Source organism: Dermacentor variabilis, chromosome 8 (genome assembly GCF_050947875.1).
Source record: "Dermacentor variabilis isolate Ectoservices chromosome 8, ASM5094787v1, whole genome shotgun sequence".
NCBI classification, from domain to species: domain Eukaryota; kingdom Metazoa; phylum Arthropoda; class Arachnida; order Ixodida; family Ixodidae; genus Dermacentor; species Dermacentor variabilis.
In genome coordinates, this window is record NC_134575.1 from 87,800,105 (window position 1) to 87,872,193 (window position 72,089).

General features: G+C 46.1%; 1 protein-coding gene across 1 annotated transcript; it reads right to left on the reverse strand.

Moving 5' to 3' along the window:
• Positions 1–10,927: 10,927 nt before the first annotated feature.
• On the reverse strand, positions 10,928–57,282 carry LOC142591473 (uncharacterized). The gene is made up of 7 exons (XM_075703801.1): positions 57,046–57,282; positions 55,254–55,359; positions 43,939–44,161; positions 31,585–31,747; positions 28,881–28,993; positions 25,048–25,210; positions 10,928–11,167 (listed from the first exon to the last, which is right to left on the reverse strand). The coding sequence occupies exons 1-7, from the start codon at positions 57,280–57,282 to the stop codon at positions 10,928–10,930; spliced, it is 1,245 nt and encodes a 414-aa protein (XP_075559916.1).
• Positions 57,283–72,089: the final 14,807 nt, after the last annotated feature.

A 72,089-nucleotide genomic window follows, 5' to 3' on the forward strand; every position in this document is an offset into this window, starting at 1 on the left:
CAAAACTGATCAACAAGGTGAAAATAAGTGATATTCGAAACAACAACGTGGGAAAGGTGGCCGTAAGGAATGCACGCAGCCTGAAATCATTGAGCAGGAAACTTATCATAGGACAAACCAAGATGTATGCACTGAAAGATTGGCAGGATAATATCATCAGCAATCTCGAAGATATTGTAAAAGCAGTGGAAGAATTCTGTACTGACGTGTAGAGTACCCAGAGGATTCAGGATACGTCAATTAGAAACAGTAATGAACAGGATACAGAAACTCCTCCTATAACTTGCGATGAGGTCAGAAGGGCCTTGCAAAACACGAAACAAGGAAGAGCGGAAGGAGAAGATGGAATAACAGTCAATTTAATCATAGATAGAGGAGACATAATGCTTGAAAAATTGGCGGCTTTTTATACAAAGTGTCTATCGACTGCAATGGTCCCAGAAAAGTGGAAGAATGGAAAGGTTATACTAATCAACAAAAAGAAAGACGTTAAGGAATTGAAGAATTAAAGGTCCATTACCTTACTCCCAGTTTTATATAAAATATTATTACATGTAAAAAGACACAGACGAAAGAGGCTATTTACAGACTATTTACACTAGACTGGAGCCAGAGCACCAGGCCGACATTCACTCGACAGACCCACTTCGCCGTCGTTCTCACGGCGGCTCGTCTGCCGAGTATCCTTCGATAATATCGAAATACTACCCCCCGGCGGCAAAAGCACCGTCACGGTGCTGTTAAATATCCAAGCCACGTGGAGAGTTGTAGGGCTTTAATATTTGGGGTTTTACGTGCCAAAACCACTTTCTGATTATGAGGCACGCCGTAGTGGAGGACTCCGGAAATTTTGACCACCTGGGGTTCTTTAACGTGCACCTAAATCTAAGCACACGGGTGTTTTCGCATTTCGCCCCCATGGAAATGCGGCCGCCGTGGCCGGGATTCGATCCCGCGACCAGTTGTAGGGCTTGAGTCGGGCGACGTGGACAATGTCACTGGCTGTCACAGCAGAGGACGTAGTGGGCGTGGGTGGAACGGTTTCGTAGGTGACATCTGTCACTTGGCGAAGCACGCGATATGGGCCCGTGTAGCAGGAAAGCAGTTTTTCACAAACGCCGACTTTACGCGATGGTGACCAAAGCAACATGAGGGTTCCGGGCACAAAATCGACATCACGGTGACGGAGGTCGTAGCGCTGCTTTTCTTTGTCTTGAGAGACTTGTAGACGAGCGCGCGCAAGTTGGCGAGCATGGTCAGCATGGGCGATAGCATCACGGGCATAAGCGCTAGTTGATGCTGTGCTGGACGGAAGCACAGTGTCGAGTGGTAGCGTGGTTTCACGGCCATACAAGAGGTAAAAAGGAGAAAAGCCAGCAGTGTCGAGACGGGAAGAGTTATGCGCAAAGGTGATGTAAGGTAGAGCCTGGTCGCAGTCATGGTGGTCGTCTGAAACGTTATTGGATAGCATTTCTGTAAGGGTGCGGTTCAAACGCTCAGTGAGGCCGTTCGTTTGAGGGCGGTAGGAGGTGGTAAATTTAAGCTGTATTGAGCAGGCACGCATGATGTCGTCAATGACTTTGGCTAAGAACGTACGGCCACGGTCTGTTAGCAATTGACGCGGAGCACCATGAATTAAAACGATATTATGCAGGAGGAAGTCCGCAACATCAGTTGCGCAACTGGTCGGAATAGCGTGGGTTACGGCATAGCAGGTCGCGTAGTCCGCCGCGACTGCAACCCACTTGTTTGCTGATGTAGATTCCGGAAATGGGCCGAGAAGGTCTAAGCTGACACGATGGAAGGGCTCGGCAGGGATGTCGAGCGGCTGCAGGTAACCAGTGGGGAGCTGGGAAGGCTTCTTGCGTCGTTGACAAAGTTCACAAGCGGCGACGTAACGTCGTACGGAACGGGCAAGGCCCGGCCAGAAAGAACGGCGACGTACACGGTCATAGGTTCGAGATACGCCGAGGGGTCCTGCCATTGGTGCGTCGTGAAGCTCTTCTAAAACGGTTGAGCGAAGGTGTTTAGGTACTACAAGCAGGAACTCAGAGCTGTCCGGATGAAGGTTACGACGGTACAGAGTACCGTCGCGGAGGACGAAGAGGCGTAGTGTGGCGTCGGCCGGAGAGTGTTCAAAACGGTTGATGAGTGCTCTGATGTAGGCGTCACGACGTTGCTCGTCGGCGAAATGAAGCAGCTGCGACACAGAGAATACGCAAGTAGCACTGGTAATATTGGAGGAGTGAGGGTCGTCAACAGGGTAACGCGACAAGCTCTCAGCATCTTGGTGCAGGCGGCCAGACTTGTACACCACGAAATATGAAAATTCTTGTAGCCTCAAAGCCCATCGACCAAGCCGGCCTGTAGGATCTCTTAGCGATGAGAGCCAGCAGAGAGCATGATGGTCAGTGACTACGGAAAAAAGGCGACCGTAAAGGTAAGGACGGAACTTCGCTACCGCCCAGACTACATCAAGGCATTCTCGTTCCGTAATGGAATAGTTGCGCTCCGATGGTGTGATCAAGAAACGCCAATGTATGAAAGCCGCTGACCCTACAGCTAGAATAGAACTGGCAGAACTTTCGAACTTAATCAACAAGCGTAAGACAGCTGACATAAGGAAGTATATTATGGATAGAATTTAACATGCTCTCAGGAACGGAGGAAGCCTAAAGACAGTTAAGAAGAAACTTGGAATTGGCAAGAATCAGATGTATGCGTTAAGAGACAAAGCCGGCAATATCATTACTAATATGGATGAGATAGTTCCGAGGAGTTCTATAGAGATTTATACAGTACCAGTGGCACCCACGACGATAATGGAAGAGAAAATAGTCTAGAGGAATTTGAAACTCCAAAGGTAACGCCGGAAGAAGTAAAGAAAGCCTTGGGAGATATGCAAAGGGGGAAGGCAGCTGGGGAGGATCAGGTAAGAGCAGATTTGTTGAAGGATGGTGGGTAGATTGTTCTAGAGAAACTGGCCACCCTGTATACGCAATGCCTCCTGACCTCGAGCGTACCGGAATCTTAGAAGAACGCTATTATAATCCTAATCCATAAGAAAGGGGACGACAAAGGCTTGAAAAATTATAGGCCGATCAGCTTACTGTCCGTTGCCTACAAACTATTTACTAAGGTAATCGCAAATAGAATCACGAACACCTTAGACTTCTGTCAAGCAAAGGACCAGGCAGGATTCCGTAAAGGCTACTCAACAATAGATCATATTCACACTATCAATCAGGTGATAGAGAAATGTGCGGAATATAACCAACCCTTATATATAGCTTTCACTGATTACGAGAAAGCGTTTGATTCTGTCGAAACCTCAGCAGTCATGGAGGCATTACGGAATCAGGGTGTAGACGAACCGTATGTAAAAATACTGAAAGATATCTATAGGGACTCCACAGCCACCGTAGTCCTCCATAAAGAAAGCAACAAAATCCCGATAAAGAAAGGCGTCAGGCAGGGAGATACAATCTCTCCAATGCTATTCACAGCGTGTTTACAGGAGGTATTCAGAGACCTGGATTGGGAAGAATTGGGGATAAAAGTTAATGGAGAATACCTTAGTAACTTGCGATTCGCTGAAGGTATTGCCTTGGCTCATATTGACTCAGGGGACCAATTGCAATGCATGCTCACTGACCTGGAGAGGCAATGCAGAAGAGTGGGTCTAAAAATTAATCTGAAGAAAACTAAAGTGATGTTTAACAGTCTCGGAAGAGAACAGCAATTTACAATAGGCAGCGAGGCACTGGAAGTCGTAAGGGATTATATCTACTTAGGGCAGGTAGTGACGGCGGATCCCGATCATGAGACGGAAATAATCAGAAGAATAAGAATGGGCTGGCAGGCATTCTCAGATCATGAACAGCAGGTTGCCATTATCCCTCAAGAGAAAAGTGTATAATAGCTGTGTCTTACCAGTACTCACCTACGGGGCAGAAACCTGGAGGCTTACGAAAAGGGTTCTTCTCAAATTGAGGACGACGCAACGAGCTACGGAAAGAAGAATGATAGGTGTAACGTTAAGGGATAAGAAAAGAGCAGATTGGGTGAGGGAACAAACGCGAGTTAATGACATCTTAGTTTAAATCAAGAAAAAGAAATGGGCATGGGCAGGACATGTAATGAGGAGGGAGGATAACCGATGGTCATTAAGGGCTACGGACTGGATCCCAAGGGAAGGGAAGCGTAGCAGGGGGCGGCAGAAAGTGAGGGGGGCGGATGAGATTAAGAAGTTCGCAGGGACGGCATGGCCACAATTAGTACATGACCGGGGTTGTTGGAGAAGTATGGGAGAGGCCTTTGCCCTGCAGTGGGCGTAACCAGGCTGATGATGATGATGATGATGATGATAATGATGGTGATGTGAGGAGGCGGCTAGCATAAGCAATAACGCGACCCTGGCCACGCTGACCCTGGGATAAGACGGCACCTACGCAATGACCGCTGGCATCTGTACGCAATTTTGTAGGGGCATCAGGATGGAAGTGGGCGAGAATGGGTGGTGAGGAGAGAAGAGTAACGAGACGAGAGAAGGCGGCGGCTTCTGCTGTACCCCACGAGAATTGTACGCCTTTCTTCAAAAGATTAGTGAGGGGTCTAGCAATTGCCACAAAATCTTGAATAAAACGGCGAAAGTACGAGCATAACCCTACAAAACTTCGAACGTCTGCGGCTGTCTTCGGAACCGGCAAGTCTCGGACAGTGCGAGTTTTCTCGGGATCAGGCTGTACTCCGGAAGCGTCAACGAGGTGGCCTAGAACAGTAATTTGGCGGCGGCCGAAACGACATTGCAGTTGCAGCTTCACCTTTCGAAATACATCAAGTATAGCTGTTAGACGGTCAAGATGAGTGTCGAACGTGGGCGAGAAGACGATGACGTCGTCTAGGTAGCAGAGACATGTCGACCATTTGAAACCTCAGAGCAAGGAGTCCATTATACGTTCAAAGGTGGCTGGGGCGTTGCATAATGCAAACGTAATTTCTTTAAATTAGTATAGGCGATCAGGTGTGATGAACGTGGTTTTTTTCTCTGTCCATATGGTCAACAGCAATCTGCCAGTATCCAGAACGAAGATCAATAGAAGAGAAATAGCTGGAACCGCGGAGGCAGTCAAGGACGTCGTCTATACGTGGGAACGGGTAGACGTCCTTCTTAGTAATGTTGTTCAGATGCCGGTAGTCTACACAGAAGCGCCACGTGCCATCCTTCTTCTTAACCAAGACTACAGGTTGCAGGTATCGACTACAGGTATCGCCAGTAAGAATCCAAAGCTTGACCGCGAGCGTCTAGCCTAAAGGGCGATCGTCGAAGTCGAAAATATCTGTGTAGGACGATAATACTTGATAAAGGTCTTCAGCCTGCGCAGAAGACTAATCAGTCGCAACCATTTTCTGCTTCTTGGGATTGGCGGCGAGGCTGGCACGAGGGGCCTGCTAAGCTCGCAAGAAGGATCGGTCGATAAAGTTGCCACGTGATGGTCGCCGAGGCAATCAACGTTGGCAAGGCAAATACCTCGCGGTAGAATTTGCTTTGCCAATCCAATGTTAAAGATAAGCATAAAAGTGCGGTTTGCAGTAATAGCAAGTATACTGTGAGGCACGGTAACGTCATACTGTAGTGGAATGTCCGGCAGAGGAGTGACGAGGTACTCGCCATCAGGGGCTGGTGGGGAAGACAAGAGTTCAGTTTAGGCTATTGATTTTGGCGGCAGGCGAATAAAGCCGGTGGGGCGTAGACGGCACTGGGGTGCGTCAGAAGGTTCTGCGAGAATCGGCATCTCAAGGCGAAGGGTACTTGCCAGAGCAGTCAAAAAGAGCAGAATGCGCGGAAAGAAAATCGAGGCCGAGAATGAGGTCTTGGGGGCAATGAGAAATCAAGGTGAAGAGGACAGGAGTGTGGCGGCCGGCGATGCTAACCCGTGCCGTACACATGCCGATGATAGGCACAGTACCGCCATCCGCAACACGGACGACGCGTGCCGACGCTGGGGTGAGGAGCTTGTTCTGTCGTCGTCGGAAGGCAGCACTCATAATAGAAAGATGTGCCCTTGTATCGATGAGTGTCGTGACAGGATATCCATCAACCTCAACGTCAAGAAGGTTTTGGTTCGTGTTTAACGTGGGCAGAGGATTTGAGGGCAGTGTCGACAACGCAGCGTCACCTCCAGAAGCTGCAGTGCCTAGTTTTCCGGCTGGGCCCGGGAGGTGATAGGCGGCGAAGAGAAGCGGCGGTCCTGTCCCTCCAAGCCAGAGAACACACCAGGGTCGAGATGTTGGGCAACTGTGACGATTCGAGCAGTCGGACCATCCGAAGCCGTTGCAGAGGCGGGCTCGTCACCGGCAGGCATGGTGACAAGCTCGATGTACCGACCACTCCGGAGTTCAGTGGCGAGGACGGGGATTGCTGACCTCCACCAGAATGTTACGTGTAGAAAGACACAGACAAAAGAGGGTATTTACCGACTATTTACACTAGCCAGGAGCCAGAGCGTCAGGCCGACATTCACTCGCGCCAAGGGCACAGACCCACTTCGTCGTCGTTCTCACGACGGCTCGTCTCTCGCGTATCTACCGATAATATGGTAATAATATTTGCCAAAATAATCTCTAATAGAATAAGGGCAACACTGGACTTTAGTCAACCAAGGGAACAGGCTGGCTTCAGGAAGGGATACTCTACAATGGATCGCATCCATGTCATCACATCCATATCGAGAAATCCATAGAGCGCATTAAGCCTCTCTATGTTAATACGTGTACTTGTCTTCATCACGCGACACGTTTCACCGCCTAACAAATGTTATCGAACAGCGCAGGACGCGCTTGCCATGTGTCGGAAGTTTCTGGAATGTTATCGATAGTTCCATCCACTATCTGTGACTGAACGTCGTGTAATCTGATTGCATATGTGCGCGACGCGAATAATGTAGAACTTTGTGGAAGGCGCGCGGGTCCGAGCGATTAGTCTAGAACATTCGACGATTGATGCATAAAAGCCGACGTGCTTGACCCGTTGACCAGCTTTCGACGATCGCCAACTGTGTTCGCCGCTGTCGCCGTTCTTTGAGTGTAGCCTGTTTTTTGGGGCACAAGTTCGCGCAATAAAACGCTAGTTACGTCTTTCCCAGTTTGGCTGCTTTCTGCACCGTCACTACCGCGTGACAATGTGGCTTTCATAGATTACGAAAAGGCATTTGATTCAGTAGAGATACCAGAAGTCATAGAAGCATTGCCTAATCAAGGTGTACAGACCACTTACGTAAGTACTTCGGAAACTATGTATAGAAGTTTCATATATACCTTAATTCTACACAACAAAAGCAGGAAGGTACCTGTAAAGAAAGGGGTGAGACAGGGAGACACAATCTCTCCATTGCTATTCACTACGTGCTTGGAGGAAGTATTCAAGCTATTATACTGGGAAGGCTTAGGAGTAAGGATCGACGGCGAATACCTCAGTAACCTTCGGTTTGCCGATGACATTGTTCTATTGAACAACAATGCAGATAAATTACAACAAATGATTGATGACCTTAACAGACAGAGTGTGAGAGTGGGGTTGAAGATTAATACGCAGAAGAAAAAAATCATGATGAAGAGCCGGGCACGAAAACAACAGTCCTAGGTCACCAGTCAGCCGCTAGCGTCTGTGAAGGAGTACGTTTACAGGTCAATTAATCACAGAGAACTCAGATCATGAGAAGGAAATTTATAGGAGAATAAATATGGTTTAAATCGCATACGGCAGAGATTGTCAGCTCCTGACTGGAATCTTATCATTATCATTGAAAAGGAAGCTGTACAATCAGTGCATTTTACCAGTGCAAACATATGGGGCAGAGGCTTGGAGAAGGACAAAGAAGCTTGAGAACAAGTTAAGGACCGCGCAAAGAGCGATGGAACAGTGATTGCTAGGCATAACGATACGAGACAGAAAGAGAGCTGTTTGAGATGATAGAGCAAACGGGTGTAGCCGATATTATAATTCACATTAACAGAAAGAAATGGAGCTGGGCAGGTGATGTAATGCGCCAGTTAGATAACCGTTTGACCATTAGGGCTACAGAATGGGTACCAAGAGAAGGGAAACGCAGTCGAGGACGGCAGAAAACAAAGTGGAGCGATGAAATTAGGAAATTCGCGGGCGCTAGTTGGAATCGGTTGGCGCAGGACAAGGGTAATTGGAGATCACAGGGAGACGCCTTCGTACTGCAGGGGACATAAAACGATGATGATGATCATGATGATGATCATGATAATGATGATGATGACGACGACATCGGCAACGACGACGACGATGTATTTTGGAACAGATCGAAAAGCGCTCGCATAGTTATGTTTCTTTTGTCACGTCAAATGCACATATTCTGGAAACAGAAATCCACGGAACAGTACAAGTATGCGCGTTATTACACGTATGCCGATTTCACTACAAAACTGGTCAAGGGCCAGCAACATCGCTTTGTCCGGCCTGCTTTTATATCATCGCCTTCCTCATTTTTGCGCACGAAGTCGGATACCAATCCTGATTTCAGGAGCATTCGCAGTTTACCGCGATAACTTAATAAATAGTTTCTTACTTATAGTGAAGAATTTCGTTGTGAATAAACTCGGACTAGCTTTGTATAGTATTAAACGGTATGATGAGGCGCATATTATTTCAGCGGAAAGCCAAAATTTCCAGATCATTAGGTTTTAAAAGAATCCCTCTTTTACATTTCATTTGATTGCTTTGTTGGACGTTGAAATGCTGACATTGAGCAATTTTAAATTCACGCCTGTTTAGCGGAAATCCCGCGATTAGTATCCATATTGACATTGGAGTCGGAGATGGCAGTACTGACGCTCACCTATGGTTCAGACTCGCAATATACTGCAGATACAATCGACAACGGGTCTACGCTAATCTTGTCTATTAAATTTGGTCAAACTGTAATGATAGTAAGTCTCGTAATGGTCTCCCGCTAAAGTTTGCAATAATAATAAGGGCTACGTCTTTTACTAATTAAGAAATTTTCGGACACATATGTGGAAAGCGATGCTTATCTCAGCAATTTTGCTTGTGAAAAAGGACTTCAGTAGGACTGGGTTCCAATTTGGCAATTCGAATTGGTGACAAACAAACATTAGAATGCCCTTCAACCTACAGTTGAATTTTGCGTGCGTGAGTTGGGGTTGAGATAGGGACGGAGTTATTGCGCACCGTATTTAATGGCGTCACTTCTCGCGGGAGGTTGGAATCTATCGGAATCGGCGGAATATTTAACGTATTTAACGTAACACTATTTTTACAATGCCGCCTCGCAAAAATGACTTACCTTTCATTTCAGGCAATTTGACGCTAATTCTCTGCAGGTTGATTGTGCGGTGAGTTCAATAAAAGGGAGTTTTAAAAGTGCGACAGAATGACGTCAGTAGAGTTATTTCTTTTATAAAAGTTTGAGGGAAAAGCACTCTCGTCGTCATGCGGGTAAAACGTGCCTGTGCACTGTTCGCTTGGCTATAAGTAAGCCGCAGACTTATGTGCTGAATCTTGCTCAGGCATCCAATAATAAATATTGGTTTCGGCAGCTCGCAAATTAATTTTTTTTTCTTGATATCGCCCAGACAGACAACACGCCGTGGTATCCTAGTGGCCCTTCGCTGTATTACTAAGCTCGAGGTCGTGGGTGCGATTCTGACAGCGGTTGCCACACTTCGAGTAAGGCGAAACACAACACACTTGTGTACGGCGCCTTTCCTTCAGGTTAAATAAGCTGCAGGTGGTCCAAAATAATCGTGAGTATCTCACAAGCATATCGTGGATTTTGCATGTAAAACTATAGAACTTATTTTTAATATCTTATTGAAGACTAAGCTTTGTATATTAGCGCAACGACGAAATAAGGACTTAAGTGGCATAAAGGAAGTAAAACACGGGCTATAATCTTCAAGTGTCTATGTTAGCAATCCACGTGCACCGGCCCTATTTGGGATTTATTCTTTGAAGATGTTAACCTTTCACAGCATGCACACATGCAATAAAGTTTGCAATTATTCCACACTTTGCAAAGCGCTGGTAAACTTGCGTTAAAATATATTTTGTGACCGCCTGGTTTTAACAAAGTGCTCTTTAATCAGTTCAAAACATTTAAATGAAGCACTCGTGGATTTGGTGCTACAATTCTTTTATATACGTCTTGAAGCTTTTGACAGTGTCAGAATTCTTTCCAAATAATATGCCTTCTGAACACATAAAAAGCAACTCAATTCCTGAATTGCAAAACGTGAAGTGAACATTAGGCATGAAGGTGACGATCAAACATTTACATTTACGCATTTAAGCAATTCTATTTGCTGCGCATGTAATGAGGGTCACTTCGAGTAACGATACGGAAAATATGATATTAATTCTGCTTAATATTATATAATGGTATGAAGGAGAGATTTGCTGTGTGTCGCCCAAGTTCTCTTTGTTTATGCACATTGCATGTAAGGGGGCGATTTCTAGACACAGCGAATATCGCGTTTGGCCCCAGTTGCTGGTTCTGTTGCGCAGCAGACACAAGTTCTGCAAACCTGATACTTGTAAAAAGAAACACGTTTTTTGTCGAGCGCACTCTCGCAAATTATACTTGGAGATTGTTCTAAAAAATTTGATTTTTACGTGGGTCACGTGGTCCTCTCGGCGGCTTCATGTGCTAAGCAACTTTGCTCGTTCTGAGATTCTCGCTTGTATTTGCGGGCAGGCTTTTCTTATGACTGTACATACTTTCCTTTGTTTTCTTACGCCGTTTACCTTTTATGCCGTTTAATGGCTCAGATGGTATCTCTTCCTGATTACCACACATTTCAGCTCGTTGGACGACCCAGCCCCTGATCAATTGCATCTTTCGGCATGTGAAGACCTAGTTCAAGTTTACCAGTTTCCTCATTTTTGGTGTACGGTACATCGCTGGTCCTGCATCATGGTGCTCACCCCGTGAGGAGTCGCGTATTCGCGGAAGCGGTCGCACTCCTGAAACACAGCGTAGGCGCCGATTTTATGTTCATTCGTATCGTCCACCTTGGGCGTGTATGAGCGGGCTTGCAAGGTGACTGAAACGGCGTAGACGGGTGGAGGGTTGATTCCTTTTTGGCTGATGCAGGTCACCATTTTGGCGGCCTCCTCCTGCAGCAACAGTGCAAGCACACGATACTTTTCACATCTGTAAGTAGTCTTTCCTGAGAATAATGATATATTAGACCTAAGAATTGCTATTTTTGTTACTCACCCACCATCGTTAACCAATAGCACAAGAATGCACGACCATGAAAAGAATTGCGCAATAGTTTCACGGAGCTCGATTACAGGCAGCTCATCGAGGCCGATAAACGTGCGTATTAGAAGTTATAGGGTATCGTGGAGCATTGTTCTCTTTTGAAAAACTTTCCAAGTGTGCTTTCACCTATAAGACAAAATTTGACTGCTTCTATTCGAGGCTTTCTTGATACGCCGTCCAATTAGCACACTTGTAGCTCAAGGCACATTGTCGCAAAAAGCGGAAACGTCTGGTTTCAGCGAACTAATGATGGCGACGGATACTGTCCTCTCCAGTGGGCTCTTGTTCCTTATAATACACTACCGGAAGCACATTAGATTGACTGGGAATCATTTTCTACCTGACCACTCGACTTCAATTCAGTCACGTACATGATTCGGCTGTTGACACATTTCGTGCAAAAGTCAAAATTATTGCGGTTGATCGAACAATATAAACGTGCGTCGCGGTAACAAGTGGACATGGCGCCATGCAGTGAAGCACAGCCCTACGGCATCGACCTTGAGAAGTGTAAGGCATTGAGGTGGGGTCTCAATGCAATAAATGTATTTGCGAACTCAGCTGAATAAGTGTTGCATTACACTGGAATTAATGATAGTCAGGTAGTGGTGACGGTGAAGACAGCAGCAACTCTGTGAATGACGAAACTAACGTTTTATTGGGGCGCACATGTGCCGTCAAAAACAGACTGCACTCAAAGAACGACGGTGGTGGCGCGCACAGTCGGTGATCGTGGAAAATCCGATCAGAGGGTCAAGCACTTTTATACATGAGCCATACAAGAGCCAGAGCACTTCAGCCAGAGTATTCGCTGGTGCCCGCGTGTCTTCCAGGAAGTACAACACAATGCGCGTCGCGCGTACATGGAATAAGGTTATGCAAGGTTCGGCGACAACAGACAACGGATACTCCCATCGATGACATTCGAGAAATCACCGATACATACAGGTGCATCCTGCGCTGAGCGATAACATTTTTTAGACGCTGAAACGCGGTCAGCCGATAAAGATGAACAAGTACACGTGTAAGTACCCTCCTCTTAGAAAGCAAAATTCCGATGCTGCAAACAAGAAAGCGAAAAACAAAAGTACAGTCAGCAGCAAAAATTAGCCAAGCAACGAAGAAACAAAGTCCCGAGGTTCGAAGCGCTCGTAGAACGTCTTAAGGCGCACAACATGGAATATTCCACGTCGCCTGCGGCGCCGCTGTGATTACGAAATACCGTCTGGCACAACATCATAGTCCAGTGCGCCAATGCGTCAGATAATCTCGTAAGCTTGTGAAAAAGCGTCGCAATTGCTCCTCACTTAGTTGTCAGTGTATCCATGTCTAAACCCGAATGTGGTCGCCGGGCTGGTATTCCACGTAGCATCGTCGAAGATTGTAGTGTCGGCTGTCGGCCCTCTGCTGGTTCTTGATGAGCACGCGGGCGAGTTGTCCGGCTTCTTCGGCGCATTGGATGCCGGCGGCGGCTTCCACATTTTCTTCGTCGGTGATGTGTGGCAGCATGGCGTAGAGAGTCGCCGTAGGATTGCTTCTGTAAACTAGTTTGAACGGCGTGAACTGTGTTGTTTCTTGCACAGCCGTGATACATGCAAAAGTTACAAACGGGAGAATGGCCACCCACATCTTGTGCTCGACGTCGACGTACATCGCTAACAAGTCGGCGGGCGGCTTGTTCAGTCGTTCCGTTACTTCATTCGTCTGAGGGTTGTAGGCAGTGGTCCTCCGGTGACTTGTTTGGCTATACTGCAGGATTGCTTGAGTAAGCAAAGCTGTGACAGCTGTTTCTCCGTCAGTAATGAGAAACCGTCAAATCAAACCTACTCAAATCAGTTTAGTTCAACACCATAGGAGGCAATATAACAATCACAACAGTGATGCTGTAGGGCGAAAGCAAAAAGCCATCAATGCTTGACGAAGTTTTTCACACCATTTAACACATAGCAAACAGGAACATTAAAGCATCAGTATTTGTAGAGTGGCAAACATGTCTTTGAATATTATATCGATTGAATTCTACACGGTCATAAAAAGGGATGTTTGTAGAAAAAGAACGCATCATTCGTTTGCTTGTCGAAACCTGTTTAGTGTTAGTGGCAGCAAATAGTTCATTTAGGGACCATAGTTGGTACTTGTGCAAGGTATTTTTCAAGCATCAGTGGTTCTCGTGCTATACGAGCTAGCGTATGGTGTTAAACGTGCTAAGTCTATTAGAGAAGAATTAGGTTTTTTTGGGCAAGTAGTATATCGCCTAAATAAAACTGAATTATAAATTTTCGGCATTGGTTGTAAATTTAGGGCTTCGAAAATGGGTTTAGAGTGCGCATCGCGTGGAGCACGTGCAATTACACGTACAGCTTTTATTTGCAGTCTGAATATTCTAAGTTCCTTTCCGTTTTCGTGAATCATACCATAGCAATTCTATAGTGCAGATAAAAATAGAAAAATAGAGAAATTTTACAGTAGGAGTTTAATTGGTTGCGGCAAACGAAAACGCAGACGCGATAGGACACCAACGATACGAGCGAACAAGCTCAGCCTGACTGTTCTCTAGCATATCTTCATCAAAAATCATTTCTATGGTTCTCACTATATGAGTTCAATTTTAATTGCTTCTGGGCCAATCGTTAGGGTCAAACCGCAGTTTACGGGCTTATCTTTGGGACGAAAGTGTGGTTTTGTTTTGGAGGTGTGTATAATTAATGAATCGCTTATGATCCAGGTGTTCAGTACTTCCAAGACACTGTTTGCTTTGTACAGAAGTTTATGCAAATAGCAGTCTTTAAAAAATAAGCTTGTATCACCTGCATAAATTATAAAGCTTGTACTTTAATCGATGTTTACCAAGTCATCTACGTAGACATTGATGAGTAGCGGACCCAGAATACCACCTTGGGAAACGCCCTTCGATAATTCTTTAAAATTAGACGCATAGCCAATAATTTCAAATTTTAGCTGTCGGTATCCAATATATGATTTTATTACATTTAGAAGGTTACCCTTGAAAGCATAGTGGTCGAGTTTTCTTAATTATCGTAATGTGGCTAATTCTATCGAAGGCTTTTGTGAAGTCAGCGTAAATTCCGAGTGTATATGTTTCCTTTTTGTATGCACACAGTATGATTTCTTTTTGCGTTAGTAGCGCCGTTTCAGTTGAACACTGCTCTGTGAAACCAAACGGAAAAGCGTCGTAATGTGGTGCTTGGTTATGAATGAAACTATTAGTTTATGTATTAGTTTTTCAGTTACTCTAGAAAAAAATGGCAGGATGGAAATGGGTCTTTAATTTGATGTTTGTTTTGTTACCACCCTTGCAAATAATAGAAATTTTGCTATCTGAAGACGCTTAGGAAAAGTTCCTATTGAAAACATAAAATTCTTGATATATTCTAAGACAGGGGATAGAATATGTATAACATGATAAATTAGACGAATTGCCAGGCGGTCAGCGTCACAACACCTACTGTTCTTTAGGGCCAAGAAATGAGCGGTAACCTCCTGTGTAGTTACTGGAAACAGAAATTCGCACTCGATTACTTGCGTGGTCATGAACCACTTGAAATGGTTCTCATGTGAACTCTCTCCAATGGAGGTAAAGAATTTATCAAAGGCTACGGCAAGGTCATCACTAGTGAGGATCTGATTGCCCGCGGTAAGTTTATTCGGGTATGTGCTGCCGTCTGAGCATGGCAACATGTTCAACCTTGTCCAGACGGCTTCAGATATTTCGGGGTTTTCTTTTCGGGATCAAAGAGGATACTGAACAACTCGGGTTTGTTTCTTCCTAAAAGATTATTTGTAGTAGTATTGTATTTTCTAAATTGGGGGGTCTTAACGCCTTCTTCGTTCCCAGATTTTAAAAAGCGCTCGTAAAGTACATTTTCTTTTATTTTGTAGCTTTAACGTACTCTGAAGTAATCCAAGGCTTCCTTGCCTTGCGCAGCCGCTTCATTGTTTTGAATAAAACACTTGGTATAGGCTTCTAGAAAAGTTTCAATAAAGAGAATATACCCTGTGTCTGTGTGGGTTTCACAGAAAACGCCGTTCCATTTAATCTTAGATATACATGAAGTAAGTATGATAGCCATGCTTGAAGCATATGTAACGGAATTATGGCTTCGCATCCATAAATTAAAATTTCTTATCGCTTAAAACTGCGTATGCACGTGGATGGTCAATAAGATCTGTTTTAATGACACCAGACCAAATAGGATACATTTGTGCTAATTGTTATAATGATGTCAATAACTGGGCAGGAATGAGAATGGAATCGAGTAGGTTCTTATATAACATTTGTAAATGAGTTAGATTCCCAGATATCGCAAAGTTGAAGATGTTGGCGGCTGGAAGTCAGCATGTCAATATTTAGATCACCGCCTATAGTAAGGTTGTTCTCATTTTCATTGGCCCACGACAGGAAAGTGTTCGAAAACTTAATAAAGGTGGACACGTTGCATTTCGGTGGGTGGTATATCAGAGAAAAAAATCACAAACAACATTTCACAGTCATTATCTGATGATCACCAGTAATCATAAAAAACGCTTCAACTATTTCACACTCATCATCACCAGCCTATTTTATGTCCACTGCAGGACGAAGGCCTCTCCCTGCGATCTCCAATTACCCATGTCCTGCGCCAACTGATTCCAACTAGCGACCGCGCATTTCCTAATTTCATCGCTCCACCTTGTCTTCTGCCGTCCTCGGCTGTGCTTCCCTTCTCTTCGTACCCATTTTGCAACCCTGATGGTCCACCGGTTATCTAACCGGCACATTACATGACTTGCCCAGCTCCATTTTTTTTCTCTTGATGACATTTAGAATATCGTCTGTACCCGTTTGCTTTCTGATCCAAAGCGCTCTCTTTCTGCCTCTTAACGTTATGCCTAGCAATCTTCGTTCCATCGCTCTTTGCGCTGTCCTTAATTTGTTCTCAAGCTTATTTGTCAGTCTCCAAGTCTCTACCCCATATGTCCGCACTGGTAAAATTCACCGATTGTACACCTTCCTTTTCAAGATTAATGGTAAGTTTCCAGTCAGGAGCTGACAATGTCTGCCGTATGTGATCCAACCGCATTTTTATTCACACTCGAACACATTCTTCTACTACTACTCATCTACTTAGGGCAGGTAGTAACTGCGGACCCGGATCATGAGACGGAAATAATCAGAAGAATAAGAATGGGCTGGGTTGCGTTTGGCAGGCATTCTCAGATCTTGAACAGCAGGTTGCCATTATCCCTCAAGAGAAAAGTGTATAATAGCTGTGTCTTACCAGTACTCACCTAGGGGGCAGAAACCTGGAGGCTTACGAAAAGGGTTCTACTCAAATTGAGGACGACGCAACGAGCTATGGAAAGAAGAATGATAGGTGTAACGTTAAGGGATAAGAAAAGAGCAGATTGGTTGAGGGAACAAACGCGAGTTAATGACATCTTAGTTGAAATCAAGAAAAAGAAATGGGCATGGGCAGGACATGTAATGAGGAGGGAGATAACCGATGGTCATTAAGGGTTACGGACTGGATTCCAAGGGAAGCGAAGCATAGCAGGGGGCGGCAGAAAGTTAGGTGGGCGGATGAGATTAAGAAGTTTGCAGGGACGGCATGGCCACAATTAGTACATGACCGGGGCTGTTGGAAAAATATGGGAGAGGCCTTTGCCCTGCAGTGGGCGTAACCAGGCTGATGATGATGATGAAACACATTCGTTACTAAAAGCCTAACCACGTCACCCATCTTATCACTCCGGTTCAAGGAATAGGTAGCATAACTAGGAATACAAAGAAGTTAAGACTGGCGGCTATACCAGGTTTCAGAAACCATCGTGACGTTGAAAGAGAGTTCAAACAATTGAAACCGTATCGCTATCTGTTCTGCCTTGTTTCGGGCTGACTGTACTTCTACACGAGGAAAAAAAATGTGGCGTTTTATTCCCGATAGCCATAGACTTAACGGGTGTGGCATTCGGAAATGTGCAGCCGTCCTGATGCTTTTCTTTTTAAGTTGGAGCTTTACGAGTTCAGGCGACCTTTTCTAGAACGCTTTGATTTGTTATCTGAAGCACCCGCAACATCTCATCCTTTCGCTCAAAAATTTTGCCGCCCATTGGCCAGGCAAATCTCCGTTCGGCTCGCTTCTTGCGCGCAACAGTTTGTCCAAGCTGCTTTTTTAACTGCGGTCATAGTTGTTTATTTACGAAGATAAAGGTCTTTCCTGGGCAACCAATATCGGCTGTCGTTAAACGTATGTTATGCGCCTTCTCTAATACTTAGTCGCGCTTTGACCGACGGTTGAACTGCACAATAATATGGGGGCAAGGGTCATCTCTAGTAGTCACGTGCTGGCAAATTTCAATGTCATCTTCCCTCGCGGATTCGCCGACAGCTTCACCAATTTTCCGAATGACCTTATTCAACTGTTCACTTTCCACGACAAGGACGTTTTTCACATCAATATTTTCATTTCGCGAATACTGCTCTAGGGCGGTAGTTCTACGCTCATTGTTGAGAACGAGCTTTCTTCAATTGATAGCATTCAGTTTTGATAACGCCATGTTCAGACTTTAGCTCACTATTTTCTTTTCCAAGCTGCCAGCACTGCACCGACATTTCTTCAAACTTCTTATTAAAAAAGCCACGACTTGGTTTCACGTGACGTATTTCTTTGCGAAGCTCTCTCGTGGGCAGTCCTCTGATCACCTCGCGAAAATTCTTATTTTAACTCTTTGATATCTTTTTTTTCCATTTCGGCTGGTGACATAACCAAACAGCTCGGCAGCAGCAGCAGAAAGGGGAAAAAAAGGCTGAGGAAAAAAACGAACAGTAACAGCACTGATCTAAAGAATAGTAAACAATGGTTCAGTAGGTAGGTTATTCACAGATCCGCTGCTGCTGCCAAAGTGCGGATCAGTGCACACGGCGTTGGTCGCAACAAAAACACGACGGCGATGATCCCCGTCCGGCCCTGATATGATATGGAGCGATGTGGGGACATCATACAAGCAGGTCACCAGTGGCTCCCGCGTTCACCACAGTCCTCCCTTGACACAAGGCAATGCATCGACGAGATGTGCTGGTTGAAATAATGTTTCGCCTCCGCCGCGGGTCGGCACGACACTGCGCTAACTTCAAGAGCGGCCCACGTATCCCGAGTGCTTAACGCCTGATTTACCTGCGTAATTCACCTCACAATCGATGACGTGACACGATACGCATAAACAGCCATTCTGCCTGCTGCCACGGCCAGTAATATAGCATCCTTCCTCCTGCAAAACTTCATCTCCGTTACGCTGCAGCTCATCAACTTCTGAGCCATAGAGGACTTGTGCTCCTCTCTGAACTAGTAAACGCACTCCTTGCTGTCGCATCGTTCATGACACCACCACCGCCTACCGTGCTCAAACCAATCGTTTGACGCATTGATTTAACCGCATTTTTGGCGACATGCTCTCCCAAAATGTCGCCCCTTTATTCGCGAATTCATTTTGCCATGTATTACATACGCCTAGAACAATGCAGTTCGGGCGACCACAGGCTTTGCCCAATTCTTCTTGTTGTATGGTGGCAAACCTTCGACCACACTCGACACCGTTCTTTCGTGCAAACCCGACTCATCCGAATGTACGCCCACCTCTGAAACTGCCTTACGCGCCAAAGAACGCCGTCAGCTCACCCGCTTCGCCACAACCGTCGACCAATGGTAACAAAAATCTTGACGTGGTGAAGACAAACCCCATTGTCCCCTTCTTCAAGACTCCCTCGTGCCTGGTCTGCAGTGGTTCAGACGCTGCCAACGCTTCCTGCTTCTCTCGTGTACTGTCCTTTGTTTGCATCACAAAATATATATATTATAATACCGAGACTGATCAAGTTGTCCAGCGCTGTTTATTCCAAGAAAGGCAACGCCCCAGTTCATGCGCGATGAAGTAGAAGAACAGGGAAGATGATGATGGCTATGTACAAATGAAAACGACGAAGTAAGTTATTAGGGCTTACACCAACTTTCCCCCGTCATGGAAGCGGCCAGCCTGGCCGCAGATTAGAGGTTATCTAAACGGGGAGTGAAGGGCTTCATCCGCGAGACGTGAACGATTTCGGCATTCCGGCGGTGCCGGTCAGTGACGGAGTGTACGGGGTGGACGAGAGAATTCACTGCAGATGTTTGCTGCACAACGGTGTATGGGCCAATGTAGCGTTCAAGGAACTTCTCACAGAGGCCTTGGGTGCGGACTGGAGTCCAAAGCGCGACTTGGTCTCCAAGGTGAAAACGTAGGTCACGGCGTTTGTTGTAGCAGTGACGCTTGTGCTCAGCTTGGGTAGCTTCTGTGCTTTGCCGGGCGATTTAACGGCAATGTGCAACTCGGGCAGCAAAATCTACTGGAAGCGACGCGTTAGGCAAAGAAGGTGCTAAAAAGAGTTCGCAGTCGAATATTGTGGAAGGAGATCGTCCATACACAAGGAAGAAAGGGCTGTAGCCGGTAGTCCATTGAATAGCAGTATTATATACGAATGTCACAAAAGGACGAATTTTATCCCAGTCAGTGTGACCAGGACCGATGTACATGGAAATCATGTCAGACATCGTACGGTGGAAGCGCTCAGCAAGGCCAGTGGTTTGCGGATGATATCTAGAAGTAGATTTGTGGACGGTAACTTCCTCGAGAACTTGTGAAATGAACGCCTTGCCATGGTCACTGAGTAGAACGCGAGGAGCCCCATGGCGCAAGACGATGGAGCGCAAGAAAAAGTCGGCGACCTCAGAAGCGTTGCAGGATCGCAGAGGGGCAGTCTCGGCATATCTTGTTAAATGGTCGACCGAAGTGACAATCCAACGGGGACCAGAGGGTGTCAACGGCAAAGGACCATATAAATCAACACTATCAAATTCAAAAGGAGCATCCGGGCAAGGGAGAGGTTGGAGCAAACCGGCAGGAGGGGATGTCGAGCGTTTGCGGTGCTGACATGACGCGCAAGAGGCAATGTATTTGGCCACCGTTGTGGATAGGCCAGGCCAAAAGCAGCGGGTCTTTATGCGGTCGTAAGTCTTGTGGAAGCCTAAGTGGCCAGCCGATGCGTCGTCGTGAAGCGCCTCTAATACTCGCAGGCGAAGGCATCGAGGTAGAACTGGGACCCATCGGTGACCTGTTGGGTGGTAAACGTAGCGGTGTAGCATGCCACCTTGAGGGCGGAATTGTCGAAGTTGGCGTCGCAAGCGGCTGTTGGGTGGTTCGGCGAACCCACTAAGGCGATCCATGAGAGCTCGACAATTGGAGTCGTCCCGCTGAAGCGACATGAAATGAGAGCGTGATGAAAGCGTAACTTGGTCCAGGGTCGTTATCGAGAGTTGGTGTGAGGCAGGCGTAGCATCAGAACGACGTGGTGGGGAAGACGACGGCGCGTTACCGGGAGAGAGTGAGAGTGGGCAGCGAGACATTGGGTCTGTATCATGACGGCTTTTTCCAGACTTGTACGTAATAGTAAAGTCATATTCCTGGTAGCGGAGTATCCAGCGTCCTAGGCGTCCTGACATGTTTTTCATTCATGACAGCCAACACAGAGCATGACGGTCGGTGACGATGGTGAAGTGGCGGCCGTAAAGGTATGGGCGAAATTTCTGAATCGACCAAATGATAGCCAGGCAGGCTTGCTCTGTAATGGCAGTGTTCCGCTCAGCTTGAGAAAGTGTTCGGCTGGCATATGCTATGACTTGCTCTTTAGAAGCTGCATTACGTTGCAGAAGTACTGCGCCATTACCTTGTGCGCTTGCGTCAGTATGGAGTATGGTGGGGGCTCGATTATCGAAGTGGCGAAGCACTGGTGCGGAAGTAAGATGCCGCGTAAGAGCTTGAAAAGCCGACTCGCAGTCGCTAGTCCATGTGAAAGAGGCACCGGTTACCAATAGCTTGTGTGGAAGAGCTGCTATTGCAGCGAAGTTGCGTATAAATCGACGAAAATATGACGTCATACCGAGGAAACTACGTAGATCTTTCTGTTGCTGGGAGAGAGGAAACTGGAGAACAGCACTAATCTTTTCGGGGTCTGGCTGGATGCCTTCCTTTGAGACGACGTGACCCAATACTTTTACAGTCTTGCTTGCAAATTTGCATTTTTTTCTATTGATCTGGAGACCAGCATTTGCAAGGCACTTGAGAACTTCGTCTAATCGATGATGACGTTGGTTGAAGTCAGACGAAAAGATGACAATATCGTCCAGATAACAGAGGCAGGTCCTCCATTTTAGACCACGAAGTACATTGTCTATCATGCGCTCAAATGTGGCGGGAGCGGTACAAAGGCCAAGAGGCATCACCTTAAATTCATAAAGTCCGTCTGGTGTAGCGAATGCGGTCTTTTCTTTGTCAGTCTCGTTCATCGGAATATGCCAATATCCTGATCGAAGATCCAAGCTGCAGAAATACTCCGCCCCTTGTAGTGTGTCCAAAGCGTCGTCAATTCGAGGTATTGGATATACGTCCTTGTGCGGGATCTTATTGAGCGCTCGATAATCGACTCAAAAGCGAACGAAGCCATCTTTTTTCTTTACCAGGACCACGGGAGAAGCCCATGGGCTAGATGAAGGTCGTATTATCTTCCGCGCAAGCATGTCAGCAACCTGTTCTTCAATGACCTTTCGTTCGCACGGCGATACACGATAGGGGCGTCGTCGTATTATAGCGGAACCATCGGTTTGGATGCAGCGTGTAGCCACAGGAGTTTGGCTCAACACAGGGGAAAAGCTATCGAAACACGATTTGTGCTTTGCCAAGACCACCATTAAGGCTTCGGACTGCGTGGCTGTTAGGTCAGAACCAAGAACGGTTGGAAGAAAGAAAGAATCATCCAAACCTGAAGTTGGTGCTGGCGATGAAAGAGGGCAAATCGTGACTATAAAGATAGGTTGAGTGTCGGCGAGGGTTGCCACAGTCATCCCTTTGGGCAGCATCACAGGATCTGGGGTCGTGTTGCAAGCAGACAGGAGGGTGCGGCCACGTGAAAACCGGACGAGACAGGTGGCAATGAGAATTCCGCGGGAAGAAGGGGCGACTAGGGCGTCTCCGTCGGTGATCTGACTGGACGTTACGGCTACAACGTCTTCGTGACCAGGACGCCGGACGTACTCTGCAGCGATGGCCAAGTTCACGCATGAAAGGGAAGACTCCGTAACAAGTGCAATCGCTGTATCCGTGATATGGACAACTTCCACTCTACATGAAATGATGGCTGAAGCAGAATGTAGAAATTCCCAACCCAGTATAAGTTCGTGGATACACGTTGGAAGGATGATAAATTCAATGTGGTGGCGTATGCCGTCGATGAGAACATGAGCAGTACACTGTCCGTCGGGGTGAATGAATGCATTATTAGCACCACGCAAAATAGGTCCAAAATAAGGCGTTTTTACTTCCGGATCCGGGAACACAGATCAATACGAAGAACAGAAACGGCGGCACCGATATGGATGAGAGCTGACGCGGGCACACCTTCGACAGTTACAGAAAGCATGTTAGCCGGAAGAACAGGACGAATTTTTGAAGACCGATAAGAAGCAGTTTCCCCTCCAAAAACTGCAACAGTTAGTTTTCCGAGTGCTGGTCGACAAGTTGGGAAGTGGGGCGAAGCGGTGATGTAGAGCGCCGGTAAGGCGAAGGAGAACGACGTCTGGCCGAACGGGAACTACGAGGCAGATTGGGAGCAGCTGGAGGAGACGGAAAACGGTGTTAAGGGAACGAGTACGATGCGAGATAGTAGGCGTCTGGTCGGCGAGTGCGGTCTCTCTCGTGCTCTGCATAGCCTCGTCTTTCACCCTGCTGGCGACGGCGGCAGAAGCGAAATATATGGCGGCATATACCACAGTAAAAACAAACAGGACGAGGTGGACGCCACTGAGGGTAGGATGGCGCCGGAAGTGCTCTGGTTCCCATCGAAGCCAAATGGTCATAGGCATAGACGTCAGTAGGCACGGAGGTCATGGTAGGGGTGGGTAGCGAAGCAACATCCGCGTAGGTAGGTGTGGGGCGCGCTACCGGAGCGAGATGCGTCGTGGGTGTAGTCATTGCTGTCAACTCTTGCTTTACGACATCGTGCAAGTCGAAGGTGGGGGTTGTGGTGCAGGCAGCAGGTGGACGCCTTAGGTCTTGTAGTTGAAGCTCTTCGCGGATGATGGTGCTGATAAGAACACGTAGATCTGGAGAATGGATAACCTATGGACCGCTGCTGTCATGTGAAAGACGAATAGACTGCAGCTCGTCTAGGTGTTGACACGTGGAAGTGATGTCTTGGACAGAAGCCGGATTTTGCACGATTAAGGCGTTGAACGCGACAGACCCAATGCCTTTTATGCTGTGGCGAACGCGTTCGGCTTCCGTCATGCTAGGATTCGCACGGCGGCACAGAGCCTAGACATCCTCTATGTATGAGGTGTAAGACTCTTGTGGAAGTTGGAGGCGCGTTCCCAGCATCTGTTTGGCGACTTCTGCACGGCCAGACAAGGAAGCGAAGATTTGCCGCAGCTTGGACGCAAACGTGGACCAATCCGCGATGTCGGATTCGTGGTTGAAATACCACGTCTTGGCAACACCGGTCAAGTAGAATGCGACGTGCCTCAATTTGTGGGTGTCGTTCCACTTGTTGCAAGAACTCACGCGGTCGTAGTGGTCGATCCAATCGTCGACGTCCTCACCGCGGAGTCCCACAAAGACAGGGGGATCGCGCTGAGGGCTCGTCACAGTCCAAGAGGACACCGCAGGCGGGGTTTTCTGTGTGGTAGGGTTAGAGGCACCGGAAGGGCCGGGGTAGGAAGTGTCCATCGTTGTAGGGGTAGCTGGGCGCAGGCGGCGACCGGAACGGAGCTCCAGGGAGGACGGGAACGCAAGAGGACGTCGGGGTCTTGACGCTCCTCCACCACTTTATAATACCGAGACCGATCAAGTTGTCCAGCGCTGTTTATTCCAAGAAAGGCCACCCCCCAGCTCATGCGCCAAGAAGTAGGACTATACATATATATATATATATATATATATATATATATATATATATATATATATATATATATATATATATATATATATATATATGTATTGAAGCGAACTCACGCGTTCATAGCATGCATAGCATGGCAGTAGGCTATAGTAATTAAGGCAATTTGTCGTTTACCCCATAAATAACTCATTAAGTAGGCTTAACCATCCAACTTCTTTAATTATTGACATGGGACACCGAGTGTGATATGCAGATTTGTAGAGCACTAGCTTCAGAAACCAGCTACCAAGTTGTTTCGTGTACGATACATCTCACGTAGTCCTTTTTTCCGGGTTTGGAAGAAAGCCCGCAAAATATGAAAAAAAGAACGACGTGACGGATATCTCGAAAATGGTGCTATTCGTTCCAAGTGTAGCCCTCCTCGCGAACTCCACGGCTATAATTTCTAAATTAAAGCATGCGTAATAAGCTAGGTAGTTCAAAAGTTCATTAGTTAATTTTTGTTATTAGTCGATTGTGCACTTCAATTTTTTTTGCAACTAGTTTCCTCCGCTTCGACTAGATCACCTCATGAACACCCTGTACATAAGCGTACGTGGCACTTATATTGTTATTTGAAGCCTATGCAGATTGCAAAATAGAAGTGTATTGTGATCTGTTCTCTATGTCGCATATTTCTACGTTTAAAATTCATTAGAGTACTACGCACGGGGCCACACGTGGAATATAAGTGAACTTCAAACTCACATAAGTGTGCCCATAGACCAACTTTTGCTTGATTTTTGGTGGAATTTTGTAGATAGTCGGCGGCAGTATTATGCATACGAAATTGGGCACTTCAGATGTGATCTCTTGTTCTTTAAAAGATATGTGCCCCAGGAACACCACAACATGAGGTCTGTAGATTTTTCTGAAAGAGGAAAAGCGTTTTCAACTTGTTAGTAATGTTCCATAGCAAGGGGATGCTTGTTATTAACTGCAATGAACTCAAATCATTGTGCGTGCCCCCTTCTCAACTACCCTATCTGTCAACGCCCTGTACATATGTAAGGTATAGGTATTTTCTTTTTAAGTGCAGCACACCAAAGAAAACGTGGCACGAATCCATCCGCCTAGTTTTTACGTGCCTGATCCCGGTATTTAGAAATACATCTGAAATTGAAGGCCATGATGGACTTGATCTAAATGACGCCTCACGTAAACACGCCCAGGGCGCTAATTACGTTTTCTTCGGCGTGTTAGCGACATGCCTTATTTATAGCACGTCAAGCATGGGCTTGAAATTAGCACGTACTTCTGAATACTGGGATAACTTTTGACACGCGGTGCTTCCCAAATTCGAAGCGTGGCACGTTTTCGCCGCTTCGCTATTTCAAGGGCGCCTACCTACCTCTTCCTAAGACCCGACGTTTATTGTCCGAGGCGTCTAAGCTGTTTTAATTACAGATGCATGGTTTGCTGCACGCATTTGAACACCTTCACACATGCGTGCCGGTCGGGCCGTATAGAGATACCGTTATCTATTCGCAACTTGTATTGGCGGCGAGGAGTTACGGAGTCGCCATCTATCGGAAGCGCCTCGCTGGCGTAGTATGAAGGATCAAGGGGCGTGCTCCTTATAGGTTTTGCTGTCAGCGCTCACTGAAAACACCACGCACGAGCTCTTCCAGAAATTTCTGTACGTACTTTGGAAACGAGAGAAGTTTTTTACTGTCTAAATAGTATACAAGCAACCATTGTTGCGTGGGCGCTATTAGAGCTGTTCAAAAATAATTTCATTGTAGAGACTTCGACGCCTACGGGGACTGTGATGTGCCTTTGCGACGATTCAATCTTCTTTTTTTCTTCTAAATTCTTCGACGTTTAAATATTATTTCTCGAGTTGCCTCGCACTCTATGTTTATCGGTGTTCTCAGCGTGCGATTTCGCGCTGCTGATTTTTTGTAATCCAGTGCATTAGTTCGTAACACAAACATGACCATAGCTCATGCTTTTCTTTAAATGTGCTCCTTACGGCTCCCTTTCCACTTCAGTGAACTTGTCAGTATCTATAGCATCAAAAAGTTCATAGACCAAACCGTCATGAAATTAGTCGGGCAGCAGACTCGAGCGAGCGTCTCAGTGCGCGTTTTCCGAACCTCGCAGACCCGGCGCCGTAGCAGAAATCTTCCTAGCGTCTGTGCTTGCTGCATATCCGAATTGTAGCCGACGACTGTTTGTCGGTTTTATGTTTCGCGAGTCAAGCTTCACGCAGCTTGTGCTGCGGCTACGTGTGAATAAGGCTGACACCGGGCTCCGTTGCGTACGTCCGGCACTGCGGCACCGAGCAGTAGTCTACCATGTTGCGCGCCTTCAAAGGCAGCCCCTACTTATTGTAGTGCTTTCAAGCGTTGTAAAGGACACACTCGAAGCGGGAAAATCTCGCCACTAAATGAGAACCGCAGCGTACGAGGGAATTTAAACTCTCGTTTTCAGCTTGCTTCGGCGCTCCCGAAGCAGCCGACGCGGCCGCTATGTCCACGCGATCCCTAATAGGACGTCACGCCGACGGTGGCGCCAGCTTTTCCAGTGGCGGAGCTCGAGTCCAATAGCGTAGTCTGGACTACGGGCACGGTCACCGCTATCTGGGGCACGGAAACGGCGCTCTCCCAATACCTGTAGCGCTACCTAGCGCAGCAGGATGCAAACACATCGTTGGTCCTGTATATGCACTGCCAGTCGGAGAAGGCTTTTACTCGCATGTCATTATTATTATTATTATTATTATTATTATTATTATTATTATTATTATTATTATTATTATGAGGGTACTGTCCGATCACAGGTGGAGCAGGACTACGAGAGGACCGGCTTTTATCGGCGCGTTCAGGCGCAACAGTACGGCCTACCGCCGTTACGGGGCGCATGACGTTCCTCAGCGCCCCCTTGAGCCCGCTTGGCCAGTTTCTCTACATTGGCAATAATGGTCGGGAAAGGCATGCAGTGCTTCCTCATGCACATGATCGGGCACATGCTCCAATAAATATGGCGAAGCAGTGCGGGGCTAAGTCAGCTTCTTTTTTTTCCGCAAACGAAGAAAGTGGGCAGTCTTTGTAAGCGGTGCGTTCACGCGCTCAGGCATCAAGATGTCTTGCGCACAGGACGGGCAAGACCAAGCGTATGTGAAGGTTTGGGGCGTGTCGTAACAATGCTATCTGCAAAATTCTGCTGCCATGTTAACCCTGCTACATGAGTCAAAGGGGTCTATGCATCGATGGAAAATTCCAAGCACACTCTTCCCTATTGAAGGACACCTGTCACGCACATTTCTTAACGCAATACTAAGCCTTTAGCTGAAGAGCGTGGTATGGAGGAACGAAGATCAAAATGCCTGCCTCATATCGAAACCAAACACGTGGCAAAACGTAAAGTTACAAGTTCCTTAGAAATAAATTTTGGCGTTGCATGTGTTGGTTTATTCTTGCAAATCGGTCACCGGAGGGCTTTCATCTTATTTTTTTAAGGAGAGGGATGAGGGGTTGGCGCTATAGTTATCCGATTTTGCGAACTCGTCAAGTTTTTTGTTTTTATGAGGGCAAATAATAATAAGATTTCAAACGTTAATTAGCAATTATATTCTGACGTCCTTGCTTAGTCTCTAACTTTGCCGTCCGCGCGGCACGTGAAGATGGAATTGCACCAAGTCACCCAATTGGCTAAGGTGTTCCTGGTACGGCAACGCACTCACACATCTCACAGCAAAGGCTATGCTCGCGTCCATCCTTTCATCGGACAAAGTCAACAGAAAGGTATTGCATCGCACTAGGCAAGGCCACGACGGTGAGTAGAGCAGCCCTATGTACCTGGCAGTGCGTGCTCTGAAGCAACTATGCCATTCGTACGTGCCACGGCAGACTGCGTCAAGTGAATTCAAAATTCAAACAGCACCGCACCGTTTCCGCGCTCTGTGCGGCCGTGACGGGGGCTGTTGACCCCCGACCACGCGGCGCGCTCTTCTCACTGGTGCCATTTTTTAGGCACTGAGACGCAGCATTCCCGCTGAGCACGCGCAATGAAGACAGTAGAGAGTTTTACCGTTTCTGTATACGTTTAACCGTTTCTACATTGACCTGTTCCCTCACCAGCAGCCAGATGCGCTACCCATTCGACCTTGGGCTATGAAGGGACGCACGTAGGCAGGAAAGCTGTTATATACATACCTACATAAACTGTCTACGCCGCAAAGTACCTGCCGTACCTTATAGTCGCATTAAATGGAGCATCGAGCGACCGAAACTGGACGGTCACTTTCATACCAAAGTGTCAATGTTTGACTATTTACGAGAAGCAGATTAGTCGCGCGGTTTGCGAGTCGCCAATGTGAATGAGCCGTGATTTTAGATTTTACGTTTAATTTGTATTAAGGCGTGTCGCTATTTTTATCCTGCCTTTGTCATTTTCGCTACGACAATTGAAAAAAAAAACATGCGGCTTGTGTTACCATGGCGACGACTTCTACAGCGCTATTGTATGTTGCGCAAGCATTTTCATTTTCTGAATACAACTTTCTTGCAGACCCTGTACGATTAAATGTTGCTTACTTGAAGTGCTGTGCCGCCTTCTCGCAGGCAACTTGCTTTTCCCCGTAGAAGCCGATGAAGGTGTATGACGCCACTTCCTTCTTAGCAGTCAGCTTGGATATGTGAGCTGCTCTCTGTGGAAAGGAAGCAGGAGGTCATTACGTAAACATCGCCGCAATCACAAACCGTTTTAAACAGCGCTGCTGCACCTGCAGCAACACCTGCTTTTAAACATGGCTATCTTGTTTTCAGACACGCGCTCATTACCAACGTAACACCCTCGAGAACTTGTGAAAAAAAATCAATCGTGTCACATAGCTTCTATCCAAATATTTTGCTCAGCATTCAGTCTACGCAAAAAAAAGGGTGACGATCATTTAAACGGAGAAATCGTTGCAGGTAAAAAGAAATTTGTTGTGACTGACCGCTCAAGGACTACCGCGTGAACTTGTAATACTTGGCACTGAAATTTTAGAAAATGTTCTTTAAAACTTGTGACGAATAAAAAAACGAATTGCATCACTTTTGCGTGTATACTTATTGCTATCTATTGAAATTTTGTGCTTTGCCACCCCCGTCAAGATGCACGCAATGAGAGGCATCGTAGTATGGGAGGCTCCGAAATATTTTCGACGAGTTGGAGTTCATAAGTGTGGCACTATTCTTAGAATAAGAGTGAAGTTTTAGATTTCAGGACAATGTATAGGCTGTAGCTGCGACCAAGAATCGATCGTGCGACGTTATGCGCCGTAGCAATATCTGAGAGCAAGCGAACCACGGTTACAACGTTTAATTATAATTGGCATGATAGATTTGCAACCCTTTCATCTGTGGTTTCACTACAATTTTTTTATTCCTCCAGTAGCAGTCTCTGCTAGTGCAGGTGTTCTCTCGGTGCTTTTTTTTCTTTTGTCTTCGATACGCTGTCTAGAAACGATCGCCATTGTGTCCGGTCAGGGTCCACACAGCTCAACTGCTGTCACTTTTGTAAGCGCAACTTTAGTAATGAAACGGAATATATTAACCACACTGAATATTGTTAAAACATTTACTAATGTTATAGTATATGCGCATTTTTTTCTCAAGATCCTTGACTTGTACTATTATGAGATCACACCTTTTATTTTGAAGAGTGCATCGCCCAGTCCTTTGTGTGTCCTGGCAGCTGAGGTGAAGTGCGTGTTAACTGTTCTGTAATCTTACAATGAACTGAATGACTTTCTGAAAACAGCCGCAGGCGGAGTAGGGAACACTTTGCAATTTTAATGAATTTAGTAGCTAGACAAGCCGAAATAATCTGTCGCTAGGTGGCTCACTACACGCCAAGATACTTAAATTATGTCCTCAAGAAGTCTTAGTATCATTTGATGATATCCTAATTTTGCGCTGAAATATCAAAAAGTGCTACAAGATCTCAATATGAAATACGGGAGGAGTGGTGTATCGCAAGCTATCACAAACATTAAATCTGGCAATGTAACTATTACTTTTAGCTTATCATGATAAGCGATGCCATACAAAGAACTCTGATCTAAAATTACTCAAGTCGTTCAGATTCTATCAATCAGGACTTTGAGCATTAGGATTAGACATCCCCTATAAGACGCCCCTGCTACGTAAATTACATTCCCAGACGTTGCTAAATGACTAGCCTTAAAAATTTGAAGGCGCTTATACTTCCATAGCTCCATATTTAATCAGATATGGCAATCGGATATTTTATGACTAGAAGATAAACTTGGAGCGTAGCTTCGTCGTAAACATCAAACACAATCGACAAGGCCCACAACAATTCATGCAATAATTAGTTAGGGATGTAGGATTTATAGTCACCAACTTAGATCTCATAAGAACTCAGCCTTTCGCATTCATGGTGCACTCTGCACATATATATACATAAGCAGCGAAACAACCAAATATGCAGGAACCGGCGTAAAATTCACCCCCACGATATCGATCAGGATGCTCGTGTAAAAGCTCTTTCTTTTGGATATTGTTTCGCATTCTAATAGAAGAACTTGTGTTATTTGCATCTTTGTTATTTGTATCTGTGCCATTTCAATTTGTATCGTGTTATTTGTGCCCGATTACCAATGAACAATAACGCCTCCCACAGATCTAACATACTGAAGAAGACAACACTAATAAAAGCGTTACTAAATTTTATGAAAGAGTTCAACATTGAGAAGGAAATATTCAATCTAGAAGAAGACCAGTTATGCAACTGGAAGGGCAAGTTGTTCTATTAGCCGAAAGTTTTCCATGGCAATATTCAGCTTTAGCACTTTTTGCGAGAGAACGCAGAGAAGCGATCCAAAATGATCACAGTCAGGTTCTTCGCAGCCAGAGTCATTTACTGCCCTTACCGTTTTAGTTTTCCCAATATCAGTGCATCTGCCTCAAATTTTCGGTCACATTGCCGTGTGCGGAAATATGACTCAGTTGTTGAATAAAACTGCAGTACAAGATTTCGCTTGGCTTAGAATTGAGTTTTTATAGCAGCCAATTGATGCATTTTTTTTCTATTTCTGACAATTGCCACGTCCTACGGCGCGCTACTAATCATAACAATGTCATTCCGTAGTGTTCGTACTCGCCGACTAATAGTCTTTAGTAACGTGATTGTCCCGTTACCGCGCTTTATTAAACCCACGTAAGCAGGATCCCTGCTTAAGATAAGTAGCCTATCGCCGTAAGAGCGAGGAAGAAAGAAGATGCTATGGACCTTCAAAGAAAGAAGGGCGTTTTCGAAATAGTCTGGTAAACCAGTAATCACTTTGTGCATATTCATTACGCCCCAGTGGTAGATATTGAAGTCCCATAGTTGTTTCTTTGCCCACTCTTTTGCGGTCGGCTTGTTAATGTGGGCCAGAAAGTCGTCGGTCTGCCTGAAAGCAAACGAGAAATAAAATTATTTGCATTGTTTTCCATACAAGTAAAGAATACAAGGTTATGAGATGAAGCAGTTGCAATTTAGTTCAAGCAATGTAGCCGTAGGCCTTCCTAAAATGACCGTTCTTTGCAAAAAACGAACAAAATAAAACTTAGTCAACACGCTGTCCTTTATAGCATACCCCCGCCTTGTCCTATTCAATAAAATCTGGCGGCTCCAATTTCTGGAAATACGGACTGTGATTGTAGCTAGAGTATATTCCAGCTCTGAGGGGGAGGGAGCGACACTACATTGCTCAATATACCGACAGCTTTTGAACGTCCGGAGAGTAAGATTTTCTGCAAGCACAATAAAGGATTCGTGAACGCAAGGCTCCTATGGCTTATTTAAACCACTCATTCTAGTTTTCCCAATATTTTGACGACTGAAGTCCTGAAGTGTGTGTATCGGTACACACATTAGCCTTTTAACTTGCCGATGACAATGACTGTTCTACTAGAACACGTGTCAATAGGCGCAGCCTCTGTGCAATGAACGAAGCCTACCCAGATCCATCTGACGAGCTTCATGTGATGCGAATATTTCGCATAGCGCTTAGATAAGTGCGATACATCAAAATGTAAAGCCTACAATTTCGTATATTTTCCTCTTGTGCAGCGTCTCACTGCCAGGAAAGTTTATGCTTATGTGCCGCATCTAAACAGCCCTGATTTCAGTCAAGATTTATAGTAATGTACTACACTGTTCACAAGCTGTGACGAAACGGAAAGAGCAGTTCAACAGGAGGCGCAGTGTGAGACGTCGACGCAGTGATGTCACGAGGACGAAGGCAATGTATCATGCGTGTTAAGCGAAGAATGGTGATGAGAGATGCATGGCTCCGATAGGTAATAGACGTTCATCAATAGATTTTAAGTGCTGCATACCCATTCTACCGTAGTGGTACATAGCTGTTGCGCAACATTGACCACGAATGGGCGCAGAAAGGGCTCATACATGGTGTACCCCATAACATGGCAAACCTAATAAACTCGAAGCCATCGTAAAGATTATGTTATACCACTAAGTGTTCTGTGCGCTTAAGGGATACCAATGAACCGACATACTACGTACAAGTCCTTTGTCTTGATTTACTGTTTCAACAAGCAGAACCTCGATGCACTCACGGGCAATTTTTGTGGGTCCCTCTACCAGAAAGTGGGTCAAGTAGGCAGACAGGGCTTCGCTGAGCCGTGAGAAATTCCACATCAGGCAAACCGAGAGATATTTCAATGAAACCTTAATGAAGCACAGCAGTGACGTACACAAGCGGAAGGTTGGGCTTCCTGCTTTTTATTAGCATGTGCGGACGTCAGTCACATTTTCAAGAAGCTGACGTACTATGCAAGAATAAAGAAAAACGAGTAGAAGAAGCAAATCGAAGGGGAATTAATTGACATGCTGGGCACCTCTCACGTCAGCTGTGACTGCTGTGACTGCTGTCAGTCACAGCTGTGACAGCTGTGACTCACCCCATCTGTGACTAACGGGAAGAAAATTTGCCTTCACTCGCGGAAATTTCACGCAGCTTATAAAGGCACGCATATGTGACTCGTGCGCTCAGCGCAAAATTCTGCGTATATGGGTGTTCATCTTAGGTTGACAGAATGTTAAAAAATAATCCATGCATATAGAGATCTCATATAGAATATCCACTCATTTATCTAGAATACTCGAAGAGGCAGAAGTGTGTTACACTGAAACATTAAAACGCATAATTCACCAATTATCGAGATAGCGCATATCAACTTCTGACTTATTAACTTTCGCGGACAGATATGGTCTACTATTTGAATTTTAGGGTTTTACATACCGAAACAACAATATGATTAAGTCACACGGCAAAGTTGTGGACTCCGAGTTAATTCAGACAACTCGGGCTTCATTGAGATGCATCCAGTGCACATAACACGGGTGTTTTTTCACTTTGCTCCCATAGAAATGTGGCAGTCGCGGCTGGGTTTTGACATCAAGTCCTCAAGCTTAGCCACGCAACGCCCAATCGACTACACCACTACTGTGCGTTTGAAGTAAACTAATTGAAGCCAGTCATTTAGCTAGGCAGATAATAATGGAACGAATTTCGAAACAGCCCCATTGACGAATACTTGGCTTCAAACTTCCGAAAAAATGCGCTTTTATTCAACTTACTTTTTTTAACGAAATGCCCTTATTATACACCTGAGCTCACATACTACAGGAACAAAAATACATTTGGTTGCAAAGTTAGGGAACACATACATCAATGCCGGTGTCATCCTTAGATTGTTCTCCAAGTATTCACAAGTTTTACAGTTTGCTTATAGAAAACCAGAAGGGTCAGGACTAAAGGATTAAAGGACTAATGCGCCTGACTGAGGCCCTGACCCCTCTACAATCTGCACTCCAACAAAGTAGTCGGGACAGCGTAAGAATGAGTAGAAATGGAAAAAAAGAAGAGGTGGGGGGGGGGAGGCTTGAACAAGGAATTCATGAGGCAAGATCGAGGAAAAAATTATACACTGCAAGCTAATAAAAGCAAGCACACGATGTGCAACCAAAAAACAGCATGAACAACATAGTTTGGGCGAACAATAAAAAAGCGAAAACAACCATATTTGTAATACTACTACTTCAGTTCTTAACGTCAAGATTTGCAGCAGTACGCATTCGCTACCAAATATAGGAATGAGGAAACAAATACAGACCTAGCACTTTACTTTGCCTTACATATAAAAACGCTACAGTATTCATTGGGCTCAAACTGGCATGAATAAGCATATAAAACTCGCTTCATTAAAACACACAGAGTTCAAACGAAAATCGCACATGACACCAACGAGCTATGTTCGGGTAGATATTTCTTGCACAATTTTATCGATGGCCATTGCTTTATTAGGTTTACCATTTCCTTGTTTTCATTTAGGAGCTTCGGAATTTTATTCCTCAAGCTCTGCATCCCATAATTATTTCTAACCTTAGGTAGTTTCTAGTTAATCACACGGGAGTTGCCTTCTGTGGTCGTTTCAAGATAGATAGGCTCAAAATTTGCCTAGTTTTTTTTTCCCATTTGCTCGATGATATAAAGTGAGAGCTTCTCTGTATAAAAAAGATTTGGTGGAGCTAATTTATACCTCATTTCGTATGCACATGTGGTATCATTGAAGCGGACGCGTTCAAGAGCACGAACAGCTCTCTTTTGTAAAACCTCAAGTTTATTTAAATTTGTGGTCGTTGTAGAGCCCTATATCCGTAAGCAGTATTGTAGATGGGACTGAGTTAGTGCACGATATATAACCGGTCTTAATCTGTTTAAAAAGGGGACCTTATATAGAGCCTTGTGGTAGTCCCGTTGTGATTATGTTGTGATCAGAAGAACAGCTGTTTATTATCACGTACTGTTTGTGATTTTCTAAATAACTTTTGATTAACTGATAAGCCTGGCCCCTTAAGTCATAACAGGGTAGCTTATTTAATAATACAAACTGAGTAACTGAGTCAAACGCTCTCTTGATATCCAAAAATATTCCCACCGTAAACTGTTTCTTTTCAATATTCTCAAAAAAATTTTTTTAATGTCTAGTAGCGCTAGCTCAGTGGACTTGTTCTTTTTTTTAATCCGAAGTGCCGGCGTACTATGCATTTGTGTTTTCTTAGAAAGTCAGTTCTTCTAAATATAACGTGTTCAATTACTTTCGAGAATACGTACAGAACGGAGACAGGACGATAGTTTCCTATGTCATCTTTTTTTCCACCTTCGTGTACAGGAGTTACGCGTGCTACTTTTAATTTGTTGAAAACCAGGAAGCAGATCCGAAGTGGAGAATGCTTCTTTATTCGACGCTTGTAAAAAAAAACAACTAAAAAAATGCAGGCGCACGCTCGGCTTCACGTTCGTTTCTAACTTCGGCTTCTTCACTTCTTTTTCGTAGCATAATATTTAACAGCTCCCGGCCGAAGAATTTGCGTGTGCTTGTTCCTTTCAAAGACGGAGCTTGTCCAGCAGCAGATTCTAGGTGGTACAGCATCTGTACCGGTCTCCGCAACGTGTTGCCATTGGAAGTGCGTACTTTGCATGAGCCAACTTTGCCGTCGCTGGCCGGAAATAATTCAGTCACTTGTCCCATCTTCCACAATTGTTTTGGCGAGTTTAATTCTTTTATCAGTACTATGTCTCCAAGCTTCACTGATTCTGAGTGTGTATTTTCATTAATGTGAGCTGAACGAAGTTCTCGGAGGTACTCTCGACGCCACCGATTCCAGAGATTGTTTAACACGTGTTCTCTGTGTTTCCATCTTCGCTGAAGTAATTCGCGTGACGACGGTGTCTTTTTTGATGCTGTGCTTGACAAGTCTGGAGGAAGCATAGTCAACCTTTAGCCTATGAGGAAATGACTTGACATAAGCGGCATTGGTTCAGAGGCTTTTGCATACACAAATGTTATCGGTCGTGAAAATTATCATCGCTTCTACTTGATAGAGCGTGGTCAAAAGTTCTTGATAGGTAAAGAAACTGTTTCCCAGTGTTTTCTTCAATGTAGACTTGACAGATCTAATAAGTCATTCCCAAAATCCTCCCCACCAAGGAGCTTGTTCGGTGATAAATTTCCAAACAATCCTGCTACTTCCGAAATACGATTGTACTTCCTGTGATTTCATTATATCATAAAGTCGCTGGATCTCCCTTGAGGCCTTTTTAAATGTCTTGGCGTTGTCGGAATATACAATCCTACAAGTTCCTCGTCGTGCCACAAATCGTTTGGATGGTAGCAAGAATTTGTCGTTAGACTCGTGACAAGCTCCAGATGAACCACCCTAACGATGAAGCGAGCTGCCTGATGAGGGCGACCGACCGACGCGGTCAACGCGACGGCGCTGGGACAGAATCAAATAACGATCCACGTCATCACGAAGCCACCGATTCCCGACGTGACATGGACAGACTACGACTGAAGCGTGCTACCGTTCGAGCAATGGTCACCAGGATCATCAACGACAACTCTTATGCAGATGGAACCAACGCCATCTGGTGAGCTGACCGACCTTCTTAACCTATTGAAGGTGAAGGAAACTATGCTTATGGACCTTGATAACCAAGTAGAAGAGCATGTTACTGAGGACAACCTTGAGGATCAGCTTCGAAGCATCGGACAGTATCAAGAATCTATCGTCCTCGCGAAATCCCACGGTGAAAGCATTTTATCCGCTTTGCAATCATCGACTACGCACGCATCTCTCAATGACTTTCATCAAGCACGCGCACATGTTAAGCTACCTAAGGTCGATGTGCCGAAGTTTCATGGTGACCCTCTTAAACGGCCAGAATTTTGGGATCAGTTTGAGTCTACTGTTCAACAGAACCGATATATCACAGACGTAGACAAATTGAAATATCTTCGGAGCTACTTGATGGGTAAAGCGGAAGGTGTCATCAGTGGCCTGTCGACAACAAACAAAAGCAATTGCACAGCTGTAGCACAGCTATAGAACTTCTCAAAGAAAGATTCGGTCAGAAGTCTCTGATTGTTAACGACCACATGCGTCGTCTTCAAAACCTACGTAAAGTTCGTTCTTGCGAAGATTTCGAAGGGCTTCAAAGGTTGCATGAAGAAGTGCAGACGCACGTGAGATCCCTACATAACCTTGGCGTCGAAGAAAAAGAATACGCAGTGCTTCTGAAAACTCCTATAATACAAAATCTTCCGCAAGAAATGGTACTCCGTTATACTCAGCGCATCTTGTCTTCCACAAATACAGGCGTTACTAGTGACAGGCTAAATGAAATGTCTGTACTAGACTTCTTGAGCCTTGAAGAAGCTGGGAAGAGACTATAATGATGACTCCTGACAAGAGAGAACAAGTTTCACCCGCAAAACGACAATCCAATGAGCATTTCCAAGGTACTGATCTATGTTAACCATGAAACTGACTTCAGAGTTGTATATTACGTGGAGACAAAGATCACTCGGTGGATGTCTCCCCAACGGAACTAACATTACACGAGAAGAAAGAGAAACTACGCAAATTAGAATGTTGTTTCCACTGCGCTAGACAATTTCACAGATCTAATGAATGCCGAAACTGGAAGAGACTCAGCTGTGCGAAACGCAAGGGGCGACTATCACCACGAAGTGTGACCGAAAATGGAAGCCGAAGAATATGGAAACGCAGGCAACTGTTTCCAGCTCGTTAACAGACTCGCTAAAGTACAGAGTTCTTGTGCCGACCACCCAAGCTTGGGCTCTGGGATCTGGAAGCAAATGTTTCGCAAGAATATTGATTGATGGTGGCAGTCAGCGCAGCTGACTGCCACCACGGAAGAATTGTCACGGAAGAATTGTCTAGGAAGCTGAAAGCCACTGCGTTAGCCGAAGAGCAGCTCACCATCTCGTGATTTAGAAACGTTTCAGCACCGCGGAAATATTATCAGAGAGTACGAGTCACGCTGCATAGCCAGTACGACTCAAACTCACTTGAAGTAGAGGCTATAGAAGTTCCCGAAATATGCAATGACTTGTCAGCATTAACAGAGACAAATGTACTTGCAAAGTTGAAAAGCAAGAACTTACGTTTGGCTGAAGTCAACGCAGTTGAAGTCTCGCCTGAGCATGGAATAAGCGTCCTTATAGGTGCAGACTATTACTGGCAGCTCGTCAGCGGTAGAATTCATCGACTGGACGACTCCTTGACCGCCATCGAAACTATCATAGTATGGACACTTCATGGAGATACGAGAAGCCCACCTAAGTTCTACAAGCCAGAAACCATAAGGAAATTTATTATATGCCGAATGGAAGCCAACGTTCCCCAGCAACTGAGGTCTTTCTGGGAAGTAGAACATCTGGGACTGACTAACAAGGACAGACTTTCGACAGATGACGAACACGTCCTGAAGAACTTCGTGGAAACAACTGTTAGAGACAATGGTCGCGTTCAAGTTGAACTGCCGTGGAGCAGCAATTGTTCCCAGCTTAAAAATAACTGGGATGTCGCGTTAAAGAGGCTGGAGTCTTTGCAGAGAACGCTACATCGAGAACCAGAGTTTCAGAAGGAATATGACACTGCCATTAGGAGCTACTATAACAAAGACTTCGCTGAGAAGGTCACAATAGACAGTACGAGTGAAAATATCACGTACTATATGCCACACCGAGCAGTAGTGCGACGCAAAAGAACTACGACTAAAGTACGGGTGGTATTCGACGCCTCTTCTGATGCTTCGGACTCCCTTTCTCTTAACGACGTCTTGTGGACAGGGCCAAGTTTGAACCCCAACATCCTCGACTTACTGCTGAAGTTTAGCAGCTTCAAGATTGGAATTGCCGCCGACATCGAAAAAGCGTTTCTTCAAATATCGCTGGCTGAACAAGACCGAGACGCGTTTCGCTACTTCTGGTTTAAGAAGGGTCTTCCAATATTGAAGAATTGCGCATGACAAGGGTTCATTTTGGCGCTTGCAGCAATCCCTTTCTCCTTGCGGCAACTCTGCGACACCGCTTCCATCTGGTAGAAGACAAATACCCTTCTACTGCCAAACTATTGCAAGATCATTTCTACCTAGATGACTTGGTTATCGGGGCACAGGACAAAGAAGCAGCGAAGCAAGTCGTTATCGATTGTTTCGGTATCGTGAAAGAGGCAGGAATGCATCTAAAAAAGTGGACGACAAATGATCGACACTTACGAAACTTTTATAATGGTAGAAACTTAAAGGTATAGTTCGATGGAGAAAAGGAAAAGAAGATTCTTAGTGTCTTTTGGGGTACCGACAAAGACATTTTAAAGGGATCACTAACGAAGATGCTTGAATCATTGAACGAACAAAGGGTTACGAAGAGACAGATCTTAAGCTTCGCCTCACGCATGTACGATCCCTTTGAATTCTTAGCGCCGTTCGTGCTGGTAGTCAAGTTAGTTATACAAAGACTGTGGCTAGAGAAATACACCTGGGATGCGCCACTTCCTGAGTCTCTTCTTATAGAGTGGACAGCGTGGACTAAAGGCCTGAGAACTGTTCATCAGCGAGAAGTCAAACCCTCCTGGGCCAGATTGTGCAGGTTACAATACACACTCTTAGTGACGCTAGCCCAGTTGCGTACGGCGCCGTGCTTTACCTTCAGATACGAGACTTCAAGGGAGCCACAACAGTTCAGCTACTACTAGGCAAGTCGACAGTCGCACCTATACAAAAGATAACTGTGCCACAATTAGAACTGATCGGAGCCCTAGTTGCAGCTCGACTAGCTGCAACAGTGAAACATGCTCTAAATCTAGAGTACATTGAAACAGTTATTTGGACAGATTCTATGATCGTGATTCATTGGCTACGTGGTTCAGTGAAACGTCGGGAACAGTTCGTAGCAAACCGAGTTACAGAGGTACTCTCCCTAACTGATTTGAACATGCGGAGACATTGTCCGTGTGATCAAAATCCAGCCGATTTGCTGTCAAGAGGATCCACTGCAGAGCAACTCTTGGAAAGTTCAACTTGGTGGAAAGGACCAAACTTCCTCTACACTGAGACGACAATCGACGAGCACTGCTACACCCGAGGATACAGTCGAAATGGAAGAAACTACCTGTACCGCAGCAGCAATTCAGGATACAGTCGGCCTAGAAGAGAAAATTACGTATTTGAAAGCAGCTGCTCGACCATTGTGCTTACAATTGTAAACATCAACGACTACAGCTCTTATAACCGACGGATGCTTATAACTGCGTGGACACAACGATTTGCTAGAAATTGCAGGTACACAAGCACCAGGAATAAGGGACGTTTAGACGCAACTGAAGTACAAAAGGCTGAAATTTATTGGATACGTCGAACAAAAGATAAAGTATTTGGACCGGATGTCAACAGAATTGATATTGCACTCCAGCGGTTCAGGCCATATCACAACGAATTAGGGCTTCTTCGCTTGGGAGGTCGTCTTCAGTTCAGGTAGCTCGCTTCATCATCAGGGGTCTTCAACTGCAGTTCTGATATCCTGGTCATGGCACCATACGTTGAAAACCAGGAAGTGGAGCCGAAGTGGTGAACGTCTTCTTTATTCGACGCTTGTAAAAAAAAAACTAAAAAATGCAGACGCGCACTCGGTTCCACGTTCGTTTCTAACTTCGGCTTCTTGACTTCCTTTCGCAGCATAATATTTAAAATAATTCATCGGGAAAGTGTCCATCCTTTAGAATGCAGTTGCAAATGTGTGCCAGTGGAGCTGAAATTGTTGACGCTACAGCGTTGATTGGATCAGTCTTAACCTCGTCGAGACCAGCTGCAGTTTTACTAATAATAGATGTATTATGCTAATTATTTCCAATTCGCTAGCGGGCACTAGGTATAAGTATCAAAACAATTTTTGTTTATATAGCTGCTTGGGTCAACTTTTGTCGTATTATTTCATTTCCTGCCGCAAGTTAGAAAATGCTCATCAAACTTGTTAAAAAGGTCTCGACCTGTAATGGCTTTGCCGGCAAATTTAATTTCATCACTGATAAAATGAATGGGCTTTGAATGACATATTTCATTATATATATTCCATAGCTTACTGGAAACATCAACGCCATCAAATTTATTACCGTAAAATTGTGTTTTGCTTTTCTAATTTCGTTGTTTAGTTTATTGCGATACCTTTTATATTCATCAAATTTATCGCTATCTTTCAGTCTCAAGAACTCTTGAAACAGCTTGTTCCTCTCTTGTATTTGTTTATAAATTGAAGGTGTCATCCATGGTTTCCTAGCCTTCTTTTATTTCCATACAACTACTGAGAAAGCCTGGTGGTATAAGTCCAGGATCTTTTCGTAAAATCTTAAAAAAACAGACCGAAGGCCGGTTTTTGATCAGGACTTCGGACCAGTCTGCATCAAGCACGATCTTCTTGAAAACGTCTATTTTAGAATATCTATTCTTCTGAATTTATCATAATTTATCTTCCTTCCTGTTTTTCCTAAGATAGAAAAGACAGGCCAACGATCACAAATATCGATAGATAGTGCCCCAGAGACTATATAATTTTCTACACTATTTGTATAACAAATATCTAGCATTGCCTCGTTGGCAACAGTTATTCGCGTAGCAAATTTTACGAGAATTTTGCAAAAATATCTAGACCTAAGATATGAAAACTTTTTTCTGCGGGGCTGTTTGACAATGTTTAATATTTGTGTCACTAATGACTATAATGTGTTTCGTAAAAGTTGACAGATGTGCAAGAACATGATGAAGAGATTCAAAGAAGCGCGTGGCATTCCCCGTTGGAGGCCTGTATATAGCAATTAGGCAAGTGTTGCAAAAGAATATTGTAACAATTTCGCAGTCATTTGAAATCACTGCTTATTCTTTTTCCATAGAGCAATCAACGTCGTCCGTTGTGTAAACCCTGACACCACCAGCATTTCTCGACCTACGAAATACACTACATTCCCGTGTTTCAATGAGGCATAATACATCAAACTTCAATGACATCTTTTCCAATTGGCACTTGGCACGCTTGCTTGGCACGCTTGTTTTTATAACTACGTGCACTAAAATTTATCATAGAAAACGCATTGTATGTCCACGCATTCTGACTTAAGTACTGGTTAAAGTAATCTGTACTATACATTTGAACCCTTCATGGTATTTACGAGTTTATCCAAGAATGCAGCAAGGTATGTAGGCCAGAACACTTATACCATCTTCTCGAGATCGCTCTCGGTAGAAGGTTTAATTGCAGAGTTCCTTGGTTTCTTCCATTCGAGCACTGTTCCGCGATGTCCCCAAACGAACTGGTAGCCTCTTTCCATTGCTTTTGAACGTGCAAGATAAAGACGATTCTTATTTAGCAGTGTCAAGTTTTTGAAAAAGAAAAACGACATCCGACTGTCTTTTTCTCAGTACCTTGGCATTAGCATTCCATTGCTCATTCGTCTAGCGAGTGGCAAAACGAATGATGATGGGTGGCACACGATTGGGGCGTGAGCGAAACCTAGAATGCTATCAATGTCGGAGTCAGTGAATTCCTGTAGCCCCAGTGGCTCACCCACTGAGGTTACTATGGCCAACAAATTCTCATGTGTTGTTACTTGAATGTCGTAAGCCTCTAGGTTCAGTCGCCTACTATATTGCTCTAGTTCATTTAGCTCTTTCTTCAACAAAGGAATTTCTTGCCTTGGATTTCCCGCTTCGATTTCAGTCACCTTTTTTTGAAGATTATTTATCGCCTGGCCTTGCTTGTTAAACCGAGTTGCAAGCTCATCCTATTTATCAGAGATCATTTGCTCAGAACTCTCAATGCTATCAATGGTTTGTTTTATTCCTAGTGCTAATTCCGTTTTCTCGGAGAGGGGCAGCAAGGTGGTTAGCTTTTTCTGAATGTTGCTCAGTTTATCAACACTGCTTGGCTCTATTCTTGTCGTATAGTCGCCATTTGACGACCTGCCATGGCCAGGATTTGCACAGGAACTGCATTGCCCGTCATTTTGCATCTGCGCATTCATCTGCATAAACGCCTTTGCTGTCACTCCCGAACACTCTCCTACATGGAAACACGCCTCACACTCGGTGCACGCCAATGATTGCTGATTGTCTAAATATGTTTGACACAAGTGTCACCAACATCATTACGCATCACCGAAACTTGTGAGCCCGCCATTTGAACATGTATACAAACGTCACTCTTGCGATGGCAGAGGCAGCACCATTGCTGTCTGAATGGTGTTTTACGCAGTAGTAAAGAAGAGTATACCAACCTGCGAATACGGAAAGTAACACTTTACGTTGGGTGAAGCGTTCGAGCAGCCTGCCGCTGCCGTCGCCGAGCTCAGTAGATACGCATGTCCAAGTCCCCGGTTACACTTTTACACTTCTTAAATCAAAATGTGGGCGGTAAATTCTTTACCTGAAGTGTTCATTAACGACACTTTCATAAATAGTCAAATATTCATTTTAATTTGTTGTGCAAATATATGCAGCCATTGAAAGCATTCTAGCACAAGAATTAGAATTGTACTAAAAATGGCTAATACTGAAAAAAAAGTCTCTTAGTGATAAGAATAGATACTGCGAATACTCTTCTCCTGTTCGAAGTATTCGTTTAAAGTTAAGACATGTGCGTCTCGTCTTCGGCGTCCGTGTCTCGTGTTTGTTTCGCCTCATTGCTCTGTCGCACCTCAAGTCAGTGTACTTACAAGGCATATATTGAGACGCCAAACTGCGTCTGGTTTCCCATGGCCGCAAACCTCTTAAAATTCGCGAACCCTGCCGGGGTCGATAGAGCCAGGTTCTCGAAGGGCGCCTTCAGGGAGTTGAAGAATATGAACTGGCAGACCCCGTCCGGTGGCACGTCCAGCCAGTGTTCGCCATCCACCGTGCAGATCACAGATTCGATTGTCGGTGCTCGTTCATCGAGGGCTGCGCACAGCGGTGCATGGCTCATGAAAAAATTATCACGCGCCGAACGCATACGTCTGACCTCGCTAGCCAGCACGCAGTGCCGTTGAACTCTCACGCCAGGAGCATCACCCACTGCTCCAGTAAAGTGACTCACGTTTAAAAAGAAACTCTTCCCGCCGTGACTAAGGAGGAATAATATATATATACATACATACATACACAGAAAACCATCTGGACTACTGAATTTGTGTGTACAAACTGTAGGTTAGTGTAGGTGATCTTTTATTTATTGTTGGACAAAGTCGCTAAGTACCGGCCCAAAGCATTTATATTAGCGAAGTCACGAAGTAATAAAGAAAAGACTAGTTCACTACTTCTTTTATTACAGGTACGGTCCTCTACCCCCTTATTTTTCAGACTGCAGCAGAACCTCAGTAAACTGAAATCACCTGAATGGAATTGTCGCCTAAATGAGCCAGGTTTATGGTTCGCTGATTTTGCATTCTGGCTATGGCAAGAAAAAATTGTTTGTTGAACGTAATCACATTCTTTCCTACTCCGCACAAACAAACCCTAAATATATTGCCGCAAATGAATTGCGCAGACAATGTCAGTGGCATCGCGAAAGATGTGTATGATTGCGCTTTTCCATTTCGGATTTTCTTGCGAATTGTCTACGTTTTTTATTGCCAAGGTGGGGGCTTTGACAGACTTTACATCGGTCGCGCCTTGCTGTGGTTTCTTCGTGTTCGTAATGTGGAGGAGCTAAGAGTTTGCTTAGCGTTAGCAACGGTAGCAAATGAACGCCCGCGCAATGAGATCACACTGGAGACGAAGACCAACGTTATTGATGGCTTCGAGAGAGGTTTGTTTATTAAAATGGCAACATTTTCTCGCTACATAACGCCTGCTTTGGTTTTGTAACTAGGTTTTCTACTACTATAACTAGGCAGTGGCTTCGTGATGAAAATGTAGTACAGATCCCCTAAACCTACAGTTTTTTGTTAACAATGAAGTACCTGCCTCTTTCATAAGAGCATTTTGTGCACCCTTGAGCTCCATCTTTCGGTAATTCTCAATCCAGATTTAAGGAACTCATTCAGCCGGTCCCTTGAGCTGCCGACCAACGAGAGTTCACTCTGAGCGCTTACGTCCAGCAGTTGCGAGTGGTTGACCTAAATCCGAAAATAAAAGGCAAGTCCAATTTTCTAGAGCAATACCACAAATAGGCATTCTGGTTTCGTGCGTACATACGGCTAACAAATAAACTTGTCTGTATGCTTTGCAAGTAGCTGCAAGTGAAACTAAATTTGGTTCCAAAAGCAGGTAGCATGGCTACACTTGCACCTGGGTAATTTGCAGACCGTTCACGGTAATAGAACATGTGTATACATGTCACAAATGCTCCAAAAATGTGAAGCCCGTTAATGCGAACGAGAACTTAATAAATTCAGCAAATATTTTGCAGTTTCCAAAACTCACGCAGCTTATTTTACGTTATATTTGAGGCCTTTAGCCCCAGAGTGAAACTTGATGAAATTGCAAATAGTTAACAGGCTCTCTCTAAATGCGCTTAACTTGTTGCGACCTCATATGTGCTTTTTTTATTACAATAAGTAGGCCGCTATGTATTAAACCAAGAAAGACATCTAAATATGGAACACGCTTAAGGATCCTTTGTAACTGTGCAATGCGATACCGTTAAAGTATCCCTGACTGCTTTTAACACATCCCGGCAGCTCCAGCTTGTGTAACCGTAATGTTTACCGGGAAACGCTTGTCGCGAACGCTTTGCACAAAGGAGAGCTTTTTGGTAGCAACACGACCTCTTGCGTTGGCCGATCCCGGAGGTTGTGCACAGCCACGCCAATTAACTTCATACTTCGCAGGTTACTGTTGTAGTTTCGCACTTTCAATAAATGCTTCTGAAAAAATTTTACACAAAAGGCATGCGCTGTCGGTGCTTTCTTCCATTGCATATGTTTGTGGCCCATCATGCCCACGATACTGAAAAATAACTTCGTCAAGAATGGACGAAAAGATATAGGCAACTTTAGGGGCAGAGTGGCGTGGCAATATAAGCTGCACGTACTTCATGCGAATAAGAAGTTATGGCATACACATATATTAAATATGTACGGCAGTTTAACTCACGCAAACCACTGACACCGACACCGGATTTTATGCGTAACTGGACCTTTAGCGCTATCGCGCCAGAAGTGTACGCGACAAACACCACAAAGTCCCGTCCTCTCTGAAAGTCGTTGTTTGTTTCGTGCAGAACAGCATGCTTATCCACGGCACCGTATAGCAATTCACCGTCGTTTAATTTTTACAAGAAGTGCTTCTTTAATGTAAAAAAAAAGAAACTTGTTTGTGGTGTTGGAGTCGTATAAGAAAATCTCTAGATGTAAACAATGCTTACGATAAATTTATTGCAATTTTCAAGCGATTATATCATTCGAACTTTCCGCTAAAAGAGCGCAGATTAAATGCGGAAACCATGGATAACGCCTGAGATGCGTCATCAAATGAAATCAACACATAAACCTTAATAACATTCCTACCTACTCGTTTACCGGAGGACTGGCTGGCCATCAAGTGTTATCGAAACAAACTTATAAAACGCTTGCGATCCGCAAGAACTCATTATCAATCCACATATCTTGAAGTTTCTGGTAATCGTTCTGACGTACTGTGGTCGACATTATATCCACTCATTAGTCGCGGCCACTTTACCGCCCCTGTTTCAAAACTAGAAGTAAACGGTAGAGATAGGGATGGATCACATTTGGCTAACGCATTTAATAATTTTTTCACTGACATGATAAAGACCGGGACCCCGGCTGATGCGTGCGAATGCGTAAGTGTTCTCAACGCTCAATCATTGTAGTTGCGTCCTGTCACGGACCACGAAGTCTTATCAACAATAAAAACTATAAATAATATTGGTAGTTGTAATATACACCGAATTCAAGTACGTCCTATCAGACGTGTCTGATGTTATCGCGCCAACTTTAGCAGATATCTTTAACATCTGTTTAACTAACTCAGTCTTCCCTTAAATATGCAAATAGCAAAAGTAACCGTGCTTTATAAAAAAGGTGACCGAAATAACTTTGGCAATTGCGGACCGGTACGTATCTTGCCTGTGTTCTCAAAGGCCTTCGAAAAAAATTACGCACACTCGATTTTCAAGTTTCATTGATAAATATAATTTATTTACAGCTAATCAATGTGGTTTTCGGAAAAATAAATCAGTTGAACTGGCGCTGCTCTTGCAAAAAGAGTATATTCTTAAACAATTTGAAAATAAGGCGCTCGTTCTTGGTACTTTCGTTGATTTTCCAATGGCATTTGATTTATAAACCATAAAATATTGTTAAAGAAATTACATTGCTATGGTATTCGTGGACAAGCCTTAACGCTTATTGACTGTTATTCATTCAACAGGCAGCAGGACGTTCCAATAAGCGACTCAATTTCAGGAGTGAAACCTTGTCTGTGTGTAGTGCCACAGGCAGTATTCTAGGCCCACTATTATTTAATATCTATCTTAATGACATTCTAAATATTATTTGCGAGGCCAAATACATAACATATGCTGATGATACCAGCATGCTTTTTAAGGGCATCATATTAACGAACCTATAAGTACTTGTAATCACACAATGAAAACGCTAGTGTGATGGCCTGGAGCAAATGCTATGCGTATTAACGAAAATAAAACAGAAGCTGTTATATTTTGACCAAAAAATTAAATTGTTCCACCTCAGCAAGACATAGTACAGAGTACTCACACTATTGAAATAGCTGACCATTTTAAATGTCTGGACATATTTTTTCTGCGAATATGAGCTGGGATTACTACGTAAGACGTGTCCTGCAAAAATTAGCTCAAGTGACAGGTGTAATTGGTCGGCTTCGATACTTACTTCCAAAAGGAATAAAGCTTCTGCTCAATCACTCGCTCATTCGCTCTCGTTTAAATTATTGTCAACTAGTATGGGGTACAACGACGGACACTAACCTAAATCAAGTATACTTGGTTCAGAAAAAAATGCATTAGGCATATTCTCAAGGCGCTCTTGCGGCATGTACTAATGATTTATTCTGCTGTTGAGGAATAGTTGAAGTACGCCAGACATACAATTATATCTTAAGCGCAGAAAATTCAAATTAGAAACTCGTAAGAACATAACTAATTTGCGCGTTCTGGCCAAATTAGGAATTCGGCATTTAAATTATCCCACGCATCATGGAAAAAATTTGGAAATAGACACAGTACGATTAAACTACGGAAAAGAGCGCTTGTCTTACACCCTTCCCTCCCTTCTGAATCACTAAGATCTTAACAATTTTGACTTATTTGATTGTTCATATCAGGATATCCGTAAGTAATATACCGTGATGTATAGCTCTGAGATTTCTACAACATAACACTTGTTTTACTGCAAACCATGTCTAATTTATCAAATACACAACCGTATCGAATTGTTTCATCTGGTTGTATGTAACTGTTTGTAACAAGTTGATTTCTGTATTGTTATTTTCTTTACATTCAGTGCACTTATTCTGGATATTTGTAATTTGATAGCATTTGATATATTCATTTTTTTCTAAGAAACTGTTGTGTATTTATTTTTTGACTACTGTAAAAGCTGTTCTAACTTTTCTGTATTAATTTTACATTTTCATTACTTAGTGTGTGCCCTATAGTACTACACTCTCTGTTGTTTCAATTTTTGAATTATTTTACTGTAGTGCTCTTACCGCTCACAAATTTTTCTATGGGGCTGTGACCTAGTCAAGCTGTTCTGACTAACAGCTTGTTATCAGTCTTTCTTTCTGTATCATTGACAGAATGAAAACAAAGATTGATTAATAGCACAAAAATTATCGTTGATCTGGATTACTGGACATTCCACTGGAACTTGTACAAGAGGCAAACGTTCAGAATTACGTATCTACTTAGTGTTCCTAATCAAAATTTTGGCGTGTAAATTTAGGGCGCAAATTAAAGTCAGTAAGTTCTCGGGACATATACATTTGGAAGAAATCTTGAAGATAGCTCCAAAATTCTGATGACCGCTTTTTGTGATGATAAGCGGACGGGTAAAAAATACTTTTGGATCCGGTTACTCGCATTGTAGTGGATAAATAACCGAATAAGTGGAACTCGAATGTATTTTGTCGCACAGTTATTGAATGAATACCATGACACTGGTTTTATCCTCAGTGTTCGTTCCAAGTGGATATGTTTTGCGAATTGCAAATTTCTATAAAGGCCTTAAATACATTGTCACATCGTAGTGACGGCCGACGACACAGCAACAAAGCTGAATGGCGAAACTAAATTTATTGGGCGAACCTGTGCCCACAAAAACCAGGTTACACTCAAAGCTCAACGAAAGCGACGAACACAGTAAGCGATCGTCGAAAATCTAATCAGCGGGCCAAGCGCGTCGGCTTTTATAAATCAGTCGTTAAATATTCCAGAGTAATCGCTGGGACCCGCGTGTCTTGCGCTAAGTTATAAACTATTTGCTTCGCGCATAAATGCAATCAAATTACACAAGGTTCGGTCTCTGCCAGCGTATGGCACCATCGTTAACGTTCCAGAAACTTCCAATACCTGCAGGCGTGTCCTGCGCTGTGTGATAACATTTGTTAGGCGGTGAAACGTGGTCACTCGATAAAGAAGTGCACGTGTCAATGCCCCCTCTTAAAAAAGCATTGACCCGACGCTGCAAACAAACGAAACTATAAACAAATACGTCGGCAGCAAAGAATCAAAATAAGGAAGTTTGTCAGTATGCGTAAAAGGGTCTAAGAGGCACCGCGTGGACCACTTCAGATCGTGCGCGGCGCTGCAGTCAATGCGAAATGCTGGCTGGCACGACCTCATAGTCCAGTTCGCGAATACGTCGGATGAACTTGTCGGAAGCTCAACGAAAGCGGCGAACACAGTCGGAGATCGTCGAAAATCTGATCAGTGGGTCAAGCGTGTCGGCTTTTATAAATCAGTCGTTGAATGTTCTAGAGTAATCGCTGGGACCCGCGTGTCTTCTAGCACATCTAGCGTATGGCGACGATGGCGTGACGATAACGGTATCATGAAGTGGGTATGACAACGTAGCGTGATCATCTCGTCATTACAAAAACGATAAGGTGACGACTGTAGATGAAATCGACGTGAAGACGAAGTCATACCAAGAGTCAGATGATGAAGTGTGGACGATGATGAAGGAACAACCATGACTGCATCACTGACACTACGAACATAAAGCACAGCGACGATGGCACGACGACAGTATGACATATCGTGACGACGATGGCATGACGCACAACGAATTATGAAGGTGGAATAACGACGATGAATCGTGATTCCACTAAGAAGTCTAATAATTTAGCCACTAGCTAATCACTAGTGGCTCACGCCATTAGGGAACTTGGTCCATTTGACCGGAGTAAAATGCGTCCTGACGAGAGCATCACGGCAGTTACACGACCAAGCTAGAGTAGCAATGACTTATTGACCACAATAATATCACCATGATGGTTGACAAGGGATTCATGACCACTGTAAGACGACAATGGTGTGACGACGATACGTCAAAACGCTGGCATGATGGCAGCCAGAAGCTAAGATGGCGACGATGGAAGGACTACGACGGAATCATGAACATGAGCGTAAACAAAACTGGGAAACTACTTGGGTCACTGAGTCGGCGTAAGAGGCTGGATAGATGAATTCATAGACAAGCAGAAAATGCCTGAAGTAGACAAAGAACGCGAATTGCATCACCTATATACCCTGTGCATTTCTTGGTTTCTTTGTTGGTTTCAGTTTCCCACTCTCCCCGCCCCCCCCCCATATAAATATATATATATATATATATATATATATATATATATATATATATATATATATATATATATATATATAGAGAGAGAGAGAGAGAGAGAGAGAGGGAACCAAGGGTGCCCCAATTTTATTACTCACATTTAAGAAACCAAAAAAACGAACACACCAAGGACAACACAGGTGATACTACGTGTAATAAATGAATTATAGAAATGATAAATTCATCGAAATGAAAGTGTATGAGAAAGGAACTGCCCATCGGCGGGATACGAACTCGCGCCTTTGCATTCCGCGTGCCATGCTATTTCCCCTTGAACTACAGCGGCGACGTTCTCCAATCAACTTTCAGGGGTATTTATGTTTTACTGCTAGAATGTTAGCCAGCGCCAACACTCACAAACCTTGGCAGCCGATGGGTAACGCCCTTTCTGGCGCAGGCGTCGCGAGTACATGATATACTTGAGGGATAGCAACAGGTAAGTAAACCCACACATGCTACCTGAAGGCATCAATGTTGCCGGATTCGAGGCCCTCAATTGCTATGTTCCATTGAGCGTTGATTATTGGGACGATACAATTGACGTATGAATAATAACAGTCAGGCCCCTCGGTTCTCTTTCATCTCGTTCAATATATTATGAGGGTCTCGAATAAGCAGTGAAGCAGCAGCTTTGCTGCTTTCTTCACCGTCAATACTAAGTGACATCTAGCGGAGGTGCATTGCGTTCATGCACCGGACGCCCCCAACAAGCTGTCATCCACGCCTCTGAAGACAATACCAACGTCGCCAAGGACCACCGAGGTAACCGCAGGCTGCAAAGGCTAACCCCGAAGCACGGACTATTGCTTATTATGACTAGGAAGATGGTGGCGGAATCAACAACCCCAAAATCAAACCCGGCGTCCGCCATCGCTCAACAATACAGAGAGCCACATACCTTTCGTCGAGCTTCGTTGTGCGGTCCGGAAACCTGGCTGAAGACTATCAAAGAATCTCACCCTTCAACTGGACCTCTGAGGATAAGCTACGCCACGTGTACTTCTTCTTGAAGATGCCGCGAGGACATTGCTTTAGGAATGGGGTATACACCCTTACAACGTAAGACCTGTTCCGCAGTAGCTTCCCTAGGACATTCGGGGGCATCGTTCGGAAAGAAAGGACCGAAGCTCTATTGGAAGCCTAAGTGCAGCTACCTAACGGCACCATTGCAATCTTTACGGAAGAAATGAGTCGTCTATTACACCACGCCAATCCGGAAATATCCGAGCAGAAGAAAGTCCACCTACGCATGCGTGATGTAAAGCAAGAACTTTTCGCCGTATTGATACGAAGCCGACCGAAGCCCATCGGGGAATTTCTTTGCCAGGCCACCAGCGTCAAGAAAACACTGGAAATCCAGAACCGACAGTTCGTCCGCCACACGAACTCAAGAAGCTACGTGGGAATTCAATCACTGGGCACCGCGTGACTATCAGAGTGGTCGTGCGGGAAGAGCTTAAGAAGTTGTTCCCTTCATCGAAGCCCCAAGTGGCTTCGAATGCCGACGTGGCAGGCGAGGACAAACAACGGTCACTCGGAGTCCCTCAATCGTCGCAGCATCAGCTAGAAGCGATGACGTACGCCGCCGTAGACGGCCACCCTGCTTCCTCTCCGAGGCCGCGCCAAGGCCAAGTAACACCGCAGTTCTGCCGTCCGCCACTGCTGCCGCCTGCATGCTAACTTGTCACCGCGCCGCGCCGGCCAAGAAGACTTACATTTGGCGCGCCCCTGACCCCTGTTCGATGTTACCACTGTGGACAAGCGGACCACGTATACCATCGATGCCCATACTGCGACAGGGGTCTACGAGCGTCCGCCTTCAGAGCGTCACTTCCACAGCTTGGCGAGCGGCCACGTGACGTCGCCGACTACATTGCCGGAATGCAGTGGAAACCCCGATGACCTTCGCGTTCGCAATCTCCAGCACGGTACTTGTCGCCACAGCACCGACCATATACTTGTCCAGCCCGAGACCAGACCGTGAGCCACTATCCGAAAAACAAAAAGCACCAACCGATGGAGGTGCGGTTGCTGTACGTCGAAATGAAGAAGATCCGCTGCCACCGACGATGGGGCTTCGAAATCTATTTCGACGACGCAGCAACGACACGCCTTCATCCAGAGAAAGCCTGGAACCCAAGGATACGCCGACAAAAGACGACCTGACCAGCCTCGGGTCAACGCGACGGAGCCGTGATCTGACGCCAAGACCTAACTGCAAAGGAAGACAAAGAATCTCGACGTGCTTCTTGACGGCCACGAAGTCAGTGCGCTTGTAGACACTGGAGCCGACTACTACGTCATCAGGGGATTATTCGCCGCCAAGGTGGAAGTCAGTCCTGCATGGCATCGTCCTCAAATTCGAACAGCTGGACCATACCTCTTCACGCTGACTGAAATCGCACGGGAAGAATTACAGTCATGTACTTCCTCAACCAACACGGCGCAATCATCCACCTGAGGTCGAAGTCGATAACGCCGTCCATAGGCCAAGCGATACCGACAGAGAGGGCTTCCACTGAGCGTGCCTTAAGTACACTTGAGCACCAAGTCAGCATCCCAACTCACTCCACCATCGTCTTTTTGGTCGGCAGCGAAACACCTGCAGATGTAGAAGGCGTCGGCGAGGACGACCAGCTTCTGCTCCTCAACCGTGAAATTTGCGTCGCAAGAGAGATCGCTCGACTGCACGGATTAAAAGCGAAAGTGATGCTGACAAATTTCAGCGACGATTTAAAGCGCATCAACGAGAGCATGACGATGTCATACATCTAGGAAATTTTGGAAACCAGCAATGCGTTCATCCTCTCGGATTCTGCTACGCCTACCCCGACGACAATAGTTCCTGAACCAGACACCGATATAAATCCAAGTCTCTCTCGGACTAAGCAGCAAATGCTCAGAAATCTTCCTCGACGATACTAAGACTGATTTTCGACGGCATCGAGGATTCTACAAACACCACTTGCAAAGCATCGCAAAATATCCGAAGAGTGCGCTCGAACTCCGCAAGAGCCCTTACCAAGTTTAAACGTTGGAATGTGAAGCTATAAGGCAACAAGTCGAAGAAATACTGTGCGACGACCTCATCTAGTTATGGAAAAGCCCGATCAGGCTGTTGAAAGTCGTCAGCTGCTTTCACGCGTTGTGTTGGGTAGCGAAGTGAAAGGACTGGTCAGGACGCCTGGCGTGGTGGAGCCTCAGGCTACTAGAATATATCATTTTAACCTGCAAATCCGGACGAAAGCACTCTGATGACGTCCGCGTGTCTGGCACTCGTGTGGACCCACCACCCCAAGATGACCAAGTCGAGGACGCATGTTTAGATACAAAAGAGCCGGTGAGTTTGCCGAGCAGCAGCGAGCGGACTCTGAGCTCTGAAACCTTGCCGAGTACTTGTGCAAAGCAAATCCGACTTTATCCTGAGGATATTTATGTGCGGATAGTCATCATGTTTTCTTTAACAACGTCCTGCTAAAGAACAACTATTCGCCAGCCCACGCAAACTACCATCTCGGTCTTCCCGCAGCCCTACGGTTAGATGTCCTGCACGCTTTCCACACTAACACAGCTGGGCACCTCAGGTTTTCCCGAAAGCTCGCAAGAACATAAGACAAGCACTTTTGGCCGTGTATGACTGCCGAGGTCGCTTGTTATGTGAAGTGATGTCGTGACTGCCAGCGACATAAGACACAACCAACAAGGCCGATGAAATTTCTACAGCCGATCGAGCCTCCTTCAAATCATTTTAGCAGATAGGGATGGATTTGTTGGGGCCCTTTCCGACGTCAACATCTGGAAAGAAGTGGATTGTGGTGGCGGCCAACTACCTTACCCTCTAAGCCAAAACAAAAGCTCTGCATAAAGGTAATGCAGCCGAAGTGGCGAAATTCTTCCTTGAGAACGTCCTGCTGCAACATGGTGCTCGAGAAACTCTCATCATTGACAGAGGAACGACCTGCACTGCAGAGTTGACCCAAACCATTTTTCAATTCAACCAGACAAACCACAGGAGAACAACTGCCTACAACCCCTAGATGAACGATCTTATGGGGCGGATGAACAAGACCCTCACCGGCATTCTTCTGATGTACGTAAACGTCCAGCACAAGACGTGGGATGCAGTCCTGCCGTACGTAACTGTCCCTTACAACGCGGGGGTGCAACATACAACACATGTCATGCTGCGCAAGATGGTTTACGGCAGAAACCGCACAGCTCGACGCCATGCTGCTGGGCATCCCTGACAAACGTAATATCGATGTCGCCGCGTGTGACCGCGCCAAAGAAGCCCGGCAGCTTGCCCGCCTGCACATGAAAAACCAGAATGCCGACAGCCCGCACTACAATCCTCGACGACGCGACGTGTAATACAAGCCCAGCGACCGTGCTTCGGTTTGGACTGCGATTCGATGAGGAGGACGTAGCGAGAAGCCGTTACGAGGCTAGTCCGTGCTTTGCAAGATAACCCGACGTATCGGCGCGCTTGACTATGAGCTCATGCTATGCCGCATTTCGCCATCACAGCGGCGCCGAGCATGACCTGAAATCGTCAAAGTGGAGCGTCTTCAGCCTTCCTACGCCCGCTGATGAATTTGGAGACTTACTTCTTTTCTTATTTTCTTGTTTTTTTAAATTAAAAACATGCCCTTAGGCATAATACAAGAAATGTTAAAAATACACGAACAGATTCGACTCGTGCAAACAATCTAGGAGTGAACGATGATGTGGTCCATGAATCCAACTTTCAAGGTCGGGTGGGCGGCCAGGCCGAAGGCCTGTTGCCCGGAGGTGGCGGAGACGGCTTAGATGAAGTCCTGGGCACGTCCATAATACGTGTGTCACTGTCAGATTTTGGATTTCTGCATTGCAAAATGGGCACGATGAGCTGTAAGGACCATGGTACTGTTGTGGCCAGAGAGCGGTCACAGACGGGGTGAGCACGACCCCGTCACGTAGCCTCTTTAACGTAACCTCCTCTCGGCGGGTTAACCCACCAGGGAGGTCTAACCCACACGGAGGTATGAGAGCTCGTGTGGTACGTCGGAGGTTTTCCTTTTCCCGGATCAGTCGTCCACAGGCGTCTTCAGGAAATTGTGGAAGTGGGTATGTTGTAATCTGTGGGTGGGTTGCCATATCTGCTTCAAGGAGACCCGGCAGGGCTGCTCGAAGCACCCACTTGACGCGTATGAGGATATTCGTAGCGGCAGCAAGATGGTAAATGCTGTCTGAGAATAGAGTGGACCGAGATACCTTATGTATGTCGTGGATGGCTTGAGTAGGGTCTGTGCGAATGATGAATTGAGAGTATCGAGCATCTTGAACAGTAGGTAGCAACGCAGCCGAGCCGTCTCGTATGGCAGCAAGCTCGGCAAGGTAGGCCGGTGGTGCAGGATCGGCAACACACGACCACGTCTGCCCTGCCTCTGGTATCAATGGACACACGAGAGCTGTGCGAATCATGGTGCCATTAACACTGGCATCAGTGTATGCGAAAAGAGTGGCATCGTCTTGATTGTCATCGGCGCGATGAAAGCGGGAAACATGGGCATTCGCCTGACGAGGAACTGGGCTATACAGACGACCAAGAGGCTTATTGTCACTTAATTGTACCCTTTTCAACGCAGCTACATCGGGTCTCGTAGATGCTGAATTGTTTATTTGGTGTGCCATGTACTGGGCCAGTGAAGCAGCCGAGCAGAAATACGATGGCTTTAGGGCGCACACGCATCGACGTTGGTGTACGAGCTCGTCAATAGTGTTGAGTTGGGACTCGGCCTGTAGGGTTGGCAATGGAGTGAGACGTGGTAGTCCCGTTATGGCCCGCATGGCTTCGTTATTAGAGGCATCAAGGCGAGCCCATTGTGCCTGCGTGAGATGGTGAAACGGGGCTCTGTAGAGGAGTCGTGGTTGCAATACAAAACGGACAAGAAGGCGAGCCATGTTGGTGCTCGCTCTGCCAGATTTCTTCGTAATCCGACGTATCAGCTGTACCGTTTCTGCGGCATGTTCCTTTGCATTCTTGACCCATGGTCCCGCAGATCCGGAGGAATCCATTTCAAGGCCGAGTACACGAAGAGTTGAAGCCTCGTGTAATAGTTGCTGATCCAGAGTTAACTGAAGAGGCCGGAGTGCCAGAGGACGGCGCCCATTCTTGTTCGCTACTGACATGTACATCACCTTGTCCTTGGAAATATCAAGCCCTATCTGAGCACACCAGTTGTGCGTCATGTTTAGGGCCTCTTGGAGCAGTTGTTCTTGGTGGCAGATTTCAGGATCAACTGGCCAGACAGTGACGTCATCTGCGTACATTATGTACTGTGCGTTATGTATCGTGGCTAGCTTCCAAGCTAGTGGAAGGATAGCGATATTGGAGAGGACTGGTGCGAACACAGATCCTTGTCGGACACCCCGATGTGCAACGAGCTGACCTGCTGCTTGGCCAGCCAGGCGAATGGAGAAGGTGCGAGCGCACAGGAAGGCTTCGACGAGTGTGCAGACACGGCTAGGGACTGAAGCCAATCGAGAATTCCGACAATTGCTTCGTGACTCACATGGTCGTACGTTTTACGAATATCCATTGCCAGAATCGTGCGAATTATTTCAGCACGGAACCCGATTTGAGCAATTATGAACACGGAACCCGATTTGCCCAGGATGATACCATGAGTACCGCTCGAGCCACCATGTAATGCGTGTCGCGAGCATACGCTCCATCAGCTTGCCTAACGTTGAGGTTAGTGCTATTGGGCGCATATGGGTGCTATTATCTTGGGGCTTTCCGGGTCTGGGAATAGGCACCATTTCTGCATGCCACCAAGAATCGCGAATGACTCCTGTAGCGCAAGCTTCGCTAAAGGCCCCCAACAGCACTTCGAGAACCTTGCCTTCCGTGTTTTTATAAAGTTCTACGGTAGGCCATCAGGTCCGGGTGCCTTGCATGGCTTCGACAGGTCTATTGTCGCTAAAAATTCCGCCATAGTGAAGACAGCTTGTATACCCTCGATGTCGCAGAACGTAGGCGGCGTGCGTGCGTCCGCGGGAAGGCAGTTTTGAACAACGAAGGGAGGCGGTGCTGTGTCCAAAGCAGAAAAAAGGTGTAGGCGACAGTTTCTGCGAATATTGCTGATGTCTGGCTCGATGCTAACAGGGCGCAGGCTGCGGGCTCTGGAGGGCGCCGACCACGTTACATTACTCGGAAGGTGCACCACATGGAGGCATTGGACGACGGAGGTCCGAGAGAAGAGCACCAGTCTATCTAGCGGCCACGTTATAAGCGGTGTTCATGGCGCCGAGCTTCTGCAGTAAGCGTTGGGCCTCTAAGCGAAGGGTATTTGATGCAGGGTCACGTTCTGATGCAAGTTCTGCTTGGCGGCGCGACGTCCAGGGACGCAGAAGTTGCAAATCAGGAGCGGTTCGCGATTCGCTCATTGAGGCAACCCACGACGTACGTGTCGCCTCAATTAATGCCGCCTTAAGACAATGGGACGGGTCCAGTATGAAGTTGGATACATTGCTTTCTGATACCGCCCTGTATCGATCCCAGTCCACCACTCGACATAGTCGGCGGAGGTGGCCTGTTCCGCCGGAAGATAAGCCAAGGTGCATAGGATGATGGTCGCTACCCCAGCAGTCGGGTTCACATGACCACGAGACGGTCGTCCTTCCTAGCCACCAAGATAAGTCCGGTGAGAGTGGCGGCGCGCGAGGGTGGTCACGCCGACGAGTAGGCACTGACACATTATAAAGCAGGGTGAATTTGGCATCCATAAATGTGTCCAGCACACATGTACCACGCGCACTGGAAATGGCGTATCCCCGTGTGATGTGGGGCGCGTTAAAATCTCCCGTGACCAAAACGGGGCAACCAGGATGTTTCTGTCGTCGGTGCGCCCGCCAGCCGAGACACAACCGAGCCGCAGGACCGCTGTAGGGGCGAGCATAGTACGAAACGATGATATCGTCCGTGCATTGGAGACGAACCAATATGGCCACGACTTCTTGCCATAGAGTACACCACTGCGAAAGATCAACTCGAGTCTGGTGAAGAGTGCATCTTAGATACGGTGCAGCCTCTCCTGGATGGGCATCGGGCGTAGCACTCCTAAGATCCAACATTGAAGGCTATGAGTATGCCAGAAATCCTGGCATGGGTGGCAGGCTGTTGGATTCTTGAAGCAGTAGAGCCCAAACACGCAGCTTCCCATATCTGAGACGCTGACGCAGCTCTCCAACCTTCCCCGTTAGCCGCGACAGTTCCACTGTAAGATGCCTTCTGACACACTTGAAGACGTAGCAGCCATCATAGATTAAGATTGGCCAGTAGAACCGAGGTGAGATGCTGGAGCTGTTGCGCAACGAAGCGCAAGAGTTCTTGGGGTGAAAGTTGTTTCGACACAAATGCCGGGTTAGCCATATGAGGACTAGACGTCGACGGCGAATGCGACGGCCGCGCTCCGTCATGAGGATGCCGGAGCATTGTACGGCGTTGCTTGAGATGTTGGATTTCCTTTTCAAGGCTGGCCAGGCGAGCGTGGATCTCGAACTCTTCGTCTGCCAAAGAAAGCGGCGTTTCATCTATAGAATGTGACGCCCGTTGCGGCCGTGAAGTGGACGACCTAACAGCTGCGCTATAGGTACGAGTGGCAGCATCACTTGTCGCTGTACTTGCTACTGTCACCTGGCTAGCATCCTCTTCCAGCGAGGCCAGAACGGCGTAACGGTTGTACACAGGGACTTGTTTCATTGATGGATCTCGAGGGGTCCTTGCTGGCTGTCGAGAATGGCGTTGTCGAGCCTTCTTAGTGGCCTTCAACTTCACAGGACACGTCGTGGAAGTGATGTCATGATCGTTTATTTGGCATAGGCAGCATCTAAACGATGCGGACGTTTCAGGCTCCATGGTGTCGTCCTTGGGTGGGTAGGGGCCGGATGATTTCATGTGCCCCTGTCTAAATCAAGAGTAGCAGTACACAACGGAAGGCTTGAATGGACGCGGGCTCAGTACGCAACCGTAATAGAGGATACGTTCAGGTGGGGAATTAGGACCTGAAAGCGTGATTAGGCGCGTACGATCGCTGCCTAGGTAGCGAGCAGCCACGACCTTGTGTGTGGGACACGATAGTTCCTGTAGCAGCCTCTCGGGTTCTTGGTCAAGGTCAACGCCATTAACCACGTAGCGTCTTAAATCGGTACCACTGGCGAAGTACGCCTGGACTGGAAGGACACATTCTTCCGAGACTTGTATTTGTTGCAGTTCTTCGAGTTTATAATGTAGTGCCATAACAGACACCCATACTGAGACCGTATTAGTGGGTTTGTGTAGAGCAAAACCTTGAAATCGGGAAGTCTCGAGGCAGCGATCCAGGGCCGCTTGAATGATACGGTTGCGCAGAGTGGACCTGTCATCTCCAGCACGAGGCTTGATAACCACGTTGTACCACGATGTCGTTGGCGACTCCGGAGACGTGCGTGTCGGTCGTGCGGGCAGGCCTTGTGATGAGCGAGGTCTTTTCGGGGCTACTGGAGCTACATTTTCATTCGATTGAAGGCCAGTAGCTTCCTTCGTTTTCTTGGCCGAGGTGTGCGCCACGACTGCAGGGTTGTTCTGCTCCATGTCAGTGGTATCCATGCTCAGGGTACCGCCTACGCACGTTGCACTTGTCCCCACGAAGAAGACACTGCTGACTTGGATAGCAGTTGCATCAGTAATGTTCCGATCTTTCGCCGCAGCGGACAGCAGCTTGGATGCTCCGCGCCGACGCGGCGAGTGCCGTGGAGGCACTCGCACTCGCAAAGCCGCGCAAGAACTCGAGTTGGACGACGCAGCAGGAGGGTGTAGATGACGACGGACCTTGTAGATAGGCGCCAGTAGTAATTACGAACCGCCAAAGTGGTCTATAAACAACAGAGTCCCAGTAGCGAAAAAAAAAACCAGCAAACGGGGCGAAAATACGGAGCTACGGAAAAACACGTCGGAGTGAAACGAGCGCTCTCGTGTTTTTTTTTATTACGTGCAGTTTTGTTTGGGCTTTCGTGTTTGTATTAATTTTTAAGAGGGGGGTATTGACACGTGTACTTGTTTGTCGGGCGAGATCATTCACCATCTAACAAATGTTATCGCTCAGCGCTTGGACGCGCCTGCAGGTATAAGAAGTTTCTCGAATGACATAGATGTTTCTGTCCATTGCCTTTTGCCACCGAACCTTATGTAACCTGAGTGCATGTCTGCGTGACGCTAACTGCGGGGTAATTTGTGAAAGACACGCGGGCAGCAGCGATTACTCTTCACTTCGATGACTCATGTAAAAAATCCGACGCGCTTGACCAGCCTGACCAGCTGACCAGCTAGCTCATCAGCTATCGTTTTTCTTTGAGTGTAGCCTGTTTTTGAGGGCACAGGATCGCCTAATACAATGCAAGTTTCGTCATGCATAGTTTTGCGGCTTTCATCACTGTCGCTACTACGTGGCCATATATATCTACCTATATACATATATATATATATATATATATATATATATATATATATATATATATATATATATATATAGCACGAACAGACGGCACTATGGTACGTACGCGGCAACGTTGTAGTTGTTGGCGTCGGTGGCGGCAGCGGTGGAGTTGTGGTAATTGTCGGTTTCCTGGTTTGTGGCGTTGGTGCTGTTGTGGTGGCCGTTTGCGTCGATGGTGGTGATGGTGGCGGTCGGGTAACCTTCGCTTTCGTGGTTTGTGGCGTTGGTGCTTTTCGGGTGGCCTTCGGTGTCGATGCTTTCTGTGGTGGCGGTGGGGCAATCTTCGGTTTCGTGGCTTGCGACATTGGTGCTCCTTGGGTGACTTTTGGTGTCGATGGTGGTGGTGGGGCAATCTTCGGTTTTGTGGTCTGCGGCGTTGGCGCTGCTCGTGTGGCCTTTGGCGTCGATGGTTTCAGTGGCGGCGGTGGGGCAACCTTCAGTTTCGTGGTTTGCGGCGTTGGTGTGCCTCGGGTGGCCTTCGGCGTCGATGGTTTCAGTGGCCGTGGGGTAGTCTTAGGTTTCGTGGTTTGCGGCGTAGGCGCTCGTCGGGTGGCCTTTGGCGTCAATGGTTGCAGTGGTGGCGGTGGGGCAATCTTTGTTTTCGTGGTTTGCGGCGTAGGCGCTCGTCGGGTGGCCTTTGGCGTCGATGGTTTCAGTGGTGGCTGTGGGGTAACCTTCGGTTTCGTGGTTTGCGGCGTAGGCGCTCGTCGGGTGGCCTTTGGCGTCGATGGTTTCAGTGGTGGTGGGGTAGTCTTCGGTTTCGTGGTTTGCGGCGTAGGCGCTCGTCGGGTGGCCTTTGGCGTCGATGGTTTCAGTGGTGTCGGTGGGGCAATCTTCGGTTTCGTGGTCTGCGGCGTAGGCGCTCGTCGGGTGGCCTTTGGCGTCGATGGTTTCAGTGGTGTCGGTGGGGCAATCTTCGGTTTCGTGGTCTGCGGCGTAGGCGCTCGTCGGGTGGCCTTTGGCGTCGATGGTTTCAGTGGTGTCGGTGGGGCAATCTTCGGTTTCGTGGTCTGCGGCGTAGGCGCTCGTCGGGTGGCCTTTGGCTTCGATGGTTTCAGTGGTGGTGGTCGTGTAACCATTGGTGTGGCAGGTAGTTGCGGCTGGGGAACTGGTGTGGTCTTCGGCGTTCGTAGACTTGGGGACGGGTGCACACCCGGTATGCGTAGGGCCGGAGGTACGGTCGGCGACCGACGATGGTTGGTCTCTGAATCTCGCCGGCCCGCAGGCGGCTGTCTTGGGGCAGATCTCACAGCAGTTGGTCTCTGCAGAGGAGGCCGATTTTTAGAAGAAATTGTAAATCATCATCATGAGAACGAAAGGTAGGTTTATAATCAGTTTACTTATGGCACCGAAGGACGAAGTACTCTCCCGTACGCATCGTACTTTGGTCATGCACCAGCTCACATCGTATCTTTACTGCCTGTAAATAATCTAATTCAACCACGGCATCCAGATCACGTACGTCCGCGGCTTCGCTTGTCTACTGTTGCAACACAATATGTCATTCTAACCTACCACCTAATACTTGTCCTCTTTACATGCCCTTTGTTAATCTAGCTTTTCCTTAATATAAGTCCCGCGTGTCTCCCTAATATACACCGCTGTTTGCCTATCCCTTAACGATGAAAAATTATTGTCATTCAATTTTTGACATAGATTGTGACTTAGTACGACTCGCAGAAAATATGGAAACGTTTATAATACGGATATATACATAGCAATAATATGCAGCGTTCTGTCTCAGGCTTAAATATGAATGTTCGGAAAGTTACGGAAACAATGGAGGAATTTCATATCTACATTGACCGCCTACTATCAACAACACTACGACAATGTTGCGGAAATCATAGATAATGAAGTAAAAAAATTTACATGCTATGTGAACACTTCCACACTTAGCAAATATCTTATTAGATCACATACGGTGAATAACCCTCAATGCGCCGTGTTTGAAACCGACATAACTTCTCTTCAATTGGGTTATAAACACCATTTCTGAGATAGGAAAGCGAAATTTTAATGAATATATAATTTGCAGTCCTGAGACTTTCTGATGGTTGTGAGGCTTTCTCTTCATTCAATCACAGTATTTCCTTGCTATTTATATATGTATTCTACAGTGCGAAGAATTGAATCAATGCTCAGTCTTAGCAAGTTTTACCCATTTCCGATATTTGTGTGTGTCTATAGTAGACGAGTTATTTAATTTTACCTGTCATATTTCTCATTACATATCTCGAACAGAAAACATGCGGCCCTTGTGGGCGGCTAATCTGATTACACGTCCTCCTAGCGAGACGTAGGCGTGGGATTCGTGGCGAACCTTATAGTTTAGCATAGCACAACTTCAGCTGTGTACTTCTACTCTGCATTTAAAGCGAAATACCTATTGAGCCGTCTTTTTTTCTTCTTTCACCAAATGGAGCAGTGCACAATGACACCAACCAGGTATTTGAGTTCTTATTGATGTGTTCAAAAGCTGTCGGGATTTAGGTGTACGGCTTTATGAACAAACTCACCGGCACTCGTGTAATGCTCTTGGTCGCTCCACCGCTGCTCGACCCTCCCGAACCTACAACACGGCTGTAAGTTCCTGTCTCATCAGTATGGTCTCCGTCGTCATCTAGCTCGCTGTCGCCTGCATAAAAGGAAAAGTATGAACATCCAGTACAAATTGAGTCACTCAATCGTGATTCACGAATGCACTCAGATATTCGCATTCACAAAGCCTTCTATTGAAATTATGCATAGATTTGCCTTACTGTATGGAGTTTAAGGGGCATGCACTGGTGAGGACCAAATATTGTTTACATGGCAGTGAGGTAAGGTGCCCGTCAGCGACATCTAAAGGATGTCGCCTGTTGTTCACTTGGCACCAGGTCTGTCCCCTTGATAGGATCTTACCATTTCAATAATTTACAAACTAACTTACGCATCTTCACCATGAGGTTTGTCTAGCCTGTCTCTGAATTTAACACTTTCTAAAGCAAAAATTGCGGCAGAACACATATGACGATGAATGTCGACGGTAACGCGTTAGATTTAAAATAATAGAGCAGCGCAACGTACAGCACTGTTAAAAACGCCTATGTATGAGGCGTTTACTGCGGCGGGACTCGTATTTCGCATTGCCCTACGAAAAATCGGTGCAAATGGCGACTGCGACGCCTGTGCACGGCCTCTGACATTCGTGGCCCGCTGGTGGGCGGAAAAAACTAAGCAGTGCATCTTTGGACACCCGGTCTCCGGTCTCACGCTTCTTTATGGGTATGTTGCGGCATCTAGTAGCGCTACCGAGAAGTCCACGCGTACCCTCCAAGACCAGAAGCGTGGCGCACCGATTCCTGAGAACCCTGAGAATCGTTCCCTCACTTGTCACACACTGAGAAAAAGAGAGAGAGAGAGAGAAACGCAGAACACTTTATTGAAAACCCTTGCTGGGGACAAGGGAGGTGGGTGACCGGAAAACTAGCCCCACCCGAGTCACCCTTTATCTGGCCGCGACCAGACCTTAAGTCTTGGCGGCGCCGCGGCCAGCTGGACTAGTAATCTATGCAGTGGTGCTCCTATTTGACTGTTCCCGCTGCCCACACTGCACTTTCAAGCGGCGCAACGTCTGCACAAGCTGCGGGTGAAATTGCACTGAGGACGGGAGAAATATTAGAAATGAAAGACAAGGTATTTTAGGGAACTTCAGAGTGATGTAGTGCATCAAGAAATCCGGGTATCTCGTAATCACTTGCAGATCCCGTATGAACATGAAGTTCTTAATAAATGATGCCTCGTCGGCCTTGCAAGACGGAGAAAGAATCAGTTAAAATGAATATGATGAGAAAACTACTATCTTTGGCTTAAATAAGGTCGAATGTGAGTATGTATTCACGTCGCCCTTTACTGGACCACCGTCAAATGCTATTTAACTCAACTGCCGCACCCTCCGCGAGATTATGCCGAATAGCTGAGTTCTCATCTGAGGCTGGAGCTGGTTGCCTGCAGAAACAACATACTGGAGCAAATATGCGCAGCTCAATGAGGCAGCTGTATGCTATAACAAAAATCTGGAGGTGACTCAGCACATCCTATTGGAGTGCAAAGGGATCCAGTCAGTGACACCCGTAGGTGACGTACACCTCCCAGAAGCACTTGGATTTTATTTGTACGGAATAACTAACCATTCAGCAGTCAGGACAAGCTTCGGGTTAAGGATTCAGGTTATTGGTGGGAAAGAAAAGTAGCGAGGAGATTGATACAGCCGAATCCGCTGCAAGCATAGGTACCGGTAAAAGACAGATGAAGAAGTTTTGCAAAGTAGAATAAAATATTAAAGATATGTACTCAAAAATGCTACAATGGAAAGCATGTAGAGCATGTATGAGCAACACAAACATGTAGGTGACTATTTGTCATCGCCCCGTTTCAAGAGCATGTCAATAAATCTTCATCGTCATCATCGGCCGGGTGTGCAATGCGCGAGCGCCACCCCACATGGTGGAAAAAAAGGTCAAGCGCATTGACGCCTACTCAGCTGGGGCTGAGGAGAGCTTAGTGGGAGAAGCTCGTCTGGGCATGCGCGTGGGCCGCCGTACATGAGCGCGCGGGCCTTGACGCATCTCTATCGGCAGCGCGGTAACTCACAGTGTGTGAGAGGTTCATAGCAGCATCATGCTGCCGTGTTGCAGGAAACGCAAGCACACCGAGGCGGCGGGTGCTAGATGGGCCGTTGAGAGCGCCGACGTGCGTGAAGCTAGTCTCGTCGAGCCACGCGCGAACGACGCCAAGAAGGCGGCGGAAGCTCGCAACACCCGTCTCGTGCAAACTCGTAATTCGTACGTCAACGCCAGGAACGTCATGTCGTCATGCACCGTTTGCAGGCCCTCCACGGAGGCGAATGGAGTCGCCGAACGCGTACGCGTAGCTGCAGACAGATCTGAAGAGAGTCTACGGCGTTGTAGTCAGCTAGGTTGCGTATTCTCATTGCGCGTGCATTATGATACAAGGATATACGAATAAAATAAAACATAACTAAATGGAGGGACAGAATACACACACACACACACACACACACACACACACACACACACACACACACACACACACACATATATATATATATATATATATATATATATATATATATATATATATATATATATATATATATGTATATATATATATATATATATATAGTACTGTAGAATAAGGAGCAGTGCGGCTGTGGCTAAGAGAGAGAGAACGACGACAAGAGATAACAACCTTGTTTCGGTGCTCGATCGGCTGTACTACCTCTCGCTGCTATCTCGTTCTAGTCGCGAACGTTTACTGCCCAAAGTGCTTCGCGACATTTGGTGGAAGGTGCAGGACCTTTTGCAAACGTGCAACTCCGTAGCCGGACGATCCCTGCCACAAATATCCATGCCTGAGGAAACTAGTCATATCGATTCACCTCAGGCATCGCCTCCGGTCGTCTGTCCTGGTGCGCCACGCCAACGAAATCCTTCCTTATTCAATGACAATGACGATCATGACGTAGAGGACTGGCTGTCACCGTACAACCGAGTGAGTACCCCCAACAAATGGACTGAAGGTGACAAGCTTGGTTACGTACCATTCTACCTTTCCGGGGTCACCCATGTTTGGTTTCGAATCCATGAGGCTGACTTTTACACCTGGACAGCATTCCGAACGACACTTCAGGAAGTCTTCGGTCACCCTGATGTGCGCAAACTTTGGGCTGAACAGCTTCGCTGTCGTGCCTGACAAAAGGTCGAAACCTTCACGAGCTACATTCAAGATGTAGTTGACATTTGCCGGCGTATGAACCCAGATATGACCGAAGATCACAACGTCTAAAACATCTTGAACGGCACAGAAGATGACGCCTTCCAAATGCTCTTGGCAAATAATCGTCAGACGGTCAACGTCCTCATAATGCTTTCTCTCACTCCGTACGTCGTGCTTTCAGGTCTGAGTGATGGTGTCAGTGCCACTCCTTGCAGTTCAGCAATCTTCGGCCAAATCAAGCAATTTGTACGACAAGAAGTGGCACGCCAACTCTCTCTTCTGGCAGTCAGTCCTGCGTCAGAGTCGCCCTCGTTACCCGATCTCCGTCAGGTGATAGAAGAACGCCGTACCACTTGCTCATCAACCGCCTCCTACGCCTGTTCCACTTACGTACGCTGCCCTTGTCGCGAATCCAAGGCCTCCGTCTGCAGCTATTCAATCCAGACTTAACAGCGCCTTTCCCTCACCTTCGCAAGCGGCCGCAACATATGCACCCACAAGCAGCTACTGTCCGCCACAACAGCCCGTGCGCCCAACTCGCCAATATTTGTATCACCCTCCACCCGCTGCTCTCAATCCATGGCGCACCCATTTCAACCGGCCTATCTGTTCTTCGTGCGTCCTACCTGTGCATGTAGCACGGCTTTGCCGCTGGTGCGGATGGTATCCTTCGAATTCTCCTAAGGCGGAAAGCAAAGGTTTCGACTCTGCGTCCCGTTCCGCTACTGCCGCTCAGCCCTTCGAAGCCTCGTCTCCTGCTTGCCGAACCTTCAATACCCGTCGGTCTCCCCCCCCCCCCCCCTCCGTCGGCGTTCTCTGTCGCCGCTTATCCGCTGCGAGAGGAAAATCCGAGAGGAAAACTAGGGACCACAGTTCCGGAGGCAGGAACTGCCATCAACGAACTCTTCAAGACCTCATTTATTTCCTGCGAACCTCGTTGAAGCTTATGCAACAGACATTGCCGTTCAGCAGAGGGAGCCCCGCTAATATATCAGAACGAAACGCCACGTAACGACAAGCGGGAGGAAGTTGGAAACGGAAAACCTCGGCCAGTCGGGGCAGCTACGGATACGGCACGCTTTACCTGGCGAACGTTTGCCCAGTCAGGATTTGTTGTGGCAAGCCATCATTCAAATTTTACTCCACACTTCCTTACGAGGCATCGCCGTCTGACAAGCAGCGGGTCGTGCTCGGTATCAATGCAGCCTAGATCAACATTTTGAATTTGTTGGCTGAATCTAATTACGTGCGATATTAAAGATTCCAAAAGAATGGTTGTGCGGTAAAGTATGACTGCCTCCGAAATTTCCACTTATACAACAACGTCCCAGGCACTAATAATAAAGAGAATCAATATTTGCTAATTATTCTCGTGAAGCTCAAGTAGTTTACGGAAAAGTATGTCCACCTAACCTAGAAACTCGTACGCCTAAAACATCATGTTTGCGGAACTCATTACATTTTTATAAAAAATCCTGTATTGCCCAATAAACGCATATTTTATGCTTGAGTAGCATTTAGACATTTACATTGGCTTAGCTAGACTTCTTTTTTCTCTAAAGCCTACTTCTCTTTATTTTAGACATACCTATGCATGCAGAGGCCGGACAGGCCGCCATTGGAATCTGAACCTGGCAACGTTTAACGTTAGAACGCTATCTAGTGAGGCGGGTCTAGCAGGTTTATTGGAGGAATTAGAGAGTAGTAAATGGGATATAATAGGGCTCAGTGAGGTTAGGAGGACAAAAGAAGCATATACAGTGCTAAAAAGCGGGCATGTACTGTGTTACCGGGGCTTAGCGGAGAGACGAGAACTAGGAGTCGGATTCCTGATTAATAAGGAAATAGCTGGTAACATACAGGAATTCTATAGCATTAACGAGAGGGTGGCAGGTCTTGTTGTGAAACTTAATAAGAGGTAGAAATTGAAGGTGGTACAAGTCTATGCCCCTACATGCAGTCATGATGACCAGGAAGTCGAAAGCTTTTATGAAGACGTGGAATCGGCGATGGGTAAAGTCAAAACAAAATACACTATACTGATGGGCGACTTCAATGCCAGGGTAGGCAAGAAGCAGGCTGGAGACAAGTCAGTGGGGGAATATGTCATAGGCTCTAGGAATAGCAGAGGAGAATTATTAGTAGAGTTTGCAGAACAGAATAATATGCGGATAATGAACACCTTTTTCCGCAAGCGGGTTAGTCGAAAGTGGACGTGGAGAAGCCCGAATGGTGAGACTAGAAATGAAATCGACTTCATACTCTGCGCGAACCCTGGCATCATACAAGATGTAGACGTGCTCGGCAAGGTACGCTGCAGTGACCATAGGATGGTAAGAACTCGAATTAGCCTAGACTTGAGGAGGGAACGGAAGAAACTGGTACACAAGAAGCCAATCAATAAGTTAGCGGTAAGAGGGAAACTAGAGGAATTCCGGATCAAGCTACAGAACAGGTATTCGGCTTTAACTCAGGAAGAGGACCTTAGTGTTGAAGCAATGAACGACTATCTCATGGGCACCATTAAGGAGTGCGCAATAGAAGTCGGTGGTAACGCCGTTAGACAGGAAACCAGTAAGCTATCGCAGGAGACGAAAGATCTGATCAAGAAACGCCAATGTATGAAAGCCTTTAACCCTACAGCTAGAATAGAACTGGCAGAACTTTCTAAGTTAATCAACAAGCGTAAGACAGCGGACATCAGGAACTATAATATGGATAGAATTGAACAGGCTCTCAGGAACGGAGGAAGCCTAAAAACAGTGAAGAAGAAACTAGGAATAGGCAAGAATCAGATGTGTGCGTTAAGAGACAAAGCCGGCAATATCGTTACTAATATGGATCAGATAGTTCAAGTGGCTGAGGAGTTCTATAGAGATTTATACAGTACCAGTGGCACCCACGACGATAGTGGAAGAGAGAATAGCCTAGAGGAATTCGAAATCCCACAGGTAACGCCAGAAGAAGTAAAGAAAGCCTTAGGAGCTATGCAAAGGGGGAAGGCAGCTGGGGAGGACCAGGTAACAGCAGATTTGTTGAAGGATGGTGGTCAGATTGTTCTAGAGAAACTGGCCGCCCTGTATACGCAATGCCTCATAACCTCGAGCGTACCGGAATCTTGGAAGAACGCTAACATAATCCTAATCCATAAGAAAGGGACGCCAAAGACTTGAAAAATTATAGACCGATCAGCTTACTGTCCGTTGCCTACAATGTATTTACTAAGGTAATCGCAAATAGAATCAGGAACACCTTAGACTTCTGTCAACCAAAGTACCAGGCAGGATTCCGTAAAGGCTACTCAATAATAGACCATATTCACACTATCAATCAAGTGATAGAGAAATGTGCAGAATATAACCAACCCTTATATATAGCTTTCATTGATTACGAGAAAGCGTTTGATTCAGTCGAAACCTCAGCAGTCATGGAGGCATTACGGAATCAGGGTGTAGATGAGCCATATGTAAAGATACTGGAAGATATCTATAGCGGCTCCACAGCCACCGTAGTCCTCCACAAAGAAAGCAACAAAATCCCTATAAAGAAAGGCGTCAGACAGGGAGATACGATATCTCCAATGCTATTCACAGCATGTTTACAGGAGGTATTCAGAGGCCTGGAGTGGGAAGAATTGGGGATAAAAGTTGATGGAGAATACCTTAGCAACTTGCGATTCGCTGATGATATTGCCTTGCTTAGTAACTCAGGAGACCAATTGCAATGCATGCTCACTGACCTGGAGAGGCAAAGCAAAAGGGTAGGTCTGAAAATTAATCTGCAGAAAACTAAAGTATTGTTTGACAGGCTCGGAAGAGAACAGCAGTTTACGATAGGTAGCGAAGCACTGGAAGGGGTAAGGGAATACATCTACTTAGGGCAGGTAGTGACCACGGATCCGGATCATGAGGCTGAAATAAGCAGAAGAATAAGAATGGGCTGGGGTGTGTTTGGCAGGCATTCTCAAATCATGAACAGCAGGTTGCCACTATCCCTCAAAAGGAAAGTGTATAACAGCTGTGTGTTACCAGTACTCACACATGGGGCAGAAACCTGAAGGCTTACGAAAAGGGTTCTGCTGAAATTGACGACGACGCAACGAGCTATGCAAAGAAGAATGATGGGTGTAACGTTAAGGGAAAAGAAAAGAGCAGATTGGGTGAGGCAACAAACGCGGGTAAACGACATCTTAGTTGAAATCAAGAAAAAGAAATGGGCATGGGCCGGACATGTAATGAGGAGGGAAGATAACCGATGGTCACTAAGGGTTACGGACTCGATTCCAAGGGAAGGGATGCGTAGCAGGGGGCGGCAGAAAGTTAGGTGGGCGGATGACATTAAGACGTTTGCAGGGACAACATGGCCACAATTAGTACATGACCGGGGTAGTTGGAGAAGTATGGGAGAGGCCTTTGCCCTGCAGTGGGCGTAACTAGGCTGATGATGATGATGATGATGATGATGATGATGATGATGATGATGATGATGCATGTAAATATATTGAGATATTCCCTTTTTTTCGAACATACTGTAAACGGCTCTCCCTTATCGCAACCGCTGACCAGACAATGCTTCCAGAAACGCTTTTCTGCACTTCTGAAAAGTGGGCGTTCCCCACAGTTCTTGCTCGGCGAGTATCTTGGATCTCTCCTGCATTCCCTGAGTCATCCCCGGATATTTGCTTAAGCCGGCTCATGCCTAATCCTGTTACGTATATTTGTTTCGGTATGTTCCTGTACT

What these genes read in the sequence shown, in the direction of transcription:
- LOC142591473 (XM_075703801.1), bottom strand. Translation starts at nt 57,282, where the DNA reads ATGACGCACAACTGGTGTGCTCAGATAGGGCTTGATATTTCCAAGGAC. An exon ending in AGGAACATGCCGCAGAAACG is followed by an intron (nt 55,360 to 57,045) that starts GTACAGCTGATA and finishes TTTCATGTGCAG; the next exon opens with GCGGGCAAGCTGCCGGGCTT. An exon ending in ACGCCCTTCTTTCTTTGAAG is followed by an intron (nt 28,994 to 31,584) that starts GTCCATAGCATC and finishes TCCTTTCCACAG; the next exon opens with AGAGCAGCTCACATATCCAA.